Source organism: Arachis hypogaea, chromosome 12, assembly GCF_003086295.3.
Source record: "Arachis hypogaea cultivar Tifrunner chromosome 12, arahy.Tifrunner.gnm2.J5K5, whole genome shotgun sequence".
Taxonomy (NCBI): Eukaryota; Viridiplantae; Streptophyta; class Magnoliopsida; order Fabales; family Fabaceae; genus Arachis; species Arachis hypogaea.
In genome coordinates this window covers 111,308,026-111,372,424 of record NC_092047.1, presented here as the reverse complement: position 1 = coordinate 111,372,424, position 64,399 = coordinate 111,308,026, and the positions used below count along the sequence as shown (strand labels likewise).

General features: G+C 32.2%; 5 protein-coding genes across 6 annotated transcripts; 1 reads left to right on the top strand and 4 right to left on the bottom strand.

The window, feature by feature from the left end:
* Positions 1-11,588: 11,588 nt before the first annotated feature.
* Positions 11,589-14,468, bottom strand: LOC112728277 (cytochrome P450 76T24). The gene is made up of 2 exons (XM_025778347.3): positions 13,328-14,468; positions 11,589-12,360 (listed from the first exon to the last, which is right to left on the bottom strand). The coding sequence occupies exons 1-2, from the start codon at positions 14,246-14,248 to the stop codon at positions 11,740-11,742; spliced, it is 1,542 nt and encodes a 513-aa protein (XP_025634132.1). The 5' UTR covers positions 14,249-14,468; the 3' UTR covers positions 11,589-11,739.
* A 16,192-nt stretch (positions 14,469-30,660) lies between these two features.
* On the bottom strand, positions 30,661-36,615 carry LOC112728274 (putative disease resistance RPP13-like protein 1). Of its 2 annotated transcripts, XR_011868903.1 has the most exons (3): positions 33,514-36,615; positions 31,397-31,696; positions 30,661-31,018 (listed from the first exon to the last, which is right to left on the bottom strand). XR_011868903.1 is itself a non-coding variant. In XM_029291120.2 (2 exons), the coding sequence occupies exon 1, from the start codon at positions 36,232-36,234 to the stop codon at positions 33,559-33,561; it is 2,676 nt and encodes an 891-aa protein (XP_029146953.1). In that variant the 5' UTR covers positions 36,235-36,579; the 3' UTR covers positions 30,661-31,018; positions 33,514-33,558. The 2 variants fall into 2 exon arrangements, 1 of the variants encoding a protein (XP_029146953.1); XM_029291120.2 differs by lacking the exon at positions 31,397-31,696 and having other exon boundaries at positions 33,514-36,579.
* Positions 36,616-36,978: 363 nt separating this feature from the next.
* On the top strand, positions 36,979-40,037 carry LOC112730557 (uncharacterized). The gene is made up of 2 exons (XM_025780632.2): positions 36,979-39,024; positions 39,681-40,037. Exon 1 carries the CDS (start codon positions 37,009-37,011, stop codon positions 39,004-39,006), a length of 1,998 nt encoding a protein of 665 aa, XP_025636417.2. The 5' UTR covers positions 36,979-37,008; the 3' UTR covers positions 39,007-39,024; positions 39,681-40,037.
* Positions 40,038-43,113: 3,076 nt separating this feature from the next.
* On the bottom strand, positions 43,114-43,884 carry LOC114924931 (uncharacterized). The gene has a single exon (XM_029291118.1). It carries the CDS (start codon positions 43,882-43,884, stop codon positions 43,114-43,116), a length of 771 nt encoding a protein of 256 aa, XP_029146951.1.
* A 2,452-nt stretch (positions 43,885-46,336) lies between these two features.
* Positions 46,337-49,502, bottom strand: LOC112728275 (cytochrome P450 76T24). Its single transcript, XM_025778346.3, has 2 exons — positions 48,535-49,502; positions 46,337-47,181 (listed from the first exon to the last, which is right to left on the bottom strand). The coding sequence occupies exons 1-2, from the start codon at positions 49,453-49,455 to the stop codon at positions 46,558-46,560; spliced, it is 1,545 nt and encodes a 514-aa protein (XP_025634131.1). The 5' UTR covers positions 49,456-49,502; the 3' UTR covers positions 46,337-46,557.
* Positions 49,503-64,399: the final 14,897 nt, after the last annotated feature.

Below are 64,399 nucleotides of genomic sequence, written 5' to 3'. Positions count from 1 at the left end.
AGTCACACTGTATGCAGCCTAGCCGTACGACTTAAAGTCACACTGTATGCGGCCTAGCCGTACAACTTATAAGCACAATGTATGCATCTGGAAAGCCATATCTGGGACTTGTGCCCGGGTAATGTCGGGAGCGGGTAGGCAACCGACACATGAGCTCATGGCCTGCGTTAGGAATAGACATGCATCATGTTGTTTGCACATTTGTAATTGGTTGTGTTTGCTTGAATTACTTCTCTGTGATTGTGCTGTTTGACTTGTTTGTATGTTGGTTTGAATCTCTTACTTGTGCTGTTAGTTCACGGATGTATTGAGGTGAGATGTTGTGGTTGAAAAATGATTACGTAGCTGAGAGATGGTTAGTATGGCTAATTTTGTGATTAAAATCTGTTCTGAGTTTAGAAATTTAAAGAAAAGTAATTACTTATCTAAAGTAGAAATAAAAGTATTTCCAAAGATTTAACAAAATAGTTTTACTAAGTAAGTTAATTATTTGCATTAAATTCATTACTTTTACGATATTCCCGTTCCCTACTGAGAACGTGTGGTTTGTTCTCACCCCAAAATCTTCCACCCTTTCAGTGACACAGGTTCGAAGGCTCAGCTTAAACTTTCGGACGGTTATTAGTTTTATTTGAGTTAAGTTATGAATTGAGTTGCTTTCATAGAATTCCCTCGCCCTTGTTATTTAAGATTTTATTTTATTCAGAGGGATAGGAATTGTATCTGAATTTCTTTTGATTTCTTTTGTACAATATTTATTATTATTAATAATTATGTGATTAGTATTGTTTGGGGATCTTTGATATTTGATTTTAGTTAATAAAAGCAAACTTTTCAGGCATTTTCTTAAAAATTGAGACGCGATATCGAATTAAAGGCTCAATATTAAACAGATAAATAGTAAATAAGAAAAATAGGTTAGTAACTCCTTACTTTTAGTACGATCATGACGTGCTAAAAGTTAGGGTGTTACATAAATAATAACATCATAGCTATCAAAATCGGACGGACCAGCTGATTCAACCAGAAAATTGGTGAACCATACTTCAACTAGTCCAATCTAATATCAGGACTGCTTGCTTCTGCTTGAGAATCGGCAAGAACCGGTCAAACTTGGAAAAATCGGTCTAACTAAATCGTTCGAATGAAAATTTTAAAACTAATGAAAATGTGGTTTGAACCCATATCCTCCTTATTACTGCATGTTCCCTTTTTCACTAAGTTATAATATTCCTTGCTATTTTATATGCTAATTATTAATATAGTAAAAATGCACAATAATTTTATTAGATTTTATTTTAATTTTATACTCACTTATGTTTAAATTAATTATATTTTTTATCATTCATAATTATTAATATAATTGTTATTAAACATGTATAAATAAAATTAAAATATAAATATAGTATATAACAATATAATAAATATAAACTAATTAGAAAGTTGACATTAGTAATGGTTAAAAAGAGCATGTTGAATGAAAAAGTCAAAAAAAGAGAACAAGGTTTGATTAATACTTTCTCTCAGTCAGAAACACTTGTTTCAAAGTAACGAGGGAGAAGTCAAAATAGAAAACCTCACAGTTCTAATAGATCAAAGAGTCAAAGCAAGTCAAGAAGAAAGTACAAGCTAAGAAAAGAGTGCATTTGTCACCATTATGGCAAGTTGGGGCATATCAAGAGGTATTGTAGGTTCTTGAAAATAGAACAATCAAGGAAAAGAAACGAAGACAAAGGTAAAGATAGTGAAAAAAAAAACTGCTACTATTATTTATGAAGATGTTCTTATCACATATGATGAAAATTATATTAATCTTGTCTGTGATTATTCCACTTGGATTATGGACTCTAGTGTCTCATGTCATGTCATTTCGAGGCGTGAATTTTGTACTCTTTATACTATTGAAAATTTTGGCAAGATCACATTGGGAGATAAATGGGTGTGTGACATCATTAGTATGGGTGATGTATGACTTGAAACCAACATGGGATATAAGTTATAGTTGAAGAATTTAGGCATACGCCATATATGCGGTTTAATCTAATTTCAGTGAAGGCATTGGATCAAGTGGGTTATTGCATTTCTTTTGGTAGTGAAAAAGACAAAATTACTAAAGAGATTCTCATTGTTGCTAAACAAGACAATAGTCTCACTACTTTCTACCGGTTGCAAGCAAAGTTGTGCAAAGAAGAGATGAATGTTGCTGATGATTCCTCTTTTGATTTGTGGCATATACGTCTTGGTCACTTGAACGAGAAAGGATTCAGAATCTTAGCCAAAAAGCACTCACTTCCAGTGAAAGGTACAACTTTAAATACTTGTACTTATTGTTTTGTTGGAAAGCATGCTAGAGTATCCTGTCATAGTTATGGACCTCATAGGAGATAAAATGTTCTAGATTTAGTTCACACTGATATTTATACTATGAATGCTAAGACACTAGGTGGTGTATTATACTTTATTATTTTTATTGATGATTATTCTCAAAAAGTGTGGGCTTTTATTTTGAAACCTAAAGATCAAGTGATCAGTCTCTTCAAACACTTTCATGCAAGTGTTGAAAGAAAATCAGGAAAAAAATTGAAATATGTTCGAGAAGATAATGGTGGTGAATACAGGAGTCAGTTTGAAGAGTATTGTAAAGGATATGGGATCAAGTTTGAGAAGACGGTTCCTAAAACTTCTCAACATAATGGAGTTGCAGAGAGAACGAATCGCACTATCAATGATAGATTCAGGTGTCTACTCTCTCATGCAAAGTTGCTTAAATCCTTTTGGGGTGAAGCGATGAGGACTGCAGTAGATTTGATCAACATTTCTCCTTCAGTTCCACTAAATAATGATGTTCCAGAAAAATTTTGAAGAGGAAAAGATATCTCATATAGTCACTTGCGAGTCTTCGGCTGCAGGACTTTTGTTCACATTCCAAGAGATGAAAGATCCAAACTTGATGAGAAGCTAAAACAATATATCTTCGTGGGTTATGGTCACGAAGACTTTGGTTACAGATTATGGGATTCAGTGAGAAAGGAAATAATTAGAAGTCGAGATGTAATTTTTTCTTGACAACCAAACTATTGAAGACCTTGAGAAGACCGATAAGCCAACAATAAGTGTTAGACGTTCTACTGATGATGAACCTGGTCCTTCCACTAGACCTCCTGTTGATGGGGATGTACAAGTTGATAATGATGGTGATGATTTGCATGATGAATCTACACCTCCACCTGAGGTGCCAAATGCAGAAGTTTCACCAGATGTTGAAGTTCCATCTGAACCAACAGTTGGGCCTGAATTGAGAAGATCTACTAGAGAGTGTCATCCTTCTCAGAGATACTCTCTTCATGAGTATGTGATGAACTCTGATATTAGAGAGCTACTAGAAAGTTATGTCTGATGAGTATAAAGAAGATTGGTTGAAGGCCATGCTAGAAGAAATAAAATCCTTACATGAGAATCATACGTTTAAATTGGTGAAGTTGCCGAATGGTAAGAGAGAATTCAAGAATAAATGGGTGTTTAAATTGAAAGCAGATAAAAATGTCTCACGACCAAGGTACAAAACTCGGTTGGTTGTGAAAGGTTTTGAGTAGAAGAAAGGTATTAATTTTGAAGAGATTTTCTCTCCAGTTGTGAAGATGTCTTCTATTCAAGTTGTGCTTAGATTGGCGGCTAGCTTGAATTTAGAGGTTGAGCAGCTTGATGTGAAGAATGCATTCCTTCACGATGACATAGATCAAAAAATTTATATGGAGCAATCAGAGGATTTTGAGGTTAAAAGAAAGGAGCATCTTGTATGTAAGTTGAAGAAGAGCTTATATGGGCTAAAGCATGCACCAATATAGTGGTTCACAAATTTTGATTCTTTCATGGAAAGTCATGGATAAAGTAAGACTTCTTCTTATCATTGTGTGTATGTTAAGAAATTCTTTGATGGTTACTTTATAATTCTCTTGCTTTATGTTGATGACATGTTAATTGTTGGTCATGACACTGTAAAAGATCGAAAGTCTTAAGAAAGACTTGAACAAATCCTTCATTGAAGAATGAACGATTTGTTCCTGCAAAGAAAATCCTTGGCATGAGACAGAAAGAATGAAAAACTATGGTTGTCGCAGCAGAAGTATATTGAGAAAACTTTAGAGAGGTTTAGCATAAGTAATTCCAAACCTGTTAGTACTCCACTTATTAGTCATTTCAAGTTGAGTTCGTGACAATATCCTACAAGTGAGAAAGAAAAAGAAGAAATGTAGAAGATTTCATATACATATGTAGTTGGTAGTTTGATGTATGTTATGGTTTGCACCAGGCCAAATATTGCTCATGATGTTAGAGTTATTAGTCGATTTATCTCTAATCTTAGCAAGGAACACTAGCAATCAGTGAAGTGGATTCTCAGATACCTTAATGGTGTTTTTAAAGTTTGTTTATGCTTTGGGAGTGGCCAACCTGTGTTAGATGGTTACACAGATGCAGATATGATTGAGAATCTTGATTCAAGGAAGTCTACTTCTAGTTATATGATGACTTTTATAGTGGGAGCTATGTCGTGGCAATCTCGACTTTAGAAATGTGTTGCTTTGACTACAGAGGCAGAATATATTGCTGTTGTTGAAGTTTCTAAGGATCTCTTATGGATGAAAAAATTTCTACAAGAGTTAGGTATCAATCAAGAGAAGTTTGTATTATTTTGTGACAGTTAAAGTGTTATCCATCTCAGTAAGAATCTAACGTTTTATTCTACATCGAAACTCATAGAGATGAGGTATCATTGGATACGTCAAGTGCTTGAGATGAAGTCATATGCACTTGAGAAGATCCATACTGATAATAATATTTAGATATGATGATTAAGAATTTACCTACAGTGAAGTTTGATTCTTGTAAAGAGAAGATGGACTTAATAGAATAGCCTATTCCCATTTGAATCGGTGAAAAGAAGATTTATTGATGGGTCTTCAACTCAAGTAGAACCCATAACTTTAAAATAATAAATAAATAAAAGAGGAAGAAGTGGCTATAAGCCACGTGAGGGAGAAAGAGATTAGAAGGCTTAATTTTTCAAAACAAAAAAGAAAGATACAGAGAGTGAGGGAGAGCACAACGAGAAGAAGAAGAAATTGGAGAAATGGGCAGGTTTAATTTGATCTCTTTAAATTGATAAATTTATTTTAGGTTAAATTACACAGTTAATCCTTACATTTTTAGTGAAATTGCAAATTGGTCCTTATAGTTTAAAAGTTTGTAATTGGGTCCCTGAAGAAAATTAAAATTTGTAATTGGATCTCTACCGTTTAAACACCGTTTGATTTAATGGAATATTCCTCAGCATATTCGCTATTTAAAACATGTGAGTTGTACGTGTTTAGTAGTAATGACTAATTTGTAATTTTAGTAAAAGTATAGGGACCAACACTATAATTTAACTATTTAAAAATGACCAAAAATTCTCTAACCCACCCCACCCCCACCCCAGCCCTCTCATTATCACTTCTCCACTTTCCAAAACAGAGGAAAAAGAGGAAAGAGCGTCATGAATTGGATTATGGAGGAGATGGCTGCCGTTGTTGTCGTTGTTACCATCTCAAGTGCTGTTTGGTTTATTATTATTATGATTATTATTATTGTTGTTGTTGTTGTTGTAGTTACCTCCGATGATGCAGGAGATGGCGGCTGTAATAGCGGCAGTGAAGTTAGGATCGGTGGTAACATGTAGCTCTGGCACTATGAAAAACATATTCAGATATGTACCAACATTTCTCAAACGCTACCCTTCTCCTCACAAGCATTTCATCGAATACCAAGAGTGCATCTTTCATTCGTTGACATCCAAAAACATGAATTATCACATTATTATCTACAATTATGGTCATCTAGACAACCGGACTCAGTTAACTCAAAACCCACAAATTTCCTCAAGTATGAACATAATTCGTTTGCCCAAGCTTGTATAAGAAATAAAAGAAAAACTACATTTACATATTGAAGTAATCAGAGAAAGTTCAGAAAGATTGGGCAGAGTCAAAGTTTGAGACTTTGTGTGCTACTACGATAAAAGGAAGTTGAATTTTCATAATGGATGAGTTTTGAATTCATTGTAATTCAACATTTCAAACCATATAATCAGCATCATTGAACAACAGTAGAAATGCAAAAATGCAGCCCAGCAAATTATTATTTGCTTGAAGAGAAACTGAATTTGCAGAGAGGAAGTGAGGGGAAGAAGAAGAGAGCTGCTGTGGTGGTTGATGACATGGCCATGGCTGCCAGTGAATAAAGAAGGGGAAGAGGGGAAGAGAAAGGATAATGGAAGAAAAGGAAAAAGAAGAAGTGGACATTATGGTAAATATATATTTTTTTGACAGTAAACGTTATTGAGGACCTAATTACAAATTTTAATTTTCTTCCGGGACCCAATTATAAGCTTTTAAACTATAGGGACCAATTTGTAATTTTACTAAAAGTGTAGGGACTAATTGTGTAATTTAACCTTTATTTTATTTTTTATGAAATTTTAGTATGTTGTTTTTAGTGTATAGATAAACATTAGATATAATTTAGGAAGCTTATCACATGTTCCGTTGTACTTGAGCGAAACATGTTATTCTATTTTTTTCAACCATCCATATTTAATTTAAAAAATGTAAATGGTAGAGATTCAATATAACTTTTTTTTTGTGGATCTATACCAAAAGTAGTGCACATTGAACATTCAATCGTTCCAGCCTTTCCTAAGTTTAGAAGGCTGAATCTGTCTTATTTGTCTAACTTCATTCAAAGTTGGCACTATATTTTGGACTTTTGGATAGTTATTAGTTGGTGTTTAAAGCATTTATTAAATTAACCATAGATCTAAACGTCGATATTAAAATGGATATTATAAAATAATTTTATAAATAAAATATTTTAAAATATAAGAAATTAGCACATTTTTAAATTATACTCAAATATTGTGAAAAGAATTATATAATTAAGTAATAGATAGTAATAAATTGAGTAAATATTAATAAATGTCATATATTAATAAAACGTGTGTATATATATATATAATAGTTGAATAATATTACAAATATAATAAAATAATAAATATTTTGAAAAAAATTATTTTAAATAAATAATATATACATAAAAAGTATTAATTATATGGTGTAAAATTATTTGTAAATGGTTTTTTTTAATATATGAGAATGAAAAATTAATTAAATATCTTAATTTAATATTAATAGTTAAATTTTAAATAAATATAATTGACAATATTATATAAAAGTGTATATTTTTTATTTTACAAATTAATGATATAATAAATAATAAAATATTAATATATTTGATGATTTTGAACATGTAAAAATGTAATATTTATTTGCAAAGTTCTGAGCATACAGTGAAAATTTAGGGGTGGCAATGAGTAGAATAGAGTTTGAATTCAATTCTAATTTTATTTATGAGTTAAATTTATTACTGAATTCAATCCTATTTTATTAGCGAGTTGATAGCAACCCAACGCTAACCCTACATGCAATTAATTCGTGAGTATCCAACCTTTCTTACGAATTTTTACAAATATGCAATATTATTATATAACTTAATGAGCATGTAAATTAAAAATTTAATACAGACAACACAATTATCCCACAAATAATACAATCATCCCATAAATAATATAACCATCAAATATTCAATTTTACATAAAGTCTTTGTTTAAATTAATAATATAAATACAAATAAAATATTGTGATATAATGTTGTATTTATATATCACTAAAATAAAATTAATTTTTATATAAATAAAATTGTTAAATTATTATTAATTGATGATCTTGGTTCAATATTAAAGACTTTTTATACTAAGTGAGAGATTTTTGGTTTAATATCCACCTATAATATATTTTACTATTTTTATAACATATACATATATAAGGTGTGGATTGGTGGGATAGAATTGAAATTCAACCCACATTTAAATTTGCTTTGACCAAATTAAATACTCACAGATAAGATGTATGTTGCCACTCCTAAATAGAATGACTTCTATTAAAATTTTGTCATCATACTTAGATTGTTTTAATAATTTTATACATATAATAAAAGTATTTTTTATTGAAAAAAAATGAACATTGGTTGTACCCAATAATTATTAGAAGAATATTTTAGATGTAAATACAACCATTAATTTCTATTTATTTGGATTCCCAAACAGTACCTAAGGCTCATTATTTCCAATTTTCTATAGTCACTGTTCCACCTTTAGATGTTATATTAACTGCGAGTTACGGACGGTGTTTTTAAACTAACATTTTTTGTCAATTTACCTCAAAAATTAGGGTTATTTTAGTCTTTTTCATGTTCCTGTTTTTATTGGTGGAACATGTGATAATTTTTCTATAATTTATTAGTTGTATTGTCTTTTTTTTTTTGTCTAATTTGAGATACTTACTTTTGTGAAAGGTTTATATTGATTTCATCAGTTTTGATGATGTATTTTATTAATTGTTGAGATACATTAATACTACTAAAAAAATTAATTATATACCCATTATTTTGATAGTAGAAAGATTTATTAGACTAAGTTCTGTAGGTTTTGTCTCTCTTTTAAAAAATTTTTCACAATAAAAATTATAGTATTTAATTATTTAATTTCTACTATTAAATTTGTTATTTGGAGTATTTGTGGTATTACCTATTTAATTGCACAAATTATAAAAAAAAAAAACATTTCAGTATTTTTACTTAATTTTTTTTAACATGATCAAATTAACGGGAGTAAATCCTCTTCAATAACAAAAAAAATAAATAGTGTGCAGTGTTTAATTTAACTATTCACTATTTTCTTTCTTATTTATTTCTGATCCCACTTATAAAATCAAAAGTAAGAGACCACACTAAATTTTGTCAAATATTAAAAAAATTGAAAAGAATCCATTTCCCAAATTAACCACTTCAGCTAATAATATATTAATTGAATCAAGAAACTAATAACTTTATCGGTTTCACGTCTCGTTTTGACAACTGAGCAACATGCATAATAAGCACGTTGTGACCGATATCAACCACTATTGCTCGCATTTTCTAATGTGAAAGCAATATCCTTAGTCGTTTCTCACGGAAGAGCGAGAAGGTGTCTATATACTAATAATAATATATTTTTTAGGGAAAAGAATGAGGAGACCTAGTATATTTTATATTATATATACAATGGAGTTAATTTAAAATTAAAACTAATTTATAGGCAACTAATTAATTTTAAATAGTTTTTAATTTAAAATTTAAATTAAATATTAAGATTATTGTTGGTTTTGGAAACAAATAAACTACCTCCATCTCTCACCTCTCTCTCTCAATATAATTTGTCAGCGTTCTATATCTTTCTCATGAAATCTCGCCGGTACATTAACGCTACGGTCACCAGTCGCCATTGGAAATCGCGCCGACACTGTTCCGACTGGCGCCGTTGCCGCACAGGCTACCGCGAAGAGAGGACGCGCATATTGTGTGGGTCGAACTAACGGCACTGCAACAACCCGGATGTTCAGCGCCTTTGTCGCAGTGTGTGCCTTCTTCCCGACATCGTCCTCACCTCCTCCGATGCGCCTTCGCTTTCTCCGATTCCTTCAAGTCTCTTCTCACCGATGATATCATCATGCTCTTCTTCTTCTGATCCAAGCATAGTTAGCTTCTTTCATGATTTGAGTCCTATGCTTCACAACAGTGCCGCTTTTGTCATGACTAGTCCTTCAAAATTATGTTTCACCACAATAATAGTTTCTTCTGTTTATTCATCTTCTTCTTCTATTTTAATGGTTAATTTAGGATGGTCATTTTAGTAGGTATGCGGATGATTATTTTATTTTTATGTAGATGATTATTTTGATTGGATTGAGTTTAGTTATATATAATTAAAATATGTTAGATGTTCAATTCATTAGGTATGCGGATGATTATTTTTATCCTTAAGTGGATGGTTATTTTTATTAAGGGTGAGTGGCATGTAACATGCCAAGTAGCGATGGTGAAATGGAATGATTATTGATGAAGGTGAGGTGGCCGCCGGTTAAAAAAGAAGAGAGTATTAGAGGATTTAATAACTAACTGAATTTTTTCAAAATTTGAAATTGGAAAATTTGAAATTTGAAATTTGAAATTTGATGTGAAATAACTAAATATATAAGAGTTTTTAAATTGATTATTTCGTGGATAATTTTCATTTTTAATTCATATTGGGTTAAATAAACAACCAATTATACACATTATACAAATACTCCATTGTCTTTCTAGCAGGACTCATCTTCTAGTTGCTTAGAAATAAATTCTTTCAAGTTATTATCCACTTCTTGGAATCGCTCATGACGGAACCGATTATATTTAAAATATGGAAAAGTATAGGGTACCAATATATTATCTGCCAACTTATTGCCAACAATAATTAATTATTATATTTTAAACACATATATAAAGAGACACATCCAAAAAATATATCTTTAAAGACACTTTTACTAAATACAGCTATAAAAAAGACATTTTTATTAGATACATCCACAAAGACACTTCCATTAAACACAGTTATAAATAAGAGTTGGCAGAAGTTCGCAGAAATGCTGTTAGTAACGTAGTAGGATTGTATTAAAATATACTTTAATTTGCTGAACAAGCCGTTTTCCGACCAAACAGGTCGAACTGTCCCATGTATATTTTTGATGACTTATCACTGTGTAAAATTAATCTAAAGCGAGAAATGCAAGAGTACAAATGTTTCATCAAACAACTCCTTCTCTCCTCGCTGAGTTAGCCAATACACTGTCCAATCAGATAAAGTAATGGCAACAAAGACATAAAAAGGATATATATTATGACAACATCAACCCTCCTTGCCCTGGAAATTGCTGGAAGATGATGATGAGATTATTATTGGCAGAAGAAAATGGAATCACAGATCACACTTCCTCTTTGAGTCAGGGTAAAACTCCAAAAGTAACCTCACAATTCATGTATACGTGAATCTATAGCAAAATGCATTTTCCATCCATCCCCTGCTTCTCACTATTTGCTAGCAAAATAAATCTCTCATCTAGGTTGGTGCTTCTGCGGTTGGGTAATAATTTTAAAAATCTAGTAAAATAATTTTTAAAAAAATTGTTGATGTTAACTAAAAAAATTAATTTCTTAGCGTTATTTTTCAAGTAAGAAGTTAACTATATATAAAATACCAATAAGGATAACTTTCTAATTTCTATATATAAAATTTTCCTTAAATTTTATCTATACAACCAAAATATTCTTAATCATCATCTTAATCCATATGTATAATTATATATAAAAAACGATAACTAACTTGAATTATTCGATCGAGTGTAGTTATTATTTAATGCTTTATAAAGTCTACAAAATAAAAAAGTATTTAAAAAAGAGTAATGTTAAAAAAGATAATAATTTTAAATTATTTTATTTAATTTAGCATTCATAATTTTATATATATAATTATATATTTATTACACATATAAACTTATTAATTTTTTTTTAAAGTTAGGAATGAGACTCGAATCTAAAACCTCTAAATGAGAATGAAAAGATTATGTCATTTGAGATATTACTCGTTGGCTCTAAATTTGTTAATTTATTTCAACAATAATTATAAAATACATAAAGTAAGGAGATTTTAAACTATTTTGAACTGATTTTTATTGTCTTTTAAATATTTTTGTTAAGAAGAGTAAGATTGCTCTTTTGTAATAAGCATCATCTTCATTATTGTGATTTTATGGGAATGGCTTGGAGAGGTTGAGCCTTATGCAAAGTAAGTCCAAATTTCTCAGACATATCCAAATCTTTTGATTTTTGTCCATTTGCTAGCTTCCAATCATAGCCATTTAGAAGAGTAGCCAACGCAATGTGCACACTTCTATAACCCAATGGCAATCCAGGGCATATCCTTCTTCCAGCACCAAATGGAATTAATTCAAAATCATGTCCATGAATATCAATTTTACTATCTAAGAATCTTTCAGGCATGAATTCATTTGGATGTTCCCAAATACTTGAATCTTTTCCCATGGCCCATACATTAACCAAAATTTGTGCATTCTTAGGTATCATGAATCCAGTTATCTCAACATCTTCGAGTGCCTTGTGTGGTGCTAATAATGGGGCAGGTGGATGCAAGCGCCAAGTTTCTTTAACCACTGCTCTTAGAAAAGGAAGCTTTGAGATATGTGATTCTTCAATTTGTTCAAGATTTTGTTCACCTTTGCCAAGAACACAATGAAGCTCTTTTCTAAGTTTTTCCAATTTTTCTGGATTACGTAATAACTCTGCCATTGCCCATTCTATGGTGATTGATGTTGAGTCTACTCCAGCCACAAATAAAATCTAACAAAATTTTCCAAAAATACAAAAGATGAAATAGTTTTTTTTTTTTTCCGAAGTTAAGATTCTCGAACCCACGACTTTTAGGTAAGTATAGAAAAATTATGCCATTTGAACTGTAGCTCATTAACAAAAAAAATAGTATTTAATATATTAGTGTTTGCGCAACAAATTGCTAATTATTAAAGTGTAATAAACTAATAATATTATGTGAAGCATTTTACTCAAGACATTCTTTAATTTGTCATATCAAATTATTATCCTTCAATATTATTTTTCTAAAGAAGTTCTGTGTCAAATGTTACAAAACATATGCACAATAGTACTGGTTCTTATATAAATAACTCGATGAACCTTAAGAAAAACTTGTGTACATTTTTATAAAAGAAAGATGTCATATGTAATATTATCTAATGTTAAAAGAAATCAAAATAATTTATCCTAATATTATTTACTCATCATAACCAATCATTGTATTACCATGTTAACAAAAGTAATTAATTTTCAAAGAATCCCGTTAGGGGCCAATGAAGTATTTATACAATGTGTATAATGAGTTATTTATTTGGCTCAATATGAGTTAAAAAATGAACATCCAAGATAAAATACTACTAATTTCTCAAACACAATACATCCATACTATCCAGAATAACCATCCGGATACCAAGGATAATAAACATCTGATATCTTACTAAATCGAACATATCTATCCCCCTATTATACACATTGTATAAATACTTTATTGGCTCCCTATACTTCCTCATTTTCAAATAATCCACTACTTCAAAAGTGATTTAAAAGTATAAAATTGATTAGATAATTGTGTAAAATTTTTTACAATATCAAAATTAAACTTTATATAAACATACTAACAAAAAGAATGTAATTAAGTATTCAACTTTGTAGCCCAAAAAAAATAATTTCAAAAGCTAAACCTTGAAATATTTGATGGATTGGACAAGATACTCACCAGAAAGAGATGCACAACATGGAGACGAGTCACTTGAGAATTGTCTTCCAACATAACTTCTAAAACAGAATCTAAAACATCTTTGCCTCTTTTATTGGTAGTCTCCATTTCTAGAACCTTTAAATTCAATCTTTCTTCTATAAGACCATCAACAAAAGCTATCAACTTTTCATTATACTTGGTCATCCTTGCACGTGCACCTTGTGGATCAAGGAATCTAAGAAATGGGAAGAAATCCACCACATTAGGCCTTCCTGATTCTTCCCCAATGCCCCAAATTATATCCTTGAATTCTTGAGACTTAGAAGAGTCGTAATGAGCTAAATCCATAGAAAAGAAAGCGTTAGATATAAAATTAAGTACAGTTGTAAAACAAGTCTCACTGAAATTCAAAATTTCGCCTTTTTCACTTTTGTCTTTCACAAAATCCATTAATTCTCGCAGTTTCTTTTGTTGAAGAACTTCCGTGGAATCAAGTTTTAGTGGAGAGAACACTTTCGTAGCACAAACTCGTCTTAGGATCCTCCATTGAGTCGAAGGTGGCAACCATCCCACTGAATACAAATGGTGATCAAGTGCTTTAATGGTATCCGGAATTGTTCTATAAGAAAAAATTTGGTCATATTTTTGGAGGATTTGTTTGGCTAACATAGGAGATGAGATAACTATGGTGGTTATGGTACCAAGCTTAAGAGTCATTATTGGTCCATATGTTTGAGAAAGCTTAGCAAGTGCTTGGTGAGGTTGGGTACCAAGTTCTAAGATGTTTCCTATGATTGGTAAAGGTTTAGGTCCTGGTGGGAATTTGGTTAATTTAGGTGCTCTGATGCCTAATTTGGATTTGATGAAAATGTGATGGATAATAATGCTTATGGACACAAAAGAAACTATAAGTAATGCTAGATACTCCATGATCATCATTGATTCTCATATGTGTATGTGGCTACTCTCTATGGAACTTATATATATATAGCCCTAATTGAGAGTTATATCTTATATGCAAGGTAAGGGTAGTGTGATTGTTTTAATTTTTTTAAACCATACGATTAATTTTTTGGTTTTGTGCAAAGAATTTCTATGATCTTTTATGCATTTTTCAATTTTTTTTTCTTTTTCTCTTCTTTTTATGCATACGAATTTTAAAAATACACAAAAAAAAATCAAATAAATAAATAAAAAAATATATAAGAAGAAAGAGAAGATGTAGAAGAATGAAAGAGAAGTAGAAAAAGAAGAAAAAGAAAACGAAGGAGAAGGAAAATAATAAGAAAAAAAATTGTGAAAATTAAACACCTAAATATAAGATAAATAAAAAACATGTTTTTAAAAATATTTATTTAGATTTAGTTACAAATTTGATTTGGTCACGTAACATTTATTTCTTTCCGATTAACACTTACCAACTATAGGATTTTAATATGGAAAAGTTTAGGGGACCAGCAACTTTGTAAAATTTTGGCCAGCATGTAACTAGCAAAGAAAAATGAACTATTGGATGAAATCTCACATCAATCTCACACCATTAAAACCATCATTGATGGCTATTTGATGACTACAAATGACAAAAGTTGCTGGCCACCTAGCATTACTCATCTTAAAATGCATCAATAATTGAGAAAATACCTACAACCAACTAAAATAGTTGTGTTAAATTATGTTGTCGGATTTTATGATGGGTGGAGAAGAGAATATGTGTCTTATGTGACCGTGCAATTATATTTTGTTAAAGATATTTTCCAACACCATAATGTATTATTTGAATATAAAATTTTGTTCAATTTATTCATTGTTAGTTTTTCTAGAGAGTTCTTAAATGAGTAGAATAAGGGAATTTTTTTTAAATAAATAATTTAAATATTTTATTTTTATTAATTTTTATTTTTTACATATTTTAAACGAATTAAAATGGTTTATATCTCGTTTATAAACGAGATATAAACCATTTTAATTCATTTAAAATAAAATAAAACACAATTTTATTTTATTTTGTTTCATTTACAAACAAGAGATATATAGAATTTGAAAAAATACTTATATTTCAATGTGAAAAAACACTAGGTATCAAAACGCCAATATTAGGTCTTAGTGGGAATTTGGTTGATTTAGGTGTTCTCATGGCTAATTTGGATTTGAGAATTTGATGAATAATAATGCTTACGAACTCAAAAGAAATTATCTATTCTTAATATATAAAAGTAGATACATAAACATGCATCACATTATTTTTGGATATTTCTTTCCTCCTACTAATATCATATCAGCAATATTGTTTATTTAGCATAACTTTAGAATTAACTACTCAATTCTTGCCAAATCAACTATTATTTCCAAATCAGCAAAAAAAATAAAATATACAAATAAAAAACTAAAAAATAGAATCCAATAAATTTGTAACCTACAAATACATTGAATTCATATTCCTATATTTATTATATCTTTATCGTTATAAACAATACAATAAATTTATAACCGCAACAATTAATTTATTAATTTTTATAAATAACTCACTAAAGATAATAAACATTCTTATTACAAATGTCATAATAATATTATTAATCATAATAAATTTTACGTTATAAGTATTTAAATTTCATACCATTTAAACTACATATATAAGTCTCTTATCAATATTCCTTCACATAACATCAAATATAGCACAAAAAATTTATTTTCGAACTGTACATCTCAAACTTACTCAATAGAGTATCATTCTTTCAAAGCAGAACGATTAGAAAACGAATAACTATCCAAGATCTAATGGTCATGCAATGAGAATCTGATGATCAGGTATGACAAAAAAAAATCACAACATACATCATACATTCATACTTACTCAAATACCATATACCTAATGATAATATAAATTGAATATTGGAATGGGAAAAAGATCGTCATAATTTTAGCAACTATAAACGAAATTGATGACAAATTAGGATGAAACTATGTTAAATATAAAAAGTTTCAGAAGAAAGCATATAAAAAAAAGAAACAACTACATTTGTGGCACATGTAATTAAACACCACAATATCCAACAATAAGGTAACTCTATATACTTTTCATAATCTCATCTATCAAATTATTAGTTGTTAACCCAATACTTATTTTAGGTTCATAATTCAATTAAATGTTTCAGATCAAAGTGTTACAACAACTTTTGTACTATTTGATGGCGACGCAAAAAATTTATTGGGCACAACTGCTTCAAATCTAATGACATTTCAGAAAAATAATGACATTGAAGCACCACCCCATCAAGAGATTAAGGAGAAAGAAAACCATACAAATTCAAGACACATCTTCGGAAGAAGAACATACATACAAAGATGGAACCAAATAACACAATAGAAAGTACATCAAACTCAACAATTCATAAAGAATATATCTTCACAAAAACCTACGACAAAAAGAAAAAAGCAGCAACTCTAACAACCAAAAAAAAAAAGGAGGACGAGCGACCACATAAGATAACTAAGTCCATCAACTAAAAAAAATGCAAAAATCAAACCACCAAATAAAAATATTACTTTGTATAACTCTAACATCCAAATCTTTTATATTATAAATTATTTAAAATAAAATATTTTTTTAAATTTAACTTCAATTTATACATATTTAATTTATTTCTATAAAATATAATAATTTTTAATATTTATTATATACTATTATTAATTTACCTTTCCGCGTATCGTGCGGGTCTCATTCTAGTAAGAAGTAATACTAGATACTCCATGATTATCGTCATCGGTTCTCATATGTGTATGTGGCTAATCTATCTCTATGGAGCTAATATATATAGTCCTAGTTAAGAGTTATATGCAAGGTAAGGGTAGTGTGATTCTTTTAGTTTTTTAGACCGTACCAGTAATTTTACACTTTAATCTTCTATATAATTGCAGAAGTTTTATAATGATATTTCTGAGAAGTTATTATATTTTCAACTTCTACAAATAATAATAAATAAATAGTAACTTTTACTTTTTCACTATACTAATCTTCTTGTTTTAAAGTATCATCTTTCACATATGTGAAAACTATAACAAGTTTTCAGCATTTTGGTTAAAATTGAATGGTACAAAAGTATAAAACATGAATTTTAGTTAAATATCACAATTTACGTATATTATCAATAAATTTCTATATATTTTTTTCTTTGTTTTCTTTTCAAAAGATTGTGTGTTTACCTTCAAACAATTATTTATTATATGCGTTTGTCTTCGTAAAATTTTTGTATTCTTCTTCAATAAATTTTTATATTTCCTTCCTTTATTTTTCTCCTAAAAGTTAGGTTTACCTTAAAAACTTATATGTTTATTGTGGTAAATTTTTTTTTTTTTGCATAAAGAATTTTTGTGGTTTTTTATGCATTTTTTTTCTTTTTTTTCTTCTTCTACTTAAGCATATAAAATTTTAAAAAATACGCAAAAAATAATCAAATAAATAAACTAAAAAATGTAGAAAAATGAAAGAGAAGTAGAAAAAAAAAAAAGAAGAAGAGAAAAGAATAAGAGAAAAAGAAGATGTTGCTTGAAAGTTGAATATCTAAATATAAGATAAATAAAAAAATATCTTAAAATATTTAATTAGATTTAATTACAAAATTAATTTGGTCACCCAGCATATATTTTTTCGATTAAGCATTAACCAATAATAGAATTTCAATATTAATAATAATCATGGTACTGGTAACTTTAATTTGAACACCCTACCATTTTAATAAGTCAAATATAATTTTAAAAGAATTTAATTATTATATATTCTAAAAGTACATAATAAAATTATTATTAGTAAAATATTTTAAATATATTATTTTAATAAATATAAAATAAATATATTAAAATTTAAATTTTTTATTTTTAATAAATATTTTTTTAAATTTATAATCTTAACATATATCTTAAAGATACGAAATAGCTAAACTCTATCTTAAAATAGTATCAATAATTAAGAAAAGACAACCTACCACCAACTAAAATAGTAGTGTGTTCAATTATGTTGTCCCATTTTATGATGGGGGAGAAGACTGAAGAATAGAGTATGTCACCGTACAATTGTATTTTGTTTAATATATTTTGCAACACCTTAATTTTTGAATGTAAAATTTTGTTCAATTTATTCATTGTTGGTTTTTCTAGAGTATAACAATTACAAACTTTTATAGAAAAAAAATAAAAAAATATAGATTTTTAATGTATTTATTGTGTCATCCAATTCTTTTCTATTAAGCATTAATTAATAATAGAGTTTTTTGTTATAATTAGGTATATGATATTTGCATTACTATATATGTAAACTGAAATTGAATTGTATATTTATTTTTTTACTCTTTAAATATTAACTTTATTCTTCGTATTTTTGTGATTTTTCTTTTAACATTTATTTATTTTCTTCTCCTATTGCATGCAGTTTTTCAATGACCTCTAAAATAATAAAAATAACTTTTTTTTTAGAATATTTATTGTGCGTGTCTACAAATATTGAATAAGTTCTTTTTAATAAAATTAAATTTAAATTGTATAAAGTAAAAATACACGTAAATATCTTTCTTTGACCCACTCTGTCACACAATATTTCAAGTGATACAAACTCAAAATAATAGTGAAGAATGTTCAAAATTGATTCTTGGGTAAATACCCTTTTCAGTCCCTGACCTTTTTTCCGTAAGACATAACGCATCCTAATCATCTTTAAACCTCATCCAGGTCCCTATTCACTAAAAAAATAGACAAAACGATCCCTACAACCGAATAGCAAACGGCTACCAATCCCAGGTGTGTCACGTGTCAGTTCCTTTTGTTGGAGGGACAAAAAATCCCTCTTTAACATCTTCCTCTTCTTCTTCATCCTCCTCCTCTTCTCTGTCAGGTCCGAGCTGGCGGCAACGCATGCAAGAATCTCTTGATACTTCTGCTCGGACTGCTTCTGCTGCTCGTGAAACTTCTGTATTAGCTTCTGCACCTCCTCTCTCAGGTCGATAACTTTCTGGGGATCAGCAAGGCTGGTGGCAGAGGCAGAAGAAGCCGCTAACGCAGAGGAGAGGAGGCCACTGGCGAAGAATGAGGCCAACCTAAAACGACGATTCTTGTGTGATTCAGAGGTGGTCTTGTGCCAAATTTTGTCGGAATCCACAATTGAGGTCTTGGAGCCAACTTCGTCGGCTCCACCAAGAGACTAAGATTTGTGGTCGCAGTCTCCAACCTCTGCTGATACTCCTCCTGCATTACGCACGTTAGTTTTTTTTTTTTTTTAGGATAATAGTTAAATAATTGACTTTAAACCAAATGAAGCTAAAATTTAGGATTAATTTAAACTCACATAATGGGTTGCCGACCACTCGTCAGCAATTTTCTCCTTGTTTGCCTTCAAAGTATGGGAATACTTGAAAGTCTCCACCAGTGTTGTCTCACGATCCAACGACTTAGACTACAAATTAATATATCAACCAAACAATAAAATAAAAAAACAAATTAAACAATGACAGACAAATATTTATGAATTAGAAAATCTCTATTCTAATTTCGAAAACATAATTTTAATTTTTTTTATTTAAATAAAAATCTTATAAAAACATATTTTAGGTTGACGAATTCATTGCCAATTCTGACAGTAAATCCGACAAAAAACTTGCCGCTAATGTCGGATACTAAATTCGAGGTAAATCCGATGGTTCTCAGTATTTTTCTTGTAGTGTAAAGACCATAGACCACCATGAAGGACATTGAGCGGATGCTCAGAAAAACCTTAAAGCTGAAGAAATCAACCTTAGAGCCATTGGAGAATTACGATCCGGTTGAGTCGATGGGGGAGACTTACCAATTGTGGTGGTCGAAGGGATCACGATCTGAGCTTCCCATGTTTGACGGAGTTGGGGTCTAGGAGTGGACCTTCCGTGCTAGGGAGTATTTTGAATTGTATGTGGTTTGGGAGGCATGGCGGATGTGAATGCTATCGTTCCACCTCACGGGACCAGCTTACACCTGGTATCGATGCTGCGTCAACAATGCCATCAACTACAATTGGGAAGGATTCCTCGAAGCCTTACGCGTGAGATTCGGCCATAATATTTTTCATGAACCCAAGGCGGCGCTCAAAGAGCTTAAACAGCAAACCACCGTGGCCAATTATTAATACCACTTTGAGGAGCTCTCAAACCAGGTCACCGAACTCAGAGAAGACTAGCTTATCTCCCTTTTCGTGGTAGGACTCATGGATGCTTTGAAGTGTGAGTTGAAGTTGGCAAAACCAAAGATGTATGTGGAAGCGGTTTCGTTAGCCAAACTGCATGAGTAGAAATTTCAAGCTACTCAGCTTAGCTTGAGACCGCATGGAGGACGCAGCCCATCCAGTAACTTCCCTACCCAATTTAGTTTGGCTCGGACCCCACTACTGGTCCGTTCGGCCACGCCAAATGTAGCACCCATGGTCACGACACCAGAAAAGGCATCCATTCAAACTCAGGGGAGCAGTGGCAGAATTACTCATCGTCGACTCTCAGCTGCAAGATCAAACAACGACGTGATAAGGGCCTTTTCTATTATTATGATGAGAAATATTTAGTGGGACACAAAGAAAAATATATTAAAAATAAATATTCATTATATGGAGCGGTTAGCCACTTTTATTGATTCTCAAGTTTGCTCTGGTGGTTGGGAAGCTATGGTTGTTTCTCAGGGTGATCCGCGTATGTCTCACCTTATGTTTGCTGATGATCTTCTCTCATTTTGTAAGGCTATCAAGACTCAGGTTCAGAATGTTATAAGGACTATGCACCTTTTTTGCAAGGCATCTGGTATGAAGATTAACTTTGAAAAATCCAAAGCGCTTTGCTCCAAAAATATCTCTAATAGTAGAAGGGAGGTTTTTTATCAGGATTTCTCTTATTCGGCTGACTAATGACTTGGAAAAATATTTAGGTGTCAACATTGGGCTTCCAAGAGCTTCTAAGGCCTCTTTTGCGGATACTTTGAACCAAATCAAATTTAGATTGGCAAATTAAAGGAGAAGACTCCTCAATAGAGCAGGTAGACTTTGCTTGATTAAATCAGTTGTTACTTCTACTTTACCTATTTATCATATGCAAGTTTCTCTGTTTTCTACCTCTATTTGCAAAAAAATTGATTCTGTTCTGAGAGCTTTTCTTTGAAAGAAAAAAATTGATGAAAGGTGTCTTCACTTAGTTAAGTGGGATACAGTTATTACTCCCCTTAAGTTTGGTGGCCTTGATGTTAGAGACACGAAGTGTGCTAATTTGGCTTTGATGGGCAAACTTCTTTGGCAGTTGTTGCATAATTCGCATAAGCTCTGGGTGCGAATGTTGAAGGCTAAGTATGTGCCTGATTCTTTGATGTTGGATACGGTGATCACAAATAATGCTTCGGACATTTTGCATGACATAATGAAGATTAAGAACAAGATGCTAGAGGGATTTTCTTAGAGCATTGGGTCACTTTCTCAATCTTTCTGGTTCGGTTCACAGTACCCGGAGGGCTGTTTGATTGAGCGTGTCCCCTTTTTTGTTCACATCTCTGCATACATCTTTGAAGGTGGAGGATGTATGGGTTCATAACCGCTGGGATTGGAATGTCTTATGCACTCTATTGACGATGTGTTTAAAATCAAGCTGTCTTCTATCCAACCAGCCTTGCATGGTGATTTTGGTCCTAGGTGGGCATGGAGAAACTCGAGTACAAAGGTTTACTCAGCCAAATATGGCTATGATTGGTTTTTACAACAGACCATTCAATGAAATCATGAGGACAATTATCTCTGGCTTTGGTGGCTGCAAGTTCTAGAAAAGGTTAAGCTTCTTATGTGGCTTGGAATTCACAATGCCTTGTCGACCAACAGTTTTGGTACCGCTGAAGTCTAGCTAGCTCCCCGATATGCCAACGCTGCAACCTGATAGAGGAGGACCTTTTTCATTGCTTCTGGAATTGCCCAAAAGTCCGGGCAGTTTGGAATCGTTTGGGTATTGGGCGCATTGTGGCTGATCTTGATAGGGACTTCCATAGCTGGATTAATTATAATACTCATGTTTGTGAGTGCCTCTTCTCGGCGGCAGTTTGGTGGATTTGGCATGACCGTAATAACGACTTTTTTAATATTGAGGGTTCCTTGAGTACTTCAACAGTTGTTCATTTAATAAAGCATGCAGTAAAAGATTGTGGTGATTTGTATGATTTTGGGGTTAGTATAAACCCGAATTCTACTCCTTTTTCTTGGACTTCTCTACCTATCTCTGTGATCAAACTTAATTGTGATGCTAGTGTCTTGGACTATCAGCATGTGGCTGGTTTTGGGTGTATTCTTCGGGATCACTCGGGAAATTGGATTAAGGAATGTTCCAGTACTATACCAGAGGTTGGCATTGTTCAGTGTGAATTGTTTGGTATCTTGTGAGGTCTTTGTTTGGTGTGGGATGATGACTTTAGAGAAGTTATTTGTGAAACTGACTGCATTAATGCCTATCATACTATCATGCGTTATTCTTTTGGTGTGCATCAGAATTTTATTGGCAAAATTTAAGAACTTCGTAATAGGAGCTGGACGGTGAATTTGGCCATAATCCAACGGACTGCTAACACTGCTACTAACTACATGGCGAAGCATGCTGTGCGAAATAAGCTTCTATACACGGAATGACTGCTACCTAGGCATAGTTTAATTGAGATTATAGCAGAAAATATATCTTCTTTTTTTTTTGGTGAACCATCGGGGCCAAGGCCCAAGGAAAAAAAACTAATTGTCTACAATGACTATTTCTCTTCTATCATTCATATACAGAGACTCCATTCCTTCAGGCATACTGTCGATGAAGTGAAACCCATTTTTCCTTTTGAAACTTTCTTTGGCAAGCCAATCTGCGCACATGTTTCCTTCTCTTAAGATGTGTTGAAAGTTGAGCTCCCAGGGTCTTTTTGTAGCTCGTCAATTTCTCTAAGGAGGGGATTAAAGCGTTGTGTATTCTGCTTGAGCTTTATCTCTTCATACACTTTTATTGAATCAACTTCTATAACTACTCTCCTCATACCCAAATCCCATGCCATCCTAAGCCCATGGAGAACACCCCACAATTCTGCCTGCATAATTTGACAATTTCCCAATCTTGCGGTAAAACCTCCTATCCATTCCCCTTCATGTGTTCTTAGCAAGCCGCCACTCCCCGCTTCTTTTGTTTTCTCCCTATATGCTCCATCAGTGTTCAATTTCACCCACCCTTGAGGAGGTGGGTACCAGATTACTCGTTCCCTATTAGAGGGGGTATTGGATCTTCCGTTTTTTCTCTTTAGCAGTGCTTCTGTATAGTTGCTGATTGTAGATTTTATTACTTTAACTGTATTTCTGGGTCTTTTGAAGGGGAAGGAATGCACTTCTTGGTTTCTCCATTTCCATATCAACCAACAAGTCACAAAAAATTCATCCTTTCAGGAGTGTTCAGATGCTGTTCCAAAGCTATTTTCCATATTTAGTTTTAGCCAGTTTGTTAAATCCGTACCAAAGAAGATGGCTGTTGCAGTTGGTTGTATTAGCTGGCTCCAAATTTTTGCTGCTTGTGGGCAATCCCGAAAGGCATGAAGCAATGTCTAAGGCTGATTAGGGCAATTATGACAACTTGGATTTGTTCCCATAATTTTTGCTTTTCTTCCCGCCGTTAAGATTCTGCCATGGGCTAGCCTCCACATTAGGACTTTAATTCTCTCCATTCCTCTCCACTTCCATATATGTTTCCACATCGGCAATTCTTCCTGTTGGTTATTTTTTGTCAGGAATTTGTACACTGATGAAACCGTAACTTCACCATTCGAGTTATGGTTCCACTTTATGGTGTCTTCCACTCCTTATTTTGGTGGGGGTATAGCTTGAATCTTCTCTAAGATTGTTTGCGGGAGCACCCTTCTCAATTCATGAAAATCCCATTCTCCACTTTCATCTGTCATATCTGCCACTGTTGCTGTGATGTCAATGTTATCGGTGTGAAGAAGTTTCTTTGTGATCAAGCATTCTTCATCTTGAACCCATCTATTAAGCCAGAACAGAGTTTTCCTACCGTCACCTATGTTGCAATTGCAATTCTCTATTAGTAGAGGCCAGAGTTTGACAATCTCTTTCCATAGAGGTGAATCTGCATGTTTGCTATACAAACCCCCTGTATTATTCCTGCCGTATATGTATCTCTGGGAGAAGACTTTGGTGACCAACGCATCCCTGTCAGTGATCAGTTTCCATATGAGTTTTATTAAAAAAGTATCATTGACCTTCGTCATATGTCGAAGACCAACCCCCCCCCCCCTTTGGCCTTCGGGAGGCATAGGGTGTTCCAACTAATGTGATGAATCCGCTTCTGTTGTTGCGATTCTCCCCATATGAAACCTCTTTGCATCTTCTCAAGTTGATTGCATATGCTCTTTGGTAGATGACAGTGTTGCATTTCAAAATTTGCTATTGGGTTGAGGACCGATTTGGCCAGGGTTATCCTCCCCGCAAGAGATAGGCAGTTGGCCTTCCAACCTTTGAGCTTGCTTTGTACTTTCTCTATCATATTCTTGAAACGGTCTTTACCTTTTCTATGGTTACTGATCATGGCTCCCAAGTACCTTCCCAAACTGGTTTTTTCCTGATATTGACATATGCTAGTAATCTGGTTTCTTTCCGCTCTTCTGGTATTGTTTGAAAATACTATAGATGTTTTCTCCACACTGATTTTCAACCCTGATTGAGCACAAAAAAGGCTGATGCAATCTTGGATGTTCTGTATTTGCTCCGTCCCCACTTCCGCAAAAACCAATAGGTCGTCGGCGAAGAGAAGATGAGATATCTCTGGCCCTTTTCTACTTACTCTTATTGGCCTCCACCTGCCTTTCGCAACCTCCTTTTCAATCATTTGAGACAACTTGTCCATTGCTATCACAAATAAATATGGGGAGATAGGATCTCCTTGCCTTACCCCCCGGGATGGATTGAAGCTGGTTGTTTTCTCCCCATTCCATAGGATGTTATAAGACACAGAGCTTATGCAGTTCATGATTAAAATGATCATCCCTTCACCTAGTCCAAAATCATAAAGGCATTTTCTCAAGAAGCTCCACTTTAGCCTGTCGTAGGCTTTCTCAAGATCAAACTTGATGGCCATGAAGGTCTTCTTTCCTCTAGCCCTCTTCATCATGTGAGCTAACTCTTTAGCAATCAGGATGTTGTCTTGAATTTGTCTCCCCGGAACAAAGCTAGATTGAAAGGGTGCGATTCTATCTCTCATTATTGGTTTTAGTCTTTCCACTAAAATTTTTGCAATGCACTTGTAGCTCACGTTGCATAGGGAGATGGGTCGAAACTGGTTGATTGCCTCCGGCAGTTTAACTTTTGGGATTAGAGTTATATAAGTCTCATTCAAGTCTTTAACCTGCTCTGGGTTACACCAGCATTGCTGCACAAGCTTTATCATGCTCTCATTCACCACTTCCCAATTTTCTTTAAAGAAGATTGAAGGGAAACCATCTGGCCCTGGTGCTTTGTAGGATCCGATATTGAAGATGGCATCCTTTACTTCCCTTGCTGTTGGCTTCACTTCCATCTTTCTCTTAAGCTCTTCCTCTATAGGGGGGTAGTGCTGGTTCTCCTCTAAATTAATTACCTCGTTGTTGTCTTCTGCATACAGAGTTTGGAAGAACTCCACGACCTTAAGCTTCAGCTTCTGCTCTTCCATAGTCCAAACCCCGTCATTGTCTTTTAGTGCCAAAATTCTATTTCTTCTTCTTCTAACAATGGTTTTAGTGTGATAATATTTTGTGTTCCGATCACCGTCTATCATCCATTGATCCCGTGATTTCTGCTTCCACAATTCTTCCTCTCTATCTAACAACTCCTCTAACTCCTTTCTTAGTTTCTCCTCCAACTCTTCCAGAAAAGCATTTTTTCCGTAGTTAGCAGCTTTCTGGATTCCAGCTATTCTATTTATTATTCTCCTTTTTTGTTTACCCACATGCCCAAAAATGTCTTTGTTCCATCTTAGGAGCTCATTGGAAAATGTCTCCAGAGTTCTGTTGTTTTGATAGTTATAATTCCAATTTTGCTTCACAAAGTCCTGGAATTCTGAGTGCCTACTCCACATAGCCTCGTATCTAAAAGGCTTTTCCCTCCTTCTTCCAGCCCCTGGATTAGTGGTTATGAGAAGCGGGTGGTGGTCTGATTTCATCCTAGTCAAAACATCGACTCGCGCCTCCGGAAACCTTAATCTCCAGTCTGCATTTGCAATTACACGATCTAACCTTTTGAACACCCTGTCCAGATTCTCCCACTTTGGTCCTTTCCAGGTAAACCGGTTTCCCACTGCCCCAAGATCAATCATGGCACATTCATTTATCCAGTTCTTAAATCTTCTGCAGGCATTAGTATCCACTCTTCCTCCCCCTTTCTTTTCTGACGGATCTGAAATTTCATTAAAATCTCCTACCATTAACCAGTCCTCTGTCATTCTCCCTCCAACACCCTTCAATTCATTCCACAACTCCCGTCTTTTATTTTCATGTGGACTAGCATACACTGCAGTTAGGAGCCACTCTTCCTCATTTCCACCACGGACTTTCATGTGGACATACTGAAATTTTGACTCAATGACATTGATCACTAGGTCAGGATCCTTCCACATAACCCAAATTCCTCCACTATACCCTACTGCTTCTTCAATGTGCCAATGGTCAAAGCCACAATTTCTTATAGTTCTCTCAGCTGTTTCACCACTACACCGGATTTCTAGCAATATTACTACATTGGGCTTATGCATACCAACAAATTCCTTCAGGGTGTGACAAAAAGCACTGCTTGCCGCCCCTCTACAGTTCCACGACATAATAATCATTGAGGTTATAATAGGGAAGGTGTTTACCATCTTAATCATTCAAGGGATTGTCCTCCCTTTCCTGATCTCCTTCCTCATCTGCAAGTTGCATGCCCTCCTCTTGCACTTCATCTTGTAGTTCATCTTCTATCATCTTGTGAGATAGTTGCTGTTGTTCCTCATATTTCATTATTGCTTCCAGCATTACCTCTGTTTCAATGGAGTTGAGGTCTGGAGGCTTTGGGTCTGGTTCCATAACTTCCTCCATTATTTCGTCACCCTGTATTGTTTCTGGTACGATCTCCTGTTCCAAATGTGCATCTTGTGGTGTATTCATGGTTGTCTCATGGGTGCTCTGGGGTTCGTAGGTGTTGCATCTTGGGTGGTTTTCTGGTGTGTTTTTCGAATCAAGGCTGGCAGGGATCAGGTTATTTTGCTCTTGGGTGATGGTCATTCTTTGTTGGGGTTCTATTGGGTTTTTAGGGTGGGTCTGTTGGGTAGCATTTTGGTTTTTCTGTTTTGGGTTTATGGTTTGTGTTTTTTCTTTGGGTTGGGCTGTTTTAGTGTCTTGTTTGTTTTTGTTGGCTTGGGGTTTTTTCTGGTTAAAGGGTTTGGTTTGGTGTTGCTCCATAACAGTTACTGTTTTCTCAGTATTATTCTTCTTTCCCTTGGAAGTGACGTTCTCTTCTCTCAAATGATTAGCATGATCTGTATTGTGGTCATCAGGGCTGGTCCCCTCCATATTCCTTAAAACATGATACCTCGTACCATTCGTACCATTTTCTCCAATCGTATTTCTACTACTCGTCTCACCCTTGCCTCCACTACCTGCTTCAGTATTTTGTTTTGCTGCCCTCTTACCACGTGTTATTTGTTGGACGGTCATCCAGGGTCCATAGGCACTGTTCCCTTCTCCTATTACTTTTTTACCCTTTTCTTTTGTGCCAATTCCAGTATTGCCCTTTTCCTTTCCATCGTTTCCACTTCCTGTCTTTTCTACTCTCGTTCCCTCCTCCATGGCCGCTTGTGGATCTTTCTGGGTTTCTTCAACTGTGACTTTTTTCGGGCAGTTGTTTTGCTCGTGTCCCACCATACCACAGGCAAAGCAGATGTTGTATAACCCTTCATATTCCACTCCATACTTCACTCCATTAATGGAGTATTGCGCCACCAGGGGAGCGGTAAGGTCCAGTTGCACACATAGCCTCGCAAATTTTCCCCTTGATTTCTCTGCTGTGTTCACATCCACTTTCATGGTCTGACCAATCACATTACCAATCTTCTTGAGCATCTCTTCATCATAATATTCAATCGCCAGACCGGGTAATCGCACCCATGCTGCAATAGTATCTACTGTGGCTTCAACTGGATTGAAGTTTGGTTTCCATGGCCTAATGGCTAAATAGTGATCGAAAATTTTCCATGGGCCTCCTGTTAGCGCAAAATCTAGGTCTTCCTGTGAGAAAAACTTGACGATGAAAAAGTCATTACCTATGTCAATAACCTCAATACTTCCTTGCTTCCCCCACATTGTCTCTAATCTTCTACTGAGGACCGGTAACGAGATTTTCCTCCCTAGTAATTTCACGATTAAGGTATCCCACCAGGGATGTCTTAATGCCTTCAATGCAGCTTCATTAAGGACGAAGTTAACAATTCCATCCACTCTTTCCACCCTGATATCTGGTTGCTGGCTCTTCTCCATAGTTCTTCGGTTCTATTCTTGTTCGGATTCCTCTTCCTCCTCTGAGCTATCCCCTTCTTCTTCGGTTGAGGAAAACTCGTCATCCTCCATTTCTGCTTCCCTAACTGGCTTTAAGCCTCCCTTTACTGCTTCACTGAAGGTTCGGATTGTTGGAGCAGAGACTATTTGTCTCTCTGTTTCCTCTATCATCCAGTCTTCCTCTCTTGGTACTAGGGACAAACTTCCAGTGAACCCTTCCTCTTCTTCAGCCCTTCTTACTTTCTTCCCTTTTCTTTCTGTGTTTTCTAGTTCCATCGTTTGTTTCTGTTTTGGTTCATGAGATCTTGAGTGTCCACCTCGGACATACCCACCTCTCATTGCGGTGGAGGATGGTGTTACTAGCTAATGCAACAGTAGTGTACGGAGAGAAAAAGATCAATTTTTCGGTCACGAGTTTTTTTTGAAAATATATCTTCTTTTTCTTAGGTTTTTGTTTTTGTTGTGTTTTATTTTTAGTCACCAAAAAAATATTAAAATGAGCCCATATTAGGTGTTTAGCAGATATTTCACATTGTTAGCTTGTGGCGGTGGTTGAGGTATTCGTTGCACCATAAGACAGTAGTGAATGGCTGCGTCACAGGCACTATTGGTGAAAAAAGAATGAAGAAAGCAGGGGCGGAGCTAGAAAAAATATTAGAAGGGGCAAAAAATATTTACACAATAAAATAAGACTAAAATAAAATTTTAAGGGGGGCTAAACTGAAATTTACATATAATTTACATATAAAAAATTAAAATTAGGGGGGACATTGCCCCCCTTTTCTTGTACCTAGCTCCGCCCCTGGAAGAGAGTGATTTGCTGGATATGAAAGAGATAATGATGAGAGAGAACTAATATTCAGAAAAGAAAAAAACCGAAGAATGTTATTGAAGATTTTAAAAACAACTGAGAGATAAATGGTGCAAAAAAAGTTTAAGTGATAATTTTAAAACAAAAGTATTATTTATATACTAAAATTAACTAGTAAAATTAGTATTAATGTATTTGTATATAAATATACATATTATTTAATTTATTTTTAATATATATTTATATTTTAATATATATATTTTATAGTTCTGATCTCGGTATATACCAAAAAACTCAAATATACCAAATATAACTTAATTAAAGTTATATCCAAATCTTAATGAAAAACGTATACCCTAAAGACTAATATTAAAAATTTTATATATGATCAATTCATAAGGTAAAATGTTTAACAATAGGGCATGTTTTAGTTAGAAAATAAAATTTAACATAGATAATTCTTTATAAAATTTTCATTCTCTTATACGGCGTTTTTTATTTTTAATATAGAAGTAAGTTTGGTGTCTTGCCTCGTTATGGAGTACACAGGTGCTTGACCTACGTGTAGTGACAGTGGAACACAATTCGGACCGAGGGAGTTGTGTGGTAGAAGAACTCGGATGGTCCGTTTTCAAAAAAATAATTTTTTATGCACACTCGGAGGGTCCGTTTTTTAATTAAAAAAAAAAACTAATCGAAGAGTCCGATTAGTTCACCGTAAAATTTAAATTTTTCATCCCTCACATTTCGGACTCTCCGATTTGGCGCCTCATTTTTTTTGGCACACAATTTCCTCCCTTTGATTTCTTGTTCCATGGTACAGTCAAAAGCTACCCCATATCCTTGTAAAGCACCCCCTTACTCCATATAAATGCGTTACACACATAGATGAAGCATATCTAAATTAGTGAGTCCTTATACGGTTATACCCTAAACATACATGATACATGTTTAAAAAAGCCGAAAATGGCAAAATGCTACACAACAGTAGTATTCCAATTTCCGACCATATATGAGTCAACAATAGAAGTGTTCAGAGCATAAGTAGTGTTTGTCAACTGAAACATGAAACTATCCAAACAAATAGAGTGAAACCGAAAGGGAAACAAAAAAAAAAAAGCAAACTAAGCAAATAGTCATGCAAGGATACAAGGACACTCATAGTTTAATAGACATTAAACAAAATGTTTCCCAAATCCGAAGTAGCTCAACAGGGCAACAGGCAACAGGCAACAATTTTATTTGTGTAAACTGGACCTTTATTATAAAAAGCAGAAAGCTTGAATAAGCACTTCCCCGTCTACTAGATTCCACGCTTGACTAGACATCTGTTTAGACATGAAAAAAATGGGTCAATAATAAGAAAGATGAATTCTTGATCTAGCAGAAATTTGTATGATCAATTAATATTTTATATTTGGTAGTAGTTCCTAAAAAAAATAAATGTGATAGAAATTAACAAATTATCACTTTTCTCAGGATGAAATCTAGAAGTAAAAATTGATTTTGGGACCAGCAATTAAACTAATTAAAATTAGCAAAATAAGTTTTACTTTTGAGGCCTACTATACATATAAGTCTTTTTGGCTTACAAGTCTTACAAGTTGGCACAAGCCCAACAAAACACACGTATTACACTCCCACATTCAAGAGTAAATAAATGCATGTTATTCAACCACTTCCTGTTTCCAAAGCGCGCTACTCACCATGTATTATACACGACTTTTCTTCTTCTTTCTTCATGAAAACGAGTTTCTTGCCAAATTTGAAGATAATGGAACTTCAGAAATACACCCAAAGAATTACAAAAATACACCCAAACGGTTACAGAAATTCACCCAAACGATTATAGAAATACATCCAAAGAATTACAGAAATACACCCAAAAGATTACAAAACTACACCCAAAGGATTTAAGAAATACACCCAAAATTCGTTGAAGTACACCTTATGCATAATTCAGAACTCTTTCTCTTTCTCCTCCTCATCTTCTGCTGCTTCTTCTTCTTCAAAAACGATTTCAGAGCTTAATATCAAAAAACAATGTAAATCGAGAATAACGAAGAAAGAAAATAGAGAGAAAAGCACGTAAATGAAAAAGAAGAAAGAGAAGGCAAGAAATGAAAGAAAAGAATAAAAAGAAGAGAAAGAGGAAGAAGAACGTGCAGCAAGAAGAAGAAGAAAGTGTAGCGAAAACGTGCAATAACGGTTGAAGAAGGAGAAAGAGAAGGCAAGAAACGAAAGAAAAGAAGAAGAAGAAGAGGAAGAGGAAGAAGAACGTGCAGCAAGAAGAAGAAAAGGTGTAGTGAAAACATGCAGTAACGGTTGAAGAAGGAGAAAGAGAAGACAAGAAACGAAAGAAAAGAAGAAAAAGAAGAGGAAGAGGAAAAAGAACGTGCAGCAAAAAAAAAAAAGAAATTGCGATTGTAAAAACTTATATAAAAAAACGCTTGAATGTGGAGAATTTCTCTTTACTTTTACCTCTCCAAAATAGCTGTTAGGCATCCCCAATAAATTTCCAAACAAGCATTGCATTTGCATTCATAATTCCGTTAACATTTTGTGCAAATAAAAACCATTAATTTCCCTTTAACTTAAATACTTCAATAAATATATATATATATATATATATATGAATGCTACTATATCCTCTCTAAAATAATATGTAAATTACTTTTTCTGATGTGTCACATTCTAATTTGATGTTTATTTTAATACATTTGTTATATATTCATTAAAATGTTAATTTAAAAATTTTCTTATATTAACTAAATTCTAAACTAAAATATTGATGTGACAAATTAAAAATAAAAACACAAATTAGTGTTACCGTAAAAATTTTCAATTTAAAAAGTTTATCGTGTTAAGTAGATCTTTAAATTTGAAAATTTATTCTATACAATTTGGTTTCTAATTATATAAAAAAAAGGGGGAAAGAAATTGAAACACTTTATATCTTTTTTTTTAAATTAATGTAGCTAGTTTACAATTATTTTTTATGAAAGTATGGATTTTTATTTAATTTTTATTAGAAATAAGAGATTTTGTGTGAAAAATAAAAGAGTAATCTATAACATTATTTTTCAAATATTTTGTTAAATTTTCAACAAATTTTAATGATCCGAAATCAATTTCTTATTTTTTTATTTTATTAGATAAATTAGCCATCTAACAAATTCTATTAAAAATTTGAAATAAATAAACACCTATTAAAATATGACACATCAAAAAGGATAACTTAAATGTTATTTTAGAAAGGGTTATATATATATATATATATGTATTAAAAGAACGGAAGGCAAAATCCTTTGCTTAAGTGGCCTAAATTGTAAATACAGAGAGCAGTACCCTGTTAATATGTCCTGCGTAGGAGATAGTGTAGCAACAAAAACAAGAGATAGAAATAAAAGAAATTGCGAAGAAAATATGGACTAAAACCAGCCAAAAAATCATTCACACGTCGAACTTTGAAGTCATCAAAATATTTGGTCCATGTGCGTACTTTATTAGCTGCTGACATTGACAAATGACAACCTTATATTGCGATAATGGTGGAATTGAATTATGAACAGATGATGATTGCATGCTATGCAGATTTTAGATATTTAAAATATAATACTCTCTTCATACTTTATCATCGATCATTCTAAGAATCTGGTAATGTATGCAAAAACACTGGGTACGCAATACTACTATATTGAGTTATAAATGTACGACATTTCTAAAATGATAGATATTGTAAGTTTGTAACACAAATTTAGTATTTTGGAATATGAACAACTTTGGCAACATTTACCAAAGGATAGTTTCGGGAAAGGCTTACCTTCATATGATTCCTTTGTGCAGTGGAAAATGTTCTTCTAGTTCATTACTGATAGTGTGTTTGCTCAAGAGAAGGACATTTTTTAATGTTAGTTTGAAATGAAGACCTCTCATTTCTCTTCAGCTTTATGTAGTCCGGAATTGCCTTTAGCTTTCTGCGGTTTACAATTGACAAAGAATAAAGCAAAGGCATAAAATTTGCTTGGACGCCATCATCACCTAGTCCAACCCACTCTTCCCAATTATCCAGTTTCTGGAAGGAAAGTGTTTTAAGCTTTGGAAATGCATCAGTTGATTCTGTTCCCAGAAATTCAGAATCCACCACCTTCTTTATACTGGGCATATTGATTATTTTAAGTGATTCAAGGGATGAAAGTTCTCCAAGCCTGGGAAGAACACTGCATTTCTCACAATCAGCAAGGGTTAGATGTGTAAGCTTCTGCAGTGCTATCATCCAAGTGGGGAACAAATTTCCTCTGTAGTAAAATATCCCGAGATCTTCCAATTCAGGAGGTGCTTTCAAAGCTCCAAGTACCCTTTCATCGTTGGTACCGGCTCCCGGAGCAGTAAACCAGAGCTCTAAGCCACGCAAACCTTTCTTATTCTCTAGACCTGCTCTTTCAGCATCAGAAGCATCAGTTTCAGCTCCCAACCCATCTATGGTGATATTCCCTTGGATATTGTTCAGCTTTTCCAAGTCTCCAATGTTGCATGCTTTGCTTCCAACAAGAGAATTCCCAAAGAAACGGCTTAAGGTTCTGAGCGAGGTTAAACATGCAATCCCTTTTGGTAAGTAAGTAAGACTGGTTGTCCAAAGAATCTCAAGATGCCGTAGCTTGATCAATTTTCCGATACCTTTGGGTAGTTTCTGAAGACTACGACATCCATTGAGATTTAAAGTTTGAAGATTGAGCAGATTGCATATTACTCCAGGCAAGCGCTTTAAATCATGATTGAAAGACAAGTCAAGGTATCTTAGATGAAACAATTTTCCTACCTTTGTTGGAAGTTCTTGTATGGAACAAGAGCTCAAGATCAGTGCCCTGAGCCTCCTCAAATTACTTAGCAGACTAGAAAGGTTTGTTGCATCTACTGAGGAATACTCAGACAAAATCATCAAAGTGCAGAGTTTCTCTGCATTGGGAATGGACTCTGGTAAACAAGTGTGAGTGGCAATAGTAAGAGTGCAATGGCGACAATTCCTGGGAAGATCATGGTCTTCTATAGGTTCGTCCCCACTATCAAGAAGCATTCTGCGATATTCGTTCTCTGCGATAGCGTGGCTGAGACTGCTGATTCCGCCCTCTAATCGGCATGTGGAACCCGGAGTACCATGTAGTGTAACTTCATTGAAGATGGAATAGCCCAACAACCCATTAAATATTCTCTGGCCTTGTTCTTCCGTGTGAATAAAACCCTGTGCCATCCATAATCGGATCAGTTGATCTATAACGATTATGTGATCCTTGGGAAAGATGGAACAATACAATAAGCATTGTTTCAAATAAGAGGGGAGTTGACAATAGAGCATAATCAAGAAAGGCCCCATTTGATTTTCGTGTGCTACCTCCCATATCTGACTTTCCAATATCTCTCGAAATTCTATTTCGCTGTGTTTGTAACGCATGATAGCACCAATAGATCTCAGATATAGCGGCACGTTACGACATTTCTCTGTGATTTTCATTCTCGGGTATCGGAAATCAGTGTGTGTTAGTGGACCAAATGCAGTATCCCGAACAATTGCCCAAGAATCTTCTTCAGTTAGTGGCAGCAGATATGCGACAACATCCGATGGGAATCCCAGTCGGTATGGGACAGATTTCTTCCGTGTGGTTACCAAAATTCTACTTCCCGCAACACAAAAATTATTGAAAAACTCCCTTATTAGTTGCCAGTGCTCAAGAGTATAGTTGGCTACGTCGTCCAGAACAAAGAGACATCTTTCTCCGGCAGTAACTCGACGAAATATGAGTACCAGTAATTCCATTTCAACATCATTCATTAGATCAGAAGTTGAAAACCCTAGGATGGCCATGACAATTTTTCTGAGATTGAACTCTTCCGAGACAGATACCCATGCCTTATAACCAAAATAAGCCTTCACTTGATAATTTTGGTACACAAGTTTGGCCAGTGTAGTCTTTCCCATTCCAGCCATTCCTTCAATGAAAATCACTCGAATATCATCGTTGCCGTCTAATAAGTTGCTGACCAAAAATTCTCTTTCTACTTCTCTGCCATAAACCTCATACTCAAAAAGAGGATTGAATTGCCGCTCACAAATATTCCAGTTCTCCAGTTTAGCAGACCTTCGAATTCCATACACACGTGCTTCCTCTGCTAGGCTTTCAAATCCACTGATGATTTCTCTCAGCTTATTATGACGCAGCCCAAGAGCATATATACCCTTGTGATGACGTCGGAAAGGATTGAAGAAAGAGAACTGATGGCTAAAAACACGTACCTTTCCAACCTCTTGCAGATTCAGTTCGTCCAATATGTACACCATGTCATAGCATATATCCACAGTGCGTTGCATCCACAGCTTCGCCTGAATATCAAACAGTTGTTTATGTTCCGCATCTTCAACTAGAGTTCTCAATGATGCACACATCTTTAATGTTCTCTCCAACGTTGTTACTAGACCCGCCTGCCGGGACAAGCCGGATAATGTTTCCTGCAACTCAGACTCCACGCAACTAAGCATACCTGCAGCCATGGTGGCCAGTAGGCTAAATACAAACAAGTCCTCTCCAAACTTGAGACTTTTGTGTGTCTATATCTTATCGCTTAAACCAACAAAACCAGAAATGATAAAAGATTTCTGGACAAAACCAGAAAGAAAACATTAGATAGGGACCAATCTTTTATGGCTTTTCTTTTCTTTTGTCGTTCCGTCCTTCTACTTTTTTTTATCTTTTTCTTTATTTTTATCTTTACATGACCACAAGAATGAGACAAGCAGAAAAGGTTCCCACAGAGCTTAACCATAAACAACAAACTTCTGCAACAACAATAAAAATGAAAATCAGATCAGATCATTATTTCTTTTCCTTGTTTCCTTTCTTTTCTTTACCCAACAACACACAGCGCCTCCCACAAAAAGAAATAAGTTTAGAGGAAGGTGAAAACTCATCTGTAGTGCACTTCACGTAAAGTTGATAGATGAGAGCTGTTAGAAGAAAATTTAGTTAAATCACTCAAATCATTTAACGACTCTCAATTATCAACTCAGGTGAAGTCGACTGGAGTTGAGTTTTCACCTTAGAGAAAGTCTCACGTACAGCACTTATATTAAAATCTACTTAGCATTTAACTAGTAGCCAAAAAAAGTATAATTTTATATTATTAAAAATATTATTAATAATTAATTGATGATTATAAATCATAAAATATATTAGCTTTTTAGAACTATTGATAAATTTAATTCAGAAGGTAAAGCTAGATTAATTATTTAGGAGACCGTATTTAATGAGTACTTTATTGTTGCTACATGCATATGGAGATCTTCCCGGCACACCTCCGAGATCTGTGGAACAAATGGGAGCTCCGTGTGCTGGTTCTACTAAGCCTGACATGGCAGGTTCTTCTAATCATATTTGGCTCGAGAAGGAAATATGCGAGTGGCAGCTTCATCAGTGCCCTTGTTTGGTTTACATACTTATCAGCAGACTGGTTAGCCACTGTTTCGCTTGGGAACCTTGCCAACAGCCAAGGTGCTATCTCAAACGCCGTCGCTCTGCAAGCGCTGTGGGCCCCTTTTCTTCTCTTGCATCTTGGTGGCCCTGACACAATCACTGCTTATGCCTTGGAAGACAACACATTATGGTTAAGGCACTTTCTTGGTCTGCTAGTCCAAGTTGGAGTGGCCTTCTACGTCTACTTAAGATCTTGGAGTACCTCACCTCTAACCTTCATAGCCATACCGGTCTTCATCTCCGGACTTATAAAGTACTCACAGCGCACTTGGGTTCTCAGATTCGCTAGCCCTGCCCAATTCGAAGACTCTCTTATCTCAGTTCCAACTCTGCAGGCCCAGGCCCAGGCCATGGATTTCACACCACATCATGATTCTGATGAGCTAGAATTCCTTCACAAAGGATACTCTTTGTTTCCCATTCTCAAGCGTTTATATGCGAATCTAAGTCTACGGTTCGCAGAAGGTCGACGAAGCCATTCCTTAATAGTGAAGAAGATCGAGGACAATAATGTACAACAACAGAGTCATTTTGCCTTTAAAGTGGTTGAGGTCCAGCTGGGATTCCTTTATGACTTATTGTACACCAAGGCACCTGTAATTTACTCTTTACCAGGCCTTATTTTCCGTTTTTTCAGTGTTTTCTCTATGGTATCTGCTCTAGTGGCATATCTGTTCTTTATTAACTCTCATAATAACTATTATTCTGATATTGAGAATCTTGACTACTATGTAACACTTGTTTTGTTTGTTGGGGCTATTCTGCTTGAGCTTTATGCGCTTGTTTCACTTGTTTTTTCTGACTGGACTATCCGTTGGCTAACCAGTAAGAACAAAAGCAAAAGCCTACTGCAGAGCTCCATAATAAACTGGGCTTTGTGTCGTCATGGTCAAACGAGGTGGGCAGGAAAAGTGAGTCAACAGGATTTGCTGAGCTTTTGCATGAAGAAGAGGGTAGCAACATATTTTGGAATTGACTTTCTTTTCAGAATCTGCTTTGGCATTGAATTGTACTGGCAAAGGACTTGGAATCCTGTAGAAAATGATTTGAAGGAGTTGATTTTTAGAAATCTTCTAAACAAACACAAGACTCTTGATAAAGGGTTATTCGATCACAATGCTCTCAAGGAATTGCTTTCATTTAAAAGTAATGTGCTCGGAAACCATAACTTCTCCAAAAAGATCAAATGGAGCATAGAACTTGAATTTGATCACTGTCTCCTTGTTTGGCATGTGGCAACTAGTGTTTACTACTATTCTACTCCAGAGGAGAAAGATCGCAAAATGAGCAAAATGCTTTCAGATTACATGATATATATTCTTCTCATGCGTCCATTCATGCTGCCTAAATGGATTGACAGGGTTTCGCATGTTCGGGATACCTTCAGGGAAGCCATAAAGATATTGCAGCAGGGACAGTTTCATGTAAAGAATGGTGCGGATGCTGCAAGGATGCTGGTTCAAACGCACAGGCGAACTTATCAACCGCTCAAGCAACTCAGAAGAAAGAATGACAAGTCTGTTTTGGTGGATGGATGTCGTCTTGCTTCACAGTTACAAAGTCTTGGATGCTCGTGGAAGATGATTTGTGAGGTGTGGATAGAGATGTTAACTTATGCCGCAAATCAGTGCGAGTGGGGGTCGCATGCTCAGCAACTTCGCCGGGGAGGAGAACTGCTCACTCATGTTCGTCTTCTCATGGCAGAACTTGGTTTAAGTGAACAATTTGATGCTGGGATGCAGGGGCCTCCAACAAGAAGCCAACATGAGAGTGGATCTGATGATGATGTGTAATACGTAAATTAAAGTGATGTGAGAAGCTCACTTTCATGTTATATAATATCTTCTTATGTTAGAATTTAGCCTGTTATTTCAATTTGAATCAATGCCTGTTGTCACCGAAAAACAATGTTCAGTAAGGTATCTGATTGTGATTATGGTTTTGAATGTGGAAAAACAAATTGCTACCACCCATTTAGTTTACTTTTTTTCAGTATGATGGAAAGTTAAAAACAGGAAAGGCTAATAATAAATGAAGTAATTGGACAATCTTTTCTTAAGGATACACATGCTATATGTATGCAGCACTCTTATTGTTTCATGCCTACTAAATTTGACCTGAAAATGAATTATAATTATTAGGAATTCACTTCTTGTTACTGTGATGATTTTCCCATCTATTTGTAATACATAAAAGAAGAAAACACAAACAACATTAGTGTTTCGGTAAGAGTGATGATTCAAAAGGAATATGTGCGTTGGAAACATGCAACAATCACGCCTACTTCCAAAACTACCTTAATAGACTATAATAATAATTTAATTTTTTTATAATGATAAAGTTGGAAAAATCTGTCAGTATCTCAGCTATTTAGTGGTATACTATGATAGTAATTTAAATTTTTACAATGATTACATGCTTCATGTTCTACTAATAACGCGTTCATTCATGTTTGAGATTCGTTTAGGGAAGCCATAAGGATATTGCACCGATAGCAGTTTCCTATGAAAGATGATGCAGATACTTCCAGAATGCTGATCTAAATGTATAGACAGAGTTATCAGCCGCTCAAACAACTTAGAAGAGACAAGAGTGGCAAGTCTGAGCAGGATCTTGGATGTTCATGGGAAATGATTTGTAATTGTAAAGAGTGGTTCTTGGCTTAAAACAACAATTTGATATTGGAAGGCAGGGACTTCATAAAGGAAGCCAAAATGATGGATGGGGATGGGTCAAATGTAAAATTGTTGATCCTTATGGATACTAGTTTTGATGTGATACCAATTTCTCTCTAGGATAGAATTCAATATATTCATTTCAATAATTCAATTTGAATTTCTGTTGTCATTGAACAATAATTATTATTAGGGTAATGCCAGGGAGACACAAAAAACAGCCAGAACTTGCCTTATTTAGCATTCATTAATTGTCGCAACAATTAATGAATGCTAAATAAGGCAAGTTATGCCTGTTTTTTTTTGTGACTAAATAGAAAAGAAAGAAAAAAAAGAGACAAAACCAAATTAATTGGCTAGGGTCATATCTAAATCTATTAGATGTTGAAGCTCACTCCATGGTTGGCTCCAATTCGAGTGAATGTCCGCGACAGAATCAGCTGCTTTAGCCATACAATCTGCAACATTATTTGCAGTCCTCTGAATTAAAAGAATAGAGACTCTCCAATTCTAATTCATAACCTCCTGTATATGCTTTGTCAAATCCCATTCCGGAATATCCTTACCAAGCATTCTTTGGTTTACCAAGAAAAGAGCTTCTAAACAGTCCATTTCACAAATAACCTCACGAAATCCACTCTCCCAAGCAAGAAGTAAATCTCTCCAAATTGCATACAATTCAGCAAAAAGAACACTGTACACTTCGATTTTCCCAATGCAACCTTTCAACCAACATCCACCAGGATTGCGAATGATACTACCAAAACCAGTATAGACAGAAGGAGCAAACCAACTAGCATCACAATTCAATTTAACAGAATGAACTGGAGGTGGAACCCAATGCAAACAAAGTGAAGGAGGAGACAGAGATTGATGATAGCAAAAATAGTGTGAAACTCCCTTACTAAACTACGAATCAAACTCACCACTTTACTAGCACTCCATGAATCATCTATATTAAATAAGTCATGATTCCTGCTTCTCCAAATCCACCAGATGGTCGAAAAGAAAAGAAAAACATCTCCACTCCTTGCACCTCTATAGAGCCAATAATGTAAATTCGAGTTATCTGAATACAGGCCTAAAAGGTTCCAGACCTCCTTGGCACTAGGGCACTCCCGAAGACAATGAAGAATGGATTCAGAACCATTCTGACACCGATGACAGGTGCTAGATAAAGCTAAACCACGACCCAAACGAAACTCTGCCGTAGGAATAGCATTATGAAGACTGATCCAAATCAAGAACTTGTACTTCTCAGGAATATGCAGTCGCCATACCCACAACCAATTATCATACTCATTCCAGTCAAACTTTATTTTGGCTAGCCAACTGTACCCACTCCTAGCTGAGTAGAGTCTAGAAGATGCCACACCCCACGACCAACCCGAACTCTCTCCAGCATTCAAATCCGGATTATAAGCATTCAAACGCTGTTTGACATCTTCTAGAATGACAGAGAAAATATCATGGAGATTCCATTGACCATCTTTCCAAACGTCTCTAATAGTTAAATCAGAGTCAAATATATGTACAAAAGGGACATCTTGAGCAATTGGGCCCTCAATACTCCAATTGTCAAACCAAAAAGATTGATCAAGTGACCCAACACACCAAGAGAAGGCATCCTTAAGAGCACCAAAAGCCTTTGAGATACTCTTCCAAACATGAGAAGCATTGCAAGGGACAGGGTCATCTAACACTCCCTCATTCCTCAGATACTTCGCCCTCAATAGAGCAACCCAAGGCTTGTTCTGACAATGAAAAAGTTGCCACACCAATTTACCAAGTAAAGATATATTAACACACGCAGGATCTCTAACACCCAGGCCACCAAAATTTTTTGGAGTGATCACGGTCCTCCAATTAACAAGAGAAAGACCTCTACCATCAACTTGACCCTTCCAAAGGAGCTGTCTCATCATAGAAGATAATTTATCACAAACCCAATTTGGAAAAAAAAGATACCTGCATATGATAGACAGGAATAGATGCTGCAACAAAATTGATCAGGCAGAGTTTCCCTGCTTTATTTAGAAGCCTTCCTTTCCAATTAGCTAATCTTCCCCTCACATTTTCAATCACCGAATGAAAAGAAGCCCTACTGGTACGGGAATGATTAAGGTTAACTCCAAGATATTTTCCTAACTCCAAAGCAAAACGTATTGAAGAAACACTAGTAAAAATATCTCTTCTACGAGCAGTCACATTTTTAGAACAAAAAGCTTTAGACTTTTCAAGATTCACTTTCATGCCAGATGCCTTGCAAAAAATGTTAAGAGAATGCATGACCATTTGGACCTGACTCTTTGTAGCCTGATAGAAGAGTAAGAGATCATCTGCAAACATCAAATGAGAAAATTTTGGGCCACCCCTAGTGACAGAAACTGGTTTCCACACACCCTCGACCACCTTATGAGATATATAGCAAGCAAGTCTTTCCATACAAAGCACCAATAAGTAAAGAGACATTGGATCGCCCTGTCTAAGCCTCCTTCTAGGAGCAAAACTATCCAATCTATTCCCATTCCACATAATAGAAAGAGATGATGCACGGACACAAGTCATAATCAAATTAACAGTGATGATAGGAAAACCAAAAGCAATGAGAGTACTCTCCAAAAACCTCCAATCCACCCTATCATAAGCTTTTTCAAGATCAATTTTAAAAGCAAGAGTACCTTTCTTGGATTTTGTGTGTTTCATGAAATTCAAAATTTCTTGGGCCACAATAATATTATCAGGAGCACCACGACCTGGAATAAAACCTCCTTGTAAAAGACTAACAATATCTGGAAGAAAAGGCCGAAGTCAGTTAGTCAATACTTTGGTGATAATTTTATAAACAACATTACACAAGCTAATAGGCCTGAAATCCTTCATAAAGGTAGGGTTATCAATTTTAGGAATAAGCACTATCAGAGTTTCCATGATGCTAGGATTTAAGAACTCTCCCAAAAAAGCGCTCCGGACAATATTCCAAATCTCAGTGCCTACTAGCTCCCAATATTCTTTAAAAAAATAAGCTTGAAAGCCATCTGGACCAGGAGCCTTAAACGGGCTCATACTGAATACTGCTGACTTGACTTCCACAAAAGAGACAGGGTCAATTAACCTAGCACAAGCCTCAGTGCTTAGAGTGGGCATCGGAACATCCCCTAAACAATCAACCTCAACCTCTTCCGTTGTACCAAAGAGATTCTTGTAAAAAGAGAGGGCTTCTTCCTAGAGAATATCTGGATCAGTAGACCAAGACCCATCTCTAACATATAATCCATGTACTCTATTATGGTTTCTACGCACCAAAGTCTGAAGATGAAAGAATTTAGTGTTTCTATCCCCATACTTGACCCACTGCTCTTTAGATTTCTTGTACCAAAAAAGTTTCTCTTGCAATAAAAGCCTATTGTAATCTTCCCTCAGTTCAGCTTCTTTAATTCTCAGAGATAACACATCGGTAACCTCCAAACGTCGTTGAATCTGATCAATCTGATATTTCAGCTTATTTTTTCGCACAAAAATATTTCCAAAAATCTTTGATTTGAAGTCCAAAGAAGCCTGTTGAACCATCTTAAGCCTTTCAGTAACGCCTCCAAACTCTTGATTCCAAGCCTTACTAATAACATGTTTATAAGAAGGATGTGTTGCCCACGCAGCTTGGAACCTAAAAGGACGAGAACCTTTCACTCTGGGGCTACCATGACAACGAACTAAAATAGGACAATGATCAGAATGAAGCCTGCTAAGAATTTCAGAATAACCCTCAGGAAATATTGTCATCCACGCCTCATTAACTAGAGCTCTATCCAACCTTTTAGCCAAGTCCCTACCAGCCTGAACTGCTCTATACCAAGTATATCTCCTACCAGTCACTTTAAGATCAAAGAGCTCACAATCATCTAGAGTAGTAGCTAGTAGACTAGCTCTGTGAGAAGAAAAATAAGTACATATACTCTCATCTGGTGCCACAATCTCATTAAAATTACCAACGGCCATCCATGGTCTATTATGGCCTGAATTAATAGAACGCAAATGATCCCAAAGCATACATCTTTTTTCGAATTGAGGACTCCCATATACTACACTACAAAGCCAAACTAAGTTACCCACACTCACTTTCATTGTGATACATTGGTCAATTTGATCAATAACCACACAAGAAACATTAACAATAGAAGATAGAAACCAAATGCCACCCCTGTGTCCTACTGCTTCCTCAATACCAACACAATGAAAACCCAACTTATCCTAAAAATTCTTCAAATTATTAAACATGGTATGAGTCTCAAAGAGAAAGAAGAAAGATGGTTTATATATTCTCACCAAATTTTTGCAATGCACACAGGCCATCTTGTTAGACGCACCCTTCACATTCCAGGCTATGATATTGAAACTATCCATAAAAACAGCAAAAAGGGAGCTCCAATAACAAACTCGAGACTCAACATGATGTCCCTGTCTTCGATGATCCTGCCTTTAATGGACTCTCAAGTTGCAGCCCAATTTTCTCCGTCAAAACTTGCACCATACCCGCCGTCGATGCTCTATCCTTATCTATTGGTGAATTCTGCAAAGAGTTTGGACGAGGACGCTTTCGCACAGTGCCATTTGTTGTCTCACCTTGCTGCTGATGATGAACATTGTGCCGGGTCCCCGAAGAAGCCACACTAACCAGTTTTCCAATATTGATGCCCTTGCTTAATTTTACTTTGGATCCAGTAGCATGTGTTGTACGTTGGTGATTAGGCCTTGTCCAAGTATTGGTAGCCTTGTTAGGAGTCTTTGCTTTTGGTTGTACCTGATGGGTGCTAGGAGAAGGCTTTTGACCTATTTTATACTTTCCTTTCCTAATCACTTGAGTCCAACCTTCCAAATCCTTATGTTGTGCATGGTCTACATGAACAGCATGCAAATCACTCTCCACCAAATCCGGGACAGCAACATTTACAGTCTCATCTCCAAGATTCTTGCCAAAATGAAAACTTGCCTTTTCCACATGTACTGGATTTTTTGAATTTGAGCTTTCTGGCTGCTTTGCTATATCGCTGATCACCTTGGCATTAGTTCCTCCTCCTGCATTGCTGTCAGTCTTGCACACCTTCATATCATGACCAAACTTGAGACAGGAGCCACAAATAAGGTGAAGACTTTCATATTCAACATCATATTCAACACCTTCAACAAGAATCTTCTTAGTCATTGGCAATCCTAAATCTATCTGAACACAGGCTCGAGCATATCGTCCTCTTTCAGCTAATTTTGTTGCCAAATCAACCTTAACGGGAATGCCAACTGCAGCCGCAACACGGAACATTGCATCTTCTTGGTAGCACCAAATTAGTAATCCGGAAATTCTAATCCACACTAAAGTTGCTCCAAAACAGTTTTTACTTGATCTAAACTCTTGATCCTAAGAGAACCTTTTCTCGCTCCTCAGCCACATCAAACTTCACAAGAAAGTAGTCAAATCCCACGTCCAATAAATCAAAACCTCCCTTAATTAGCTATAATGTTTACCTAGCACCTTAATCACTATATCATCTTTATAAAGTTCTGCCAAGCAATTCTTAGCTTCTTGGGTAAACGTGACACTCGGTGGCAAGAGATCTCCTTGCTTCCCAGAAACTACCGCAATGTTATCTCCTGATAAAGTTTCAACAAGTGAAAAAGCTTTAGCAATCTTGGAACCCACAACTTTGTCCCTGAAAGAAACCTTCAAAGGCTTAGAAACCCCTCCCGAAATATGATCCTCCTTTTCCCCTTATGCAATCCCTTCCCCGCTCTCCCCCTTATCTCTTTCGCCGATATTAATGGCTGCCTCACCGTGTTTCACCCTCAAAGTCTCTTCCCCGCTCACTCCACCGCTCATCTTCGATTTTCAAAATTGTACAGAGTACGGAGTACGTACTCCCACTAAACCCTAATTTTTTGAAAACACAAGTTATGTCTGTTTTTGGCTAATTTTCTTTGGTTACCAAACATTTTTGTTACTATCAATACTAAATAAAGCATGATTTTTCAAAAGAAAAAGTATAGATAACCAATTTTTAATTAACTAACATTAATTAATTTTTTTTAGTTTTAAAAATTCTCATCTTTCTTTTAAAGATTTAAGGTTTAGAATTTAAAAGTTAACGTTTTTTATTAAAAAATTATAATTTAAAATATATAAATAAATAATTTTTAAAAAGTTAATTGATGTTGCCTAAAAAATTTAGTTCCTTAACATTAATTTTTCTACAATAAAATACCAATAAGGATAACTTTATATATATATAATTCTTCTTAAATTTTATCTACAACCAAAATATTCTTAACAATCTTAATCCATATGTATAATTATATATAAACAATAATTAACTTGAATTATTCGATGTAGTGTAGTTGTTATTTAATGCTTCATAAAGTCTACAAAATAAAAAAAGATCATTAAAAAAGAATAATAATATTAGCAAGACAATAATCTCAAGTTATCTTATTTAATTTAGATTTATAATTTTATATACATAGTTATATACTTATTACATCTAAAATTACTAATTTATTTCAACAATAATTATAAAGTGCATAAAATAAGAATATTTAAACTGATTTTTATTGTCTTTTAAATATTTTTGTTAAGAAGAGTAAGATTGCTCTTTTGTAATAAGCATCATCTTCAATTCTTCATTATTGTTGTGATTTTATGGGAATGGCTTGGAGAGGTTGGGCCTTATGCAAAGTAAGTCCAAATTTCTCAGACATATCCAAATCTTTTGATTTTTGTCCATTTGCTAGCTTCCAATCATAGCCATTTAGAAGAGTGGCCAACGCAATATGCACACTTCTATAACCCAATGGCAATCCAGGGCATATCCTTCTTCCAGCACCAAATGGAATTAATTCAAAATCATGTCCATGAATATCAATTTTACTATCTAAAAATCTTTCGGGCATGAATTCATTTTGATGTTCCCAAATACTTGAATCTTTTCCCATGGCCCATACATTAACCAAAATTTGTGCATTCTTGGGAATCATGAATCCAGCTATCTCAACATCTTCGAGTGCCTTGTGTGGTGCTAATAATGGGGCAGGTGGATGTAAGCGCAAAGTTTCTTTAACCACTGCTCTTAGAAAAGGAAGCTTTGAGATATGTGATTCTTCAATTTGTTCAAGATTTTGTTCATCTTTGCCAAGAACACAATGAAGCTCTTTTCTAAGTTTTTCCAATTTTTCTGGATTACGTAATAACTCTGTCATTGCCCATTCTATGGTCATTGATGTTGAGTCTACTCCAGCCATAAATAAAATCTGACAAAATTTTCCAAAAAAATACAAAAGATGAAATAGTATTCAATATGTTAGTGTTTGCGCAACAAATTGCTAATTATTAGAGTGTAATAGTATTATGTGAAGCATTTTACTCAAGACATTTTTTAATTTGTCATGTCAATTATTATCCTTCAATATATATTATTTTTCTAAAGTTCTGTGTCAAATGTTACAAAACATATGCACAATAGTACTGGTTATTATATATATAACTTGATGAACCTTAAAGAATCACTAGTAGTGTGCATTTTTATAAAAGAAAGATGTCATATGTAATATTATATCTAATGTTAAAAGAAATCAAAATAATTTATCCTAATATTATTTACTCATCATAACCAATCATTGTATTACCATGTTAACAAAAATAATTAAGAGTAAATATCGTGTTGTCCCTAACGTTTGAAGTAAGTCTTAAAGTTGTCCCTAACGTTTCAATCATATTATTTAAGTTCCTAACGTTTCAAAATTGACTCAATGTTGTCCTGCGGTTAGGGATCCATTAACAGAATTGACGGCGGGACAAAATTGAGACGATTTTGAAACGTTAGAAACATAAACAGGACAAAAACGTTGGGGACAAAAACGATACATACAAAATAAATTTTAGTTTTATCCTTCAATAATATCAATTTTTTGCTGTACATAGTATTCAATTATTTTTTAATCATATCTAAGTAAATTACACTTAATCACATTATTTCATTCTAAATAAATTTATTTTTTTATAATTTTATAAGTTATAAGTTAATATAAAAATATAAAAAAAAATTATTTAGAATGAAAATAGTGTGATTAAGTGTAATTTACTTAGATGTGATTAAAAAATGATTGAATATTATATACAGTAAAAAATTGATATTATTGAATGATAAAATTAAAATTTATTTTTATGTATCGTTTTTGTCCTCAACGTTTTCGTTCTATTTAAGTTCCTAACGTTTTAAAATCGTTTCAATTTTGTCCTGCTGTCAATTCTGTTAACGGATCCTTAACAGCAGAACAACATTGAGCAAATTTTGAAACGTTAGGAACTTAAATACGACGATTGAAACGTTAGAAACAGCTTTGGGACTTACCCCAAACGTTGGAAACAAAAACGATACTTTACTCAATAATTAATTTTCAAATAATCCACTACTTCAAACATTATTTAAAAGTATAAAATTGATTAGATAATTGTGTAAAATTCTTTACAATATCAAAATTAAACTTTATATAAACATACTAACAAAAAGAATGTAATTAAGTATTCAACTTTTTAGCCCAAAAAATTTTTTTTTTTCAAAAGCTAAACCTTGAATTATTTGATGGATTGGACAAGATACTCACCAGAAAGAGATGCACAACATGGAGACGAGTCACTTGAGAATTGTCTTCCAACATAACTTCCAAAACAGAATCTAACACATCTTTGCCTCTTTTATTGGTAGTTTCCATTTCTAGAGCCTTTAAATTCAATCTTTCTTCTATAAGACCATCAACGAAAGCTATCAACTTTTCAGTATACTTGGTCATCCTTGCACGTGCACCTTGTGGATCAAGGAATCTAAGGAATGGGAAGAAATCCACCACATTAGGCCTTCCTGATTCTTCCCCAATGCCCCAAATTATATCCTTGAATTCTTGAGTCTTAGAAGAGTCGTAATGAGCCAAATCCATAGAAAAGAAAGCGTTAGATATAAAATTAAGTACGGTTGTAAAACAAATCTCACTGAAATTCAAAACTTCGCCTTTTTCACTTTTTACTTTCACAAAATCCATTAATTCTCGCAGTTTCTTTTGTCGAAGAACTTCTGTAGAATCAAGTTTTAGTGGAGAGAACACTTTCGTAGCACAAACTCGTCTAAGGATCCTCCATTGAGTTGAAGGTGGCAACCATCCCACTGAATACATATGGTGATCAAGTGCTTTAACGGTATCCGGAATTGTTCTATAAGAAAAAATTTGGTCATATTTTTGGAGAATTTGTTTGGCTAACATAGGAGATGAGATAACTATGGTGGTTATGGTACCAAGCTTAAGAGTCATTATTGGTCCATATGTTTGAGAAAGCTTAGCAAGTGCTTGGTGAGGTTGGGTACCAAGTTCTAAGATGTTTCCTATGATTGGTAAAGGTTTAGGTCCTGGTGGGAATTTGGTTGATTTATGTGCTCTGATGCCTAATTTGGATTTGAAAAAAATGTGATGGATAATAATGCTTATGGACACAAAAGAAATTATAAGTAGTGCTAGATACTCCATGATCATCATTGATTCTCATATGTTTATGTGGCTAATCTCTATGGAAACTTGTATATATATAGCCCTAATTTTGAGAGTTAGTTATATGCAAAGGTAAGGGTAGTGTGATTGTTTTAATTTTTTTAAACCGTACTATTAATTTTACACTTTAATCATATATATAATTGCAAACGTTTTATAATGATATTTTTGAGAAGTTATTATTTTTTCAACTTCTATAAATAATAAAAAAATAATAACCTTTATTTTTTTCACTATATTAATCTTCTTGTTTTAAAGGATATTTTCTCACATATATATGATTTGAAATTCGGATTACTAAATATGTGAAAATTATAACATATTTTCAGCATTTTAGTTAAATTGAATGGTATAAAAGAATAAACCATGAAATTTAGTTAAATAACACAAAAAGTATTTGTAATACAAAATATAAAAATTTTAGTTGAAAAATATAAAAAAAATTATTTGAATAAGACACAAATTATTTTGTATTTTTGTCTTTATTAGTACAAAAATTTCGTGTTTATCGTCAGTAATTTTTTATATTTTTTTCTGTTGTTCCTCTTCAAAAAGTTCCATTTATATGTAAAACGATTTTGTATTTATCATTATAAAATTTCTTATTTTTTCTTCAATAATTTTTTGTATGTTCTTTCTTTGTTTCTATTTTAAAAAATTGTGTTTACTTAAAAGAAATTAGTATTTATTATCATAAGATTTCTCTATTTATCCTTAATAAACTTGTGTTTAATTTTCGTCTTTTGTTTCTCTTAAAAACATCGTGTGTTTACTGTTTACCATAAAAATTGTTATAAAATTTTTGTATTTTTCTCTATACCTTCAAAAGTTTCCATATTTATTGTCAATAATTTTTTGTGTTTTCTTCCTTTTCTCTCTTCAAAAAGTTATGCTTTTTTAAAAGAAAAATTCTGTTTTTCTCAATAATTAAGTTTCTGTGTTTTTTTTCCATATTTTATTCAAAAAATCGTGTTTACCTTTAAAATATTTATGTGATAATTATCACAATTTATGTATATTGTCAATAAAAAATTATATATTTACCTTCAAACAATTATTTATGTGTTTATTATTGTAAAATTTATGTGTTTTTTTCTCAATAAATATTTGCTTTTTTTCCCTTTGTTTTTTTCCTAAAAATTGTGTTTATCTTTAAAAAAACTTCTATGTTTATCATCATAAATTTTTTGGTTTTGTGCAAAGAATTTCTATGGTTTTTTATGCATTTTTCATTTTCTTTCTTTTTTTCTCTTCTTCTTATGCATACGAATTTTAAAAATGCACAAAAAATAATCAAATAAATAAATAAAAGGATATATAAGAAGAAAGAGAAGATGTAGAAGAATGAAAGAGAAGTAGAAAAAGAAGAAAAGAAAATAAAAGAGAAGGAAAAAAATAAGAGAAAAAAAATGGTAGAAATTGAGCACCTTAATATAAGATAAATAAAAAACATGTTTTTAAAAATATTTATTTAGACTTAGTTACAAATTTGATTTGGTCACCTAACATTTATTTCTTTCAGATTAACATTTACCAATTATAGGATTTTAATATTAATAATAACGGTACTAGTAACTTTAATTTCAACACTCCACTATTTCAATTCAATAAGACAAATATAATCTTAAAATAGCATCAATAATTGAGAAAATACCTACAACCAACTAAAATAGTTGTGTTCAATTATGTTGTCGGATTTTATGATGGGTGGAGAAGAGAATATGTGTCTTATGTGACTGTGCAATTATATTTTGTTAAAGATATTTTCCAACACCATAATTTATTATTTGAATATAAAATTTTGTTCAATTTATTCATTGTTAGTTTTTTCTAGAGAGTTCTTAAATGAGTAGAATAAGAATATTTTTTTAAATAAATCATTTAAATATTTTATTTTTATTAATTTTTTATTTTTTTACATATTTTAAACAAATTAAAATTGTTTATATCTTGTTTATTCTATAAATGAGATAAAACACGATTTTATTTAATTTTATTTTATTTACAAACGAGATATATAGAATTTCAAAAAAATACGCATATTATTATCATCAAGTTTTAAATTTGTCGATACAAGTAAATATCGGTACTTTTGGGTGAGTTTAACTTTGCTAATACTTCATCAAATATCTTTTATCCTTAAATTACTAATGTCATTTATATTAGTAATTCATATATATTTAACTTTATATTATTATTATTATTATTATTATTATTATTATTATTATTTAAGCTTTTCTACCCATTGGGCCAATACCATTAAAAAATAAATGGAAAAGAAAATTGGCCAAAGCCATTGAACGGATAAAGAAAGAAAATTTGAAACGTGACTTTTCATATATATATATATATATATATATATATATATATATATATATATAACTGTGACACATGCCATTTCTCATTTAATCACCAATGATCCTTGATTAATCATCATCATGCACGCATGGCTTTCATTCTTTGAAGAAAAAAGAAAGCAAAGTGCCGAGGAAGAGAGAAGAGTGACGGAAAGTGAGAGAACCGTAACTCTATTGAAATTTCGGATTCGATTTCTTGTGAACCGTAACTCCAATAAAAAAATTTAATATGATAAAAGTGTTCGTATTCTCTTTCTCTATTTGTTGGTATCACTTTTGATCGGTAGAAGTTGACGGTCTTTTTCTATTTGTTGGTATCACTTTTGATCGGTAAAAGTTGACGGTGACGTAACTTACTTGCCTCTTGAGTTCAGCCAACTGGAGTTTTAGGAGGCACAGACTATTCCGGACGTTCTCTTCTTCGGCAGCTCGATCAGAAGGTTTTTTCGGAGTTTCGAGTATTTTAATTTCGTACGGAGATAGGATTTCAGTAAATTCTCACCGATTAAATTTGTATTGGATAAGTGAATGGTTGTTGTGATTGATTATTGATGGAGTTTGATTGACTTTATATTGAATTTTGTTGATATATTGTTATATGTGATTAAGCTTGTGATTTGGTCATGTTTGTGCTATCTAAACTGTGATAATGAGGCTAATTTGGGACTGTCATTGTGTTAGTTTTTGAATAAAGTGGGTGAGATTTAATGGCCGAGGAATTAAATTAAAAGTTATGAAAAATCAGAAACCATAAAACTCAAAAACGGATTAAGATTTAAATGTATATTTCAAAAAAAAGAAAGGTTTCGGTTCTTGGTGAAGAGAAGAATCAGCCAAGAAGAATTATTTTTGAGAAAATATACTTGTATTTTTATTAAAAAATTAAGTTTAGTATTATAATTATATAAGCTTTTGAGTATCTTGGATAATAAATAAAGTTCAAGGGTAAAATTGGATATTTTATAAAAATTTAGGATTATTTTTATAAATATTGAGATAAGTGAGATTTTAAACATAATTTTATAAAGATGTTGAGTTAAAAATAAAATATTTAAGAGTTTGAGGTTTAAAACATAAATAGCAAGAATTTAAGAATAAAAGTTTTACGAAACTAAGTTTTTAAGAATAGATATAAATACTATTATTTACTTACCATTTAAATATCTTATTTTATTGTTATTATTATTTTATTAAGAATATTATATAGTAAAGATATTATTAATATAATTATAACTTAAGAAAGAGCAAACAGAGTAGTCTTAAAAGGTTTAGAAAACGCAGACTTAATTAAAGTACTTTATAATTCATTTTCATAAGACACTTAGGGAAAGACGAGGGAAGATTGTGAAGTTGGGTTATGATAAGGATTTAAAAGATTGAAGAAAAGAAGAGAAAAAGAAAAGAAATAAGAAAAATAAAAGTAAGATGAGAAAGAGAAGAATAGAAAAAGCCCAGAAAGAAAAGGATATATTAAGTAAAAAGAATCTCTGCCACAGGAGAGTATAGAGCAGGAATAAAAGAAACGAAAGAAATAACGAGCTAAAATGATTGTGTACCTACTGAAAACGAGCAGAAATATGGTGGTGAGTCCACTGAGATTTGCTTTCCAAAGATACATCGGCCAATCCAGGGAATGGTCGCACCTATACGACAGAGGTTGCTTACAGAGGTTATCGATACATACATTGGCCAGAAAGAGTCTCACCTGTAAGACAGAGGTTACTTACAGAGGTTATGTTTGCATACATCGGCTCAAGAGAGTCGCACCTGTAAGACAGAGGTTGCTTACAGAGATTATGACACTAAAAACTAAACTCAGACAAAAGGTTTCTGAGTTACATATCGGGAGCTGGTCGAAACCGACAGATGAGCTCATTACCTGCACTAGGGATAGACATGCATCATACTTGTTTGCGCATATTTGTTTGTGAGTGTGTTTTCTATGATTGTGTGTGCTTGTGATTGGATTCTGTGTTCTATAATTGCTGAATTGGCTCGTACTTTGTTAACCGTTATTGCTGACCAAGTATATATAAAATGGATATAACTATACACCCCAATCCTACTAAGAACTCCCCAGTTCTTACCCCTATCTCCACCCGTTTCAGCTACAGATGCGAAGGCTTATTGCGAAGCGGCGAGAGCACAGAGAAATATGTTTACGAGTTAAGTTGTTAGAATTTGTTTTTCCTTCGCCTCGTTAGTTAGAGTTTTATTCAAAGGGATAGGTTCTGTAATTGTTTATGTATGTAATACTACAATGTATTATTAATATTAAATATGTGAATATGTGTTGTTTGTTCTTGTTGAAAGGTTATAAGTTTTAGTAAAACCATCGATAGATTTACGTGTAAAGGCTCAATATTATACTACATAGATAATAAAAGGAATTAGGTTAGTAACGCCTTAATTTTAGTGCAATCATGAGGTACTAAAAGTTAGGGTGTTACATTATGGTATCAGAGCAGTTCATTCCTGTTAGAGCCTTGGGAATGGACTGACTATGCTTCACTGTATACTCTGAGTGTCTGTTATGAATTAGGACTTGTCTTAATGACAAAAGTTTGAATTTCAGATGCATGACTGTCTATTGATTAATGCTGTTAGTTGACTATTGCATTTCTCATGATATTAAGTCTGGCCAACTTAATACTAATGATTCATGTACATAGAAACACTAATGGATTATCATAGACGAAATAGAAGTAATAGGTAACGCGAATCACGAGGTTTGGGGACGTTATAGGTTACTTTTGAGGGTTTACTCCATTTCGAAGTATGATCTTTGTTCGTGCCGCGTAACTCAGTGCTCCATTTTTCTCTTTTATCATTTGCATTAATGTTTCTTGTTTCAAATTTTTCTTTTGGAATATGATTTGACTATATTTCAACCATTCTTTATCGCTCTTACATATGTCTGCTTGATCGTAATCCTAATTATTCACTTGATAACATTTGAAAAATTTGTCCTTGATATTGCTCATATTCCTCTTATTAACCATGTCTTCTTTGATTTGGCTTTGAACTTGATTTCGCATAACAATGATTTTTAAGTCTTTGAAAATGTTAGATGTTCTTTTTTGATTAGTTTGCGTCGAAACATGTACTCTTACCGTGCCACGTGATAGGTGTACTGTTTATTCATTTATTTTTCACCTCTTCCGTCCCTTATTTCAATTCTCTTTGAAATCAGATTTGATTATCCATCTTTATCATTATTTATACACTTCTTCATAAATTCTATACATTTTGATTTGACCATGAATTTGTTTTTATGCAACGCATAATCCTTAATTCTTAAGCGATTTGAAACCTTGAGAGTTACGATTCGTAGCAAGCTAATTATACGATTGATCCTTCTGCTTCGCATTCTGTAACTTATGCGCTTCCTGCTTAGATTACAACCCTTGAGTTTGTGTTCTTCTACATGAATGAGATAATCCCTAGATAAAAATTTAAAACTTATTTTGATACGATAAACTATTTCTAGTACTTTTTTTCAGAAGTTCTTATTTTTGAATCTTCTTTAAAGAGGATTTTGTTTTCATTCTTTTTCTATTTGATCCTATCTGTTCACACACGAATCTTTTCGAGTGTTCATCTTTGATGTTGCTGATATTTTTCTCATGAACCTAGTTTCTTTTTGTAGAGTTCGAACTTATTTTATTGTATCAATTTTCGAGGGCGAAAATCTTTGTAAGGTGGGTAGGATGTAACGACCCACATTTTTGAAAATATAAATATAAATAAGTTAAAAAATATTTTTATAAATTGGAGTTTCTTATTTTTAGAAATTACTTTATTATAAGTAATTAAATTAATTTTATAACTATTTAAATTTAACCAAATTCATATTCGTGTATATATATATATATATATATGATGAAATATTTTACCTAATTAAAATTTTAAATCTAGTAATTTATAAATAATAAAAATGATATGTATATTTTAATTTAAGTAATTGATATTTTTAATTTTAAAAAAATAGAGTTTAGTTAATATTATTATTATCAGGTTCTAAATCCGCCAATATGAGTAAATATCGGTACTTTTTGGTGAGTTTAGCTTTGCTAATGTTTCATCAAATATCTTTTATCCTTAAATTACAATCTCATTTATATTATTAACTTATATACATTTAATCTTATATTATTATTATTATTATTATTATTATTATTATTATTATTATTATTATTATTATTATTATTATTATTATTTAAGTTTTTCTATGCATTGGGCCAAAGCCATTAAGGAACAAATGGAAAAGAAAATTGGCCAAAGCCATTGAAGGGATAAAGAAAGAAAATTTGAAATGTGGCTTTCATGCATGAATATATATATATATATAACTGTGACACATGTTATTTCTCATTTAATCACCAATGATCCTTGATTAATCATCATCATACACGCATGGCTTTCATTCTTTGAAGAAAAAAGAAAGCAAAGTGCCAAGGAAGAGAGAAGAGAGAAGAGAGAAGAGTGACCGAGAGATCGAGAGAACCACAATCCTACCGAAATTTTAGTTTTGATTTTTTGTGATTTATAACTCCAATAAAAAAATCTAATTTGGTAAAAATGTTCGTATTCTCTTTTTTTATGTGTTGGTATCACTTTTGATCGGTAGAAGTTGATGGTGACGTAGTTTTTCTATCCCTTGAGTTCGGCTAACTGAAGTTTTAGGAGACACAGACAATTTCGGACGTTCTCTTCTTCGACAACTCGATCAGAAGGCTTCTTCGGAACTTCGAGTATTTTGATTTCGTACGGAGGTAGGATTTCGGTAAATTCTCACCGATTAAATTTGTATTGAATAAGTGAATGGTTGTTGTGATTGATTATTGATGGAGTTTGATTGACTTTATATTGAATTTTGTTGATATATTGTTATATGTAAATAAGCTTGTGATTTGGTCATGTTTGTGCTACCTAAACTGTGATAATGAGGCTGATTTAGGCTATTATTGTGTTAGTTTTTGAATAAAGTTGGTGAGGTTTAATGGCCGAGGAATTAAATTAAAAGTGTTGAAAAATCGATAACCGTAAAACTCAAAAACGGATTAAGATTTAAATGTATATTTTAAAAAGAAAATAAGAAAAGTTTCGGTTCTTAGTGAAGAGAAGAATCAGCCTAGAAGAATTATTTTTGAGAAAATATAGTTGTATTTTTATGAAAAGATTGAGTTTAATATTATAATTATATAAGTTTTTTGAGTATTTTGGGTAATAAATAAAGTTCAGGGATAAAATTGGATATTTTATAAAAATTTAGGGTTATTTTTATAAATATTGAGATAAGTGAGGTTTCAAACATAATTTTGTAAATATGTTGAGTTAAAAATAAAATATTTAAGAGTTTGAGGTTTAAAACATAGATAGCAAGAGTTTAAGAATAAAATTTTTATGAAACTAAGTTTTTAAGAATAGATATAAATGCTATTTTTTTACCATTTAAATATCTTATTTTATTGTTATTATTATTTTATTAAGAACATTATATAGTAAAGATATTATTAATATTATTATAAGTCAGGGAAGAGCAAACAGAGTGATCTTAAAAGATTTAGAGAACGCAGATTTAATTAAAGTACTTTATAATTCTTTTTTATAAGACACTTAGGGAAAGGCGAGGGAAGATTGTGAAGTTGGGTTATGATAAGGAATTAAAAGATTGAAAAAAAGAAGAGAGAAAGAAAAGAAGTAAAAAAAAAATAAAAGAGAAAGATGAGAAAGAGAAGAACAGAAAAAGCACAGAAAGAGAAGGATATATTAAGTAAAAAGAATCTTTGCCACAGAAGAACAGAGAGCAGGAATAAAAGAAATGAAAAAAAGAACAAGCTTAAATGATTATGTACCTACTGAAAACGAGCATAGATATGGTGATGAATCCACCGAGATTTGCTTTCCAGAGATACATCGACCAATTCAGGGGATGGTCGCACCTATAAGACAGAGGTTGCTTACAAAAGTTATTGATACATACATTGGCCAGAGAGAGCCTCACCTGTAAGACAGAGATTGCTTACTGAGGTTATGTTTGCATACATCGGCTCAAGAGAGTCGCACCTGTAAGATAGAAGTTGCTTACAGTCTTACAGAGATTATGACACTAGAAACCAAACTCAGACAAAGGTTGCTGAGTTACATATCGGGAGCGGGTCGAAACTGACAGATAAGTTCATTACCTGCACTAGGGATAGACATGCATCATACTTGTTTGCGCATATTTGTTTGTGAGTGTGTTTTCTATGATTGTGTGTGCTTGTGATTGGATTCTGTGTTCTATAATTGTTGAATTGGCTCGTACTTTGTTGACTGTTGTTATTGACCAAGTATATATAAAATGGATATAATTATACACCCCAACTCTACTAAGAACTCCCCAGTTCTTACCCCCTATATCCACCCCTTTCAGCTACAAGTGGGAATGCTTATTGCGAAGTGGCGAGAGTACAAAGAAATATGTTTACGAGTTGAGTTGTTAGAATTTTTTTTTTTCGTCGCCTCATTAGTTAGAGTTTTATTCAGGGGGTAGGTTCTGTAATTTCTTTTGTATGTAATATTACAATGTATTATTAATATTAAGTATGTAAATATGTGGTGTTTGTTCTTGTTGGAAAGGTTATAAGTTTTAGTAAAACCATCGATAGATTTACGCGTAAAGGCTCAATATTACATAGATAATAAAAGGAATTAAGTTAGTAACGTCTTACTTTTAATACGATCATGAGATACTAAAAGTTAGGGTGTTACATTTTCGATTAAGCATTAACCAATAATAGGATTTCAATATTAATAATAATGGTGCTGGTAACTTTAATTTGAACACTCTACCATTTTAATAAGTGAAATATAATCTTAAAAGAGTTTAATTATTATATATTTTAAGAGTACATAATAAAATTATTATTAGTGAAATATTTTAAATATTATTTTAATAAATATAAAATAAATATATTAAATTTTAAATTTTTATATTTTTAAAAATATTTTTTTAATTTATAATCTTAACATATATCTTAAAGATACGAGATTACTAAAATTCATCTTAAAATAGTATCAATAATTAAGAAAAGACCTACTACCAACTAAAATAGTAGTGTGTTCAATTATGTTGTCCCATTTTATGATGGGGAGAAGAATGAAGAGCAGAGTATGTCACCATATACTTGTATTTTGTTTAGTATATTTTGGGACAATTTACATAAATAAAATGTTTGGATTTTAAATTTATAAAAATACAAGTTTTGAAATATGAAGATGTAAATATATTTTTTTTTATATTTCTATAGAAATCGCTACTGGCAGCACATAATTCGCTATAGATAACTACGGATTACGTGGGTAGAGTGTAACACAGAAACTGCTATAGGTAGCAGTAATTTCTGTTGATGGAGAATGTGCATAAACCGCTACTGACAGCAGCGGTTTATGTGTTTGGGGACGTGCGTGTAAATTGCTGGAGGTAGTAGCGGTTTTCTTATGATATAATGAGGACAGAGAATCCGGCTAAGTGATACAATCCAGCCCTCTCTAAATAAGGGATGATCATGTCATGCATGGATATATTTTGTTGCTGTCTCACACTGTAGATACACTTTAGGGTGTATTTAGTAAACACCTTGGGAAGAGAGAAGCGCGAGTGATCCTCTTGAAAGTTTTACTTTTATGTTTGGATATGAGAAGCTAAAATTGGTAGTTTCTGCGTTTCATGTTTATGGTTGCTAATTACTCTTGAAAAATTAGGTGAGAAATTTATTTCTTTTTTACCAACTCTGCCCTTCATTTTCTTCTATAAAAAAGATACCAATAACTATTCCAAACACATAAACTGCTACTACCAACAGCGATTTATGCACATTCTCCATCAACAGAAATCACTGCTGCCTATAGTGATTTCTGTGTTGCACTATGGGAGATTATATTCTTCTATAAACCGTTGCTGCCAGTAGCAGTTTCTATAGAAATATGAAAAAAATACATTTACGTCTTTATATTTCAAAAGTTATATTTGTATAAAATTAGAATCCAAATATTTTATTTACGTAAAAATTGTCCTATATTTTGCAACACCTTAATTTATTTGAATGTAAAATTATGTTCAATTTATTCATTGTTGGTTTTTCTAGAGTATAACAATTACAAACTTTTATAGAAAAAAATAAAAAAATTTAAATTTTCAATGTATTTATTGTGTCATCCAACACTTCTTTTCTATTAAACACTAACTAATTATAGAGTTTTAATATTAATAATAAGAGTTTAGTTATCATATGTTTTAAAAATATATATTAATATTTTAAATTAAAAAATTATTAAAAAATAAAAAATTTAAAATATTAATATATTAATTTTAAAAAATTTAAATATTTTTATTAATAATAATAAATTTACCATGTATTTTTAAAATACGTTAGCTAAACTCTATCTACCAGAACCCACTATTTCATAAGTTAAATATAATCTTAAAATAGCAGCGTTAATAGCAGTGACGGACACAAAAAATTTATACTGGAGGATAAAAATAATATATATTACTAACAAAAAATATATTAATTTAAATTTAAAAATATAAAAATGCACATTAATTATTTGAATAAAAAAATTTATATTAGCCACTAAGTTTTTTCGCTTCAAATTTAATGGAGTGACTTTATATTCTATGGGTAATTTTTTTTTGAAATATTTTTTCATTACTATTTAAAAAAAAAGATATATATTCTAAATTAGTAAATTGATTAATTCACTTTAAAATTTTATGTGCAACATAATTACATATAATAGAATAGAACGAAAGATAAATAAATAAATAACAAGGATCATTAAATTGAGAATAAAATAAAATATATAAATTCATTAAGAGAATAAAAAAATAAATTAATACTTAAACTATAATTGTTTGAATTAAAATTTGTAATTGAAAATATTAAAAAAGAAACAATGAAATTGAAAGATACATAAAGTCATAGAGAGCTGTATAAAATAAAATAGAAAATTTAAAATTTACCTTTTAATAAAAAGAAGATAACCAATAGACAAAAAATAAAAAAAAGATGTTATAAATATAAAATTAAAAAGAGAATTTAAAAGAATAAATAAATGACGGCTAAAATTTAAAAATAGAAGAAAACTAAATTTAATTAAATTAACTAATGATTAATATAATAGAAAAATAAAATAAATTTAAAATTTTTAATATTAAACTTAATTTATTTGTAGTGAAATTATTTAAATTTTAAAATAAAACATATTATATATGTATATTTTTTTATTTAAAAAATAAAATGAGAGTGGTAAATAGAGAAAAGACCTGCCACCAACTAAAGTAGACTAGGAAGAAATTCATTCAGGGAGAATAATTTGCATAAGCAAATTGCATGCAAAACATAAAACCAAATATGCTAGGTAGTTAAAAGGTAATTATAATATGAAAATATTATGTAAAATTTTTATTTTTTAATAAGTAAGTGATATATACTTTTTTATTATTTATTTTTTTAGAATAAAGTATTTTTTTTGTTTTTAATATTTGGAATAAATCTCAAAGTTATTGTCTCTAACGTTTTAATCGTTCTATTTAAATCCCTAATGTTTTAAAATTGACTTAATGATATCTTGTCGTTAGAGATCCGTTAACAGAATTGGCTGCGAAATAAAATTGAGACGATTTTGAAACATTAGGAACTTAAATAGGACAAAAATATTGGGGACAAAAACGATACATAGAAATAAATTTTAATTTTATCCTTCAATAAATAATATCAATTTTTTACTATATATAGTATTCAATTATTTTTTAATCACATATAAGTTAAGTAAATTACAGTTAATTACATTACTTTTATTCAAAATAAATTAATTTTTTTATAATTTTACTCTTAAAGTAATATAATTTTTTTATAAATAAATAAATTTTTCACTTTCATTCTAAATAATATAATTTTACTTTCATTACTTATCACATTACTTATATTTTTTTATGATTTTACACTTTATTCTAAATAAATTAATTTTTAATTATTTTACACTTAAAGTAATGTAATTTTTTATAAATAAATAAATTGTATACTTTCATTCTAAATAATATAATTTTACTTTCATTACTTAATCACATTACTTATAATTTTTTTTTTATAATTTTACACTTTCATTCTAATCACATTACATTATTTATTTAGAATGAAAGTATAAAGTTTATTTATTTATAAAAAAATTACATTACTTTAAGTGTAAAATTATAAAAAAATAAATAAATTTATTTAGAATGAAAGTAATGTGACTAAGTGTAATTTATTTAGATATGATTAAAAAATAATTTAATACTATGTACAGTAAAAAATTGATATTATTGAAAGATAAAATTAAAATTTATTTCTATGTATCGTTTTTATCCCCAACGTTTTCGTCCTATTTAAGTCCTGAACGTTTCAAAATCGTCTCAATTTTGTCCCGCCGTCAATTTTGTTAACAGATCCCTAACGGCAAGACAACATTGAGTCAATTTTGAAACGTTAGGGACTTAAATAAGACGATTAAAACGTTAGGGACAACTTTGGAACTTACCCCAAACGTTAGAGACAAAAACGACACTTTACTCTTTTTTTTATTATTCACATTTTTTCTGTTTATTTAGAGTTATTAATGTTCTTTTCAAAATCAATTTCAGTTTTTTAAAAATTAAATTTCTAACATCTCTCAATCATATTATTACCTATTAAAATAATATTTTTCTATAAAAATTATGGAGGTTAAATTAAAAAATTTTAATAACTTCTATTATACAACTCATATTTTACATATAGACAATTAAAAAATAAAATATAATTAAATATTAAAAAATAAATTTTTAAAAATAATTATTAACTCATCAAGTTAAAATTAATAAAAAAGCATATATATAAATATTAAATAAAAATATTAAAATAATTAAAATTATGATCTATTAGTGTATATATAAAATAGTTTAAAGAATATAATAAGATGCATAATTTAAAATGTTATAATGTTAATTATAAAAATTTATTAATGATAAATATCGTATGTATGAAATTATAAATATATATGATGGTTATTATCAATTGATCGTGTATGTGTGCTTTGTGCCTATATTTTTTTAATAAAACCTAAATTGATCTCAAAAAAATTTTAAATTAGAGTATTTTAATCTCTAATAAATTTTTATTCTTTAAAAACTTTTTGTTGAAAAAATTAGTCCAATCCCTTTATTATTTTGATGGGATTAATTTGTCTTATAGTATTTTTTTAAATTTAATTATTTTATAATAAAATTTGTAAAAAATTTATTTGTCTATATATATATATATATATATTACAAATTTAATTAAATACAATAAAAAAATAATTTATTTGACAAAAATAATTTTTAAATTTTTTTAAAAAATAAAAATTTGTTGGAGGTTCTAAAGTATCCAATCTGACATTATTTGAGGGATAAATTGAGTGCTACTCTTTATCGTTCTTTGCCAAAAGTTTATGATCACATATAATAGGGTTAACATACATGACAAGCTTGTGGAATCTATTAAGCATTCGGTTTTATATGTTATAAGTACAAGGTTTTGAGTAACTAAACCTAATCAAGTTGTTCAAATTATTAATTGGTCCAACAAATATCATTTACACTATTAAGTGCATACTTCTTTTTTTCCTTCTTTTCTTTTATTTTTTTAGTTTCTTCTTTTTATTTACTTTTTCTCTTCTTCTTTCTTTTAACATGCACTTTTTTTTCTCTGGTTCATATTTTGTTATTAATATAAAATATTTTTTTATTTTCTTATGTTTCTCTTTAAAAATAGAAATTTTATGGAAAGAAATCAGTTTCTTTTTTAAGTTGAGTTACACAGAAACATCACAAAAAAATGCATAAGAAAAATATAGAAATTTCAGTTGTAAAACACAAAATTATTTTGAATTTTGCATATTTTTAATTGAATTATTCAAAAGAATTATATAAAAAAATATTAGTTAAAAATACACAAATTTTAGTTGAATAATGCAAAAAATAAGTTGGATAACACAAAAATTGCTTTGAACTATGCGTAACTTTTAGTTAGATGGCACAAAATAATAACACATAAATTTTAGTAAAAAATACAGATATTTTTTGCACAAAACACAAAATAATCTTTAAGGAGTAATTACCCAAATCAGTCCCCGAGGATTTTAGAATTGGACATTTTAGTCCCCAAGGAAAATTAATACACGGATCAGTCCCCAAGGTTTTATTCCGGCAGACAAATCAGTCCCCAGTTTATTTTCCGGCAGAGTAATTACCCAGATCAGTCCCCAAAAATTTTAAAAACGGACATTTTAGTCCCCAAGAAAAACTAATGTACAAATCAATCCCTAACGTTTCTCTCTGTTAGACATAATAGTCCCCCGTCCAAAAATAAAGAAAATAAAATAATTATTATTATTAATTACACAATAATATTGTACTATATTTTTTGTATTTTTTAGACAAAAATAATGATAAATTTATTCATTAAATTCTTATATATATATATAGTCACTCAATAATAATAATAATAATAATAATAATAATAATAATA

Excerpts from the sequence above, each read along its gene's own strand:
- LOC112730557 (XM_025780632.2), top strand. The coding sequence starts at position 37,009 with ATGCATATGGAGATCTTCCCGGCACACCTCCGAGATCTGTGGAACAAA.
- LOC112728277 (XM_025778347.3), bottom strand. The coding sequence starts at position 14,248 with ATGATGATCATGGAGTATCTAGCATTACTTATAGTTTCTTTTGTGTCC. Across the intron at positions 12,361-13,327 it reads ATGTTGTGCATCTCTTTCTG|ATTTTATTTGTGGCTGGAGT; the intron begins GTGAGTATCTTG and ends AAATTTTGTTAG.
- LOC114924931 (XM_029291118.1), bottom strand. The coding sequence starts at position 43,884 with ATGGCCGTTGGTAATTTTAATGAGATTGTGGCACCAGATGAGAGTATA.
- LOC112728274 (XM_029291120.2), bottom strand. The coding sequence starts at position 36,234 with ATGGCTGCAGGTATGCTTAGTTGCGTGGAGTCTGAGTTGCAGGAAACA.
- LOC112728275 (XM_025778346.3), bottom strand. The coding sequence starts at position 49,455 with ATGATGATCATGGAGTATCTAGCACTACTTATAATTTCTTTTGTGTCC. Across the intron at positions 47,182-48,534 it reads ATGTTGTGCATCTCTTTCTG|ATTTTATTTATGGCTGGAGT; the intron begins GTGAGTATCTTG and ends AAATTTTGTCAG.